This window comes from Bremia lactucae, linkage group LG14 (genome assembly GCF_004359215.1).
Source record: "Bremia lactucae strain SF5 linkage group LG14, whole genome shotgun sequence".
Taxonomy (NCBI): Eukaryota; Oomycota; class Peronosporomycetes; order Peronosporales; family Peronosporaceae; genus Bremia; species Bremia lactucae.
Genome location: NC_090623.1, coordinates 1609218 through 1677381, shown reverse-complemented (window position 1 = coordinate 1677381; position 68164 = coordinate 1609218). Strand labels below are relative to the sequence as shown.

At 46.6% G+C, this 68164-nt stretch overlaps 22 protein-coding genes across 22 annotated transcripts in view; 13 read left to right on the top strand and 9 right to left on the bottom strand.

The window, feature by feature from the left end:
- The window catches only part of CCR75_004547 (uncharacterized protein), a gene marked incomplete at both ends in the record, with an annotated part of 1825 nt that extends 1750 nt beyond the window's left edge, over window positions 1-75 (top strand). The window contains one exon of the mRNA XM_067962633.1: window positions 1-75. This exon is cut by the window's left edge and continues 8 nt beyond it. Coding sequence (XP_067816858.1) covers window positions 1-75 — 75 coding nt within the window.
- Window positions 76-365: 290 nt separating this feature from the next.
- On the bottom strand, window positions 366-692 carry CCR75_004546 (uncharacterized protein; the record flags this gene model as incomplete). Its single annotated transcript, XM_067962632.1, has 2 exons — window positions 366-516; window positions 574-692. 2 exons carry the CDS (start codon window positions 690-692, stop codon window positions 366-368), a joined length of 270 nt encoding a protein of 89 aa, XP_067816857.1.
- Window positions 693-19655: 18963 nt separating this feature from the next.
- On the bottom strand, window positions 19656-22280 carry CCR75_004544 (uncharacterized protein; the record flags this gene model as incomplete). Its single annotated transcript, XM_067962630.1, has 4 exons — window positions 19656-21192; window positions 21266-21985; window positions 22070-22131; window positions 22193-22280. 4 exons carry the CDS (start codon window positions 22278-22280, stop codon window positions 20227-20229), a joined length of 1836 nt encoding a protein of 611 aa, XP_067816859.1. The 3' UTR covers window positions 19656-20226.
- Window positions 19779-20159, top strand: CCR75_004545 (uncharacterized protein; the record flags this gene model as incomplete). The annotated part of the gene is made up of 1 exon (XM_067962631.1): window positions 19779-20159. One exon carries the CDS (start codon window positions 19779-19781, stop codon window positions 20157-20159), a length of 381 nt encoding a protein of 126 aa, XP_067816860.1.
- A 214-nt stretch (window positions 22281-22494) lies between the features above and the next one.
- On the top strand, window positions 22495-24886 carry CCR75_004543 (uncharacterized protein; the record flags this gene model as incomplete). The annotated part of the gene is made up of 4 exons (XM_067962629.1): window positions 22495-22596; window positions 22673-24439; window positions 24471-24563; window positions 24640-24886. 4 exons carry the CDS (start codon window positions 22495-22497, stop codon window positions 24664-24666), a joined length of 1989 nt encoding a protein of 662 aa, XP_067816855.1. The 3' UTR covers window positions 24667-24886.
- Window positions 24887-24989: 103 nt separating this feature from the next.
- Window positions 24990-25508, bottom strand: CCR75_004542 (uncharacterized protein; the record flags this gene model as incomplete). The annotated part of the gene is made up of 1 exon (XM_067962628.1): window positions 24990-25508. One exon carries the CDS (start codon window positions 25506-25508, stop codon window positions 24990-24992), a length of 519 nt encoding a protein of 172 aa, XP_067816854.1.
- Window positions 25509-28254: 2746 nt separating this feature from the next.
- CCR75_004541 (uncharacterized protein) lies at window positions 28255-29237 on the top strand (the record flags this gene model as incomplete). The annotated part of the gene is made up of 3 exons (XM_067962627.1): window positions 28255-28449; window positions 28537-28657; window positions 29017-29237. The coding sequence occupies 3 exons, from the start codon at window positions 28255-28257 to the stop codon at window positions 29235-29237; spliced, it is 537 nt and encodes a 178-aa protein (XP_067816539.1).
- A 240-nt stretch (window positions 29238-29477) lies between these two features.
- On the top strand, window positions 29478-29744 carry CCR75_004540 (uncharacterized protein; the record flags this gene model as incomplete). Its single annotated transcript, XM_067962626.1, has 1 exon — window positions 29478-29744. The coding sequence occupies one exon, from the start codon at window positions 29478-29480 to the stop codon at window positions 29742-29744; it is 267 nt and encodes an 88-aa protein (XP_067816856.1).
- A 3546-nt stretch (window positions 29745-33290) lies between these two features.
- On the top strand, window positions 33291-35163 carry CCR75_004539 (uncharacterized protein; the record flags this gene model as incomplete). The annotated part of the gene is made up of 2 exons (XM_067962625.1): window positions 33291-34688; window positions 35029-35163. The coding sequence occupies 2 exons, from the start codon at window positions 33291-33293 to the stop codon at window positions 35161-35163; spliced, it is 1533 nt and encodes a 510-aa protein (XP_067816477.1).
- Window positions 34903-36077, bottom strand: CCR75_004538 (uncharacterized protein; the record flags this gene model as incomplete). Its single annotated transcript, XM_067962624.1, has 5 exons — window positions 34903-35180; window positions 35242-35598; window positions 35676-35837; window positions 35903-35969; window positions 36037-36077. 5 exons carry the CDS (start codon window positions 36075-36077, stop codon window positions 34986-34988), a joined length of 822 nt encoding a protein of 273 aa, XP_067816478.1. The 3' UTR covers window positions 34903-34985.
- Window positions 36078-36193: 116 nt separating this feature from the next.
- CCR75_004537 (uncharacterized protein) lies at window positions 36194-36565 on the bottom strand (the record flags this gene model as incomplete). The annotated part of the gene is made up of 1 exon (XM_067962623.1): window positions 36194-36565. The coding sequence occupies one exon, from the start codon at window positions 36563-36565 to the stop codon at window positions 36194-36196; it is 372 nt and encodes a 123-aa protein (XP_067816473.1).
- A 337-nt stretch (window positions 36566-36902) lies between these two features.
- On the bottom strand, window positions 36903-37613 carry CCR75_004536 (uncharacterized protein; the record flags this gene model as incomplete). Its single annotated transcript, XM_067962622.1, has 2 exons — window positions 36903-36933; window positions 37096-37613. The coding sequence occupies 2 exons, from the start codon at window positions 37611-37613 to the stop codon at window positions 36903-36905; spliced, it is 549 nt and encodes a 182-aa protein (XP_067816474.1).
- Window positions 37614-38109: 496 nt separating this feature from the next.
- Window positions 38110-38913, top strand: CCR75_004535 (uncharacterized protein; the record flags this gene model as incomplete). The annotated part of the gene is made up of 3 exons (XM_067962621.1): window positions 38110-38149; window positions 38336-38363; window positions 38739-38913. 3 exons carry the CDS (start codon window positions 38110-38112, stop codon window positions 38911-38913), a joined length of 243 nt encoding a protein of 80 aa, XP_067816475.1.
- Window positions 38914-55143: 16230 nt separating this feature from the next.
- Window positions 55144-55945, bottom strand: CCR75_004534 (uncharacterized protein; the record flags this gene model as incomplete). Its single annotated transcript, XM_067962620.1, has 3 exons — window positions 55144-55318; window positions 55694-55808; window positions 55906-55945. The coding sequence occupies 3 exons, from the start codon at window positions 55943-55945 to the stop codon at window positions 55144-55146; spliced, it is 330 nt and encodes a 109-aa protein (XP_067816476.1).
- Window positions 55946-56441: 496 nt separating this feature from the next.
- CCR75_004533 (uncharacterized protein) lies at window positions 56442-57196 on the top strand (the record flags this gene model as incomplete). The annotated part of the gene is made up of 2 exons (XM_067962619.1): window positions 56442-56959; window positions 57136-57196. The coding sequence occupies 2 exons, from the start codon at window positions 56442-56444 to the stop codon at window positions 57194-57196; spliced, it is 579 nt and encodes a 192-aa protein (XP_067816470.1).
- Window positions 57197-57490: 294 nt separating this feature from the next.
- Window positions 57491-57862, top strand: CCR75_004532 (uncharacterized protein; the record flags this gene model as incomplete). The annotated part of the gene is made up of 1 exon (XM_067962618.1): window positions 57491-57862. The coding sequence occupies one exon, from the start codon at window positions 57491-57493 to the stop codon at window positions 57860-57862; it is 372 nt and encodes a 123-aa protein (XP_067816471.1).
- A 116-nt stretch (window positions 57863-57978) lies between these two features.
- CCR75_004531 (uncharacterized protein) lies at window positions 57979-59153 on the top strand (the record flags this gene model as incomplete). Its single annotated transcript, XM_067962617.1, has 5 exons — window positions 57979-58019; window positions 58087-58153; window positions 58219-58380; window positions 58458-58814; window positions 58876-59153. 5 exons carry the CDS (start codon window positions 57979-57981, stop codon window positions 59068-59070), a joined length of 822 nt encoding a protein of 273 aa, XP_067816472.1. The 3' UTR covers window positions 59071-59153.
- Window positions 59154-59344: 191 nt separating this feature from the next.
- Window positions 59345-60766, bottom strand: CCR75_004530 (uncharacterized protein; the record flags this gene model as incomplete). The annotated part of the gene is made up of 1 exon (XM_067962616.1): window positions 59345-60766. One exon carries the CDS (start codon window positions 60764-60766, stop codon window positions 59345-59347), a length of 1422 nt encoding a protein of 473 aa, XP_067816834.1.
- A 1107-nt stretch (window positions 60767-61873) lies between these two features.
- CCR75_004529 (uncharacterized protein) lies at window positions 61874-63826 on the top strand (the record flags this gene model as incomplete). Its single annotated transcript, XM_067962615.1, has 1 exon — window positions 61874-63826. One exon carries the CDS (start codon window positions 61874-61876, stop codon window positions 63824-63826), a length of 1953 nt encoding a protein of 650 aa, XP_067816918.1.
- Window positions 63827-64076: 250 nt separating this feature from the next.
- Window positions 64077-65051, top strand: CCR75_004528 (uncharacterized protein; the record flags this gene model as incomplete). The annotated part of the gene is made up of 1 exon (XM_067962614.1): window positions 64077-65051. One exon carries the CDS (start codon window positions 64077-64079, stop codon window positions 65049-65051), a length of 975 nt encoding a protein of 324 aa, XP_067816917.1.
- Window positions 65052-65739: 688 nt separating this feature from the next.
- CCR75_004527 (uncharacterized protein) lies at window positions 65740-66707 on the top strand. Its single transcript, XM_067962613.1, has 3 exons — window positions 65740-65991; window positions 66128-66248; window positions 66306-66707. Exons 1-2 carry the CDS (start codon window positions 65822-65824, stop codon window positions 66228-66230), a joined length of 273 nt encoding a protein of 90 aa, XP_067816916.1. The 5' UTR covers window positions 65740-65821; the 3' UTR covers window positions 66231-66248; window positions 66306-66707.
- A 24-nt stretch (window positions 66708-66731) lies between these two features.
- CCR75_004526 (uncharacterized protein) lies at window positions 66732-67683 on the bottom strand (the record flags this gene model as incomplete). Its single annotated transcript, XM_067962612.1, has 2 exons — window positions 66732-66837; window positions 67088-67683. The coding sequence occupies 2 exons, from the start codon at window positions 67681-67683 to the stop codon at window positions 66732-66734; spliced, it is 702 nt and encodes a 233-aa protein (XP_067816915.1).
- Between the last annotated feature and the right edge of the window lie 481 nt (window positions 67684-68164).

Below are 68164 nucleotides of genomic sequence, written 5' to 3'. Positions count from 1 at the left end.
TCACAAAAAATTGTGATGGATCGGGAAAAAGCATTGGCTGGTCGGCGAAATAAGGAAAATTGCGTGATTCAGTAGATTTATGAAGGGAATGAGGCTTTTTTTTTGGCCATTAACAACAAAGGTTGTACAAGCAATGCCGACGGCAATATAGCAGCTCTTATATCACGGCTCACGGACTAATTAGGGCACTGCGTGTTACCATTTTGCCGCCACTTATGGGGCTTTTTGGCGACAAAATGGTTAAAATTCCGAAACGTTAGAGTTCGCCAACAGATATTTAATCAGTTTTAGGAGGACGCTGACACAAAATTTATTAAAAAGTTGCTGCGTAGACATTTTTGTATTTGTGAAATTGTGACCATTATTTATTGGTTTTGGTCTTGGTCCGATGATCGGGGCTGCACCCGAGATCGTAGGAATTGCTCGGCCTCGGCTTTGCGATCTGGATTGTTCATGACCTCCATAAACTCACGAGTTTGACGCGTTCGAAGTCGGTACGAGGTCGTGCAGAATAGCCTAGAGCAATGCAAAAATTAAAAGCTCGGAAGCAGGCGAAAGCGGTTTTTTGCGTACCAGCTGCTACTGCTGACGAGCCCAAAGGCGCCAATGGCCCAGTCGCAAGACGATCGAATTTTGCTTGTTGTGCGAAAGCGATGCGCACCGATGACGCTGGCAACACCGATGCCCCACATTAGGCCAGTGCGGAAGCAGGGAGGATTTTTAAGAACCATGTCGGACGATGACATGAGAGCTCGGCGTGACTCTTTGAGGCATGCAATTATTTTCACAAGATTTAAGCTTAATATTCTCATAAATAGAAATATTGCATTTTCAAATTACTTATGATGGTTGCTCACATAATTGTAAGTGAAGTACGCATTTTAGCAGCTCCTTAAAAAAAAGGAACAACATAGCATCTCGTTATTAGGCCCGTCCCTGGACTAAAGGTCACTTGATTTTGACGTGTCTTTTTTATAGTCCTTATTTTTTGGGAACACACACATGGATGAGCAATACTGGTTCCCTTTTTCAATGTATGTGTTCTGGCCTTTTTAAACGAAGTTGCACCTTACAAGTGTATCAGTGTTTAAGCACAAAAGCCGACAGATACTGATACACTAGAAAGTGTTGGCAACTAATGTGAACAGTCGCGTGCAGGACGACTCTTGGGAGCAGTCACATGGGCAGTTGCGAAACCGGTCGACTACTGGGAACGGACGCATGAGAACCAAAGACAACAAGGCAAAGTAAGATCGGGCGCGAGCGCCACGATCAAGCAATACATATATTCTTACTCTCCATGTTTCTCCTTAGTGCACAGGCCATCCTCGTTTTCTACAGGTTATGAGCCCAAACAACGGGTCTGAGCATTCTGTCGGCGATGCGCAAGACCCCCCGACCGGAGGTGTCGCTCGCGAAAGGAGCGGCGCTGACGAAGAGACGTCACCGTCTTACATAGAGCGCGTGCTCGCAGCACTTGCGCGGTTAGAGACCCGTATGGACACAGTTGAACAAGCCAGTGTGAGCGTTTCAAACGATTCGCCAGTTTTGGTGTTAAACGTCAGATTGAATTTACATGGGTGCTATTTTGCAAAAGACAAAGTGAATATATTATGCATGTAAGCCTTAACTCTCTTCTTGTCAGAATTACCTGTCCATCGTACGTTACTTGCACCTCATACTTCTTGAAACCTCTCGACCTTGGATCGTTTCATCTTTCGCCGTAATCACCGCTCCGTGACCATTACAATAAAAGACGTTTCGAAACTCCTTGCGAGTCCCAGAAACTCCGCTGCAGCATCGCCTTCCAACACTCCTTCCTCACGGTGCCGTGTGTTTCTGATTACACGCCTTGTTTTAGTCCATCTTGCTGCGGTACAATGAGCACATCTCCATTAGTGCCCGCAGGCGAGTGGCGCTAAATGCCTTCGTCAGTATGTCTGCTGTCATCGCCTCAGTTGACACAAAGCTGGGTTTTATAATTCCCTTCTTAGCGTAGTCCTTAATAAACTTGAGCTTGATGTCAATATGCTTGGCGCGTGCCGAGCTCTCTTCATTTTCCATCTGCCGGATGGCCGCTTGGTTATCCATTTCCATTGTCATGGGTAACTTCACGAGAAAATCCAACTTGGATAAAAGCTCACGTAGGCCTAGTAGTTCTTGTCCAGCATGCGATGCAGACGTGAATTCAGCTTCCATTGTTGACAGTGAGACGGTTGTCTGCTTCCGACAGGTCCAACCCACCATCATACCGTCCACACGAAATATAGCACCGCTCACTGACTTCCTATCGCTCTTATCACCGGCGAAGTCTGCATCACTTGTGCTAGTGAGTTGTACAATCGATCTCTCTGTACCTTTTCGTCGTCCTAAGCGAAGCTTGACATCTTTAGTACCCTTTAGGTATCTAGCAATTCGTTTGGCTAGCTGCCAATCGCTCGTCGTCGGCGCATGAGCTCGCCGAGTTGCTCGATGTACGGCATATGCTACATCCGGACGCGTACAGCGAGCCAGCCATAAAAGCGATCCAACAATCGACTGGAAATTCTGCACCGATGCAGATCCAACCACGCCCTCTTTAGGTAGTAGTGTATCCACCTCGTGCGTATTATTGTCATGATCAAGTCCAATTGGCGTCATCACCGAGTGCGCATCTTGTAATCCAAACTTTATCAGCATCTCGATGATAGTAGCTTCTTGATCAATTTCGTATCCACACTCATCCGAGTAACTGATTCTCATGCCCAGAAATTTGCTGACAGCACCCAGAGTCTTTATCTGCAGCGTTACAAGGAGATCAAATACTTCTTCCACTCGCCCCTCAGACGTCCCTGTAATCAGCAAATCGTCGACATATACCCCCACGACCGTTCTATCGTCACCATTTACTTTAAAGTAAAGGCACGAGTCGCTCACACACTGCACAAATCCAACTCGAAGTAGCTCTGAGAGAAGAAGCTGAGACCATAGTCTCCCGGCTTGCTTTAGCCCATATAGACTTCTCTTGAGCTGAAGAACCACTTGACCTGCGGTTTCAACACCAAGTCGCTCAGTTTCTTCTTTGCTAATTTGCATTCCCTGCGGGACGTACAAATAGATATTGAGGTCCGGCTCCGTAGACGCCTTCACGTACGCATTAGGTACGTCTCCGTGTCTTGCTGGAACTCCCCATATCTGAGCCAGTGCCAAAATGACTTTCCCGGTCGTCATATCCATTACTGCGGCAAAAGTCAGGGTATAGTCCTTGCCGAACGACTGCTCGTTGCCACACGCTACCATGCGTGCCTTGTAACGCTCGATGTTACCATCGGCATCCGTCTTCGTTTTGAAGACCCACTTGGTATGGAGTGGTCGCATCTCCTGAGTTCGTGGAACCAACTCCCACGTATCATTTGCTTCCAGCGAGTCAATTTCAGCGCTTGCAGCGCGCTCCCATTCCACGCGCTTGTCACTCTTCATAGCCATGTTGCAATTACTAGGATCCACGCGGTAAGTTGCTCCAACAAATTCACGTGGAGGTATCTTATTACCACCGTATCGCGTTGTCATGCGTGGTGTCTCGGCGATTATCTTGGTATTCGACCGCCTCCCTTGCCCGCCGCGCTTACCACGTGACCTTTGTGGCTTTGTACAGGCACGTGGCTCCTTCCGATGATCTACATCGGTCTGTTGAGTATCAAAGAATTCGTCAGTCTCGATAGACTTTAGACTTGCACTTGTAGTCGCCAAATCAGCAGGACTGGATCTGTTCTCATCCAGCGAAATCGAGGAATTAGCTGATGAGCTTTCATGTTCTGATTGGCCATCTGTCAGACGATGAAGTTGTGCATTTGCGTCTTCACTCAGCGTCTTGATATTCTGCACATGCTGTGTTGTGCGTACCACACGATCCTTAGTAAATAACACGCGAAAACCTTTAACTTCGTCGTTCTTCCCGAGTATCAATCCTGCTTCTCCACGTCTATCCAGCGCCTTGTGTTTTGGTGTCCGAATAGCGGTACACGGCGATCCAAATATACAATATCAGTTAGCCTGGGTTTGATACCTGTAAGCACCTCAATAGGTGATGCACGCCCCACGTTACTCCGCGTTGGGCTTCTGTTGAGTATGTAGGCTGCGTACTCAGCAGCATCACCCCAGAAGCTCAACGGGAGTCCTGAACCAAAAATCATTGATCGCACCAGGTTCATCAATGTCTGGTGCATCCTTTCCGCTTTTCCGTTGGATGCTTGGTTGTCAGCTTCTGAAACCTGGCGACGCACACCCACATTCTTACAAAACGGGTCAACAACTTTGTACTCGGCGCCTCCATCCGTACGGAGATAGTGAACCTTGCAGTTGAATCGCTTTTCAAAGTAGACCATGAAGTCTTCGAAATGCTTAGTCGCCTTGTCCTTCGTCTTGGCGAGGAATACCCGGCAGTAGTTACTCTTGTGGTCGATAAAATTAATTAAATATCGGTTTCCCGACCTGTCGACCGGCGTTATTGGACCTTTGATATCGCTGCATATCACACCACCCACCCTATCGATAGGAGCATTCTCACCCGTGTCTTTCTTCGACTGCTTGTTGTGGCGCTGCTTACCTTGCGCACACGTTAAGCAAGTGGGTCGCTCGGTGTCTGTCAGCCTTATTCCACTCGATGGATCACTCGCCATCAATTCGATTGTATCATAGGCGAGGTGTCCAAATCTTAAGTGAAAATCGAGTAGACTCCCCATCTGAAGGTCCGAAATCGGCGTGTTGACAGCCTCAGCAATTGCTGCAACCGTAAAAAAAATCCTTGTGCTCAATTGTGTCAACAACATTCACTAGCAACACGTTGCTGTCGTCTTTGTCAACATCAAAAATCTTGCAACCATCACGCCACCGAACCACTGATCGCTTATGTCCATCGTAACGAAGTTCAAACCCTCGCTCCTCGATCTTGCCATAGGATATGATGTTAAACGGTAGCTTTTCTGCGTAGTACGCATCGAGTAGTTTGACTCGGCGAATTTCGCCGTCAACACTGACCACGAACTCGGCCGTACCCTTGAGCTGCATACGCAAGCTGTCCCCATTAGGAAGTAAACACTCTTCGTCGCATTTTACTGCGTCGATTAGCTGTGACGCCTTTGTCACCAAATGTCGACTTGACCCGCTGTCCAGTATCCATTGGCTGGTAGAGTCAATGCCGTCGGAGACAGCTAACGTAAAGTTGTTATTAGGCTCACTAGTACATTCACGTTTGTAGTGGCCTTCTTTTCCACACTTGAAACACGCTCCAGTCTTCTTGACTTTTCTCTCGTTATCGTTTCTGCGCCGACCTCCTTCAGTGCCTTTGACGACGGCCACAGTTGACTTGGACCCAATGCGAATACCCGGGTCATTTAACTGGGCAAAATTCACCAACTCTTCAGCTTGCCGTAAGTAATCCTCTCGATGAGGATTGTACCTTGCGAGAAGCACACCTTGAAAGTCGGTTGCGAAGCATGCGTACTTGGCTATATTTTCAAGCACTTGGTCTTGTGCGCCTCCGACTGCGTCGCTGACCGCCATTAGATAGAGCATATGATCATTCCACGACATCGACTCCTTTTTCTTACACGTGAACAGTTTAAAAGGTTGTGACCTTGAGATCCTAGGTCCAAACTTGAGGTTCATACGGTCCATCGAGTACCATATCTGTGGATTCTCGGTGTACCATGTATCCACTTGACTGTGAAAATGTTGACCAGCCTTGCCTGTCAAATACCGACCAAGTACATCCATTTTGATGTCCTCGGTCCAGATGCACCCACTAAGTTCCTCGGCGATACGAACTTGGCGTAGAAATCGCTTCCCCCAAGGTGCGAATCCCGACCCTAGTCCTGGATAAACCTCCTTGCCATCGAAGTTTTCGATCGCTAGTTTTAGGTCCCTGATCTGCAGGGGCCTTTGCGGAGCAAAATACGCTGGTGTAGGAACCGGTCTGAAAGCCGTGGCACCTGAGGAACTGGACCTACACCGGCTCTCCCTCCAGCCAGCCTTTGTTGCCCTGGTCCTGCTGCGTGTTGCCGCGCTGGTCCAGGCATGACTACTTCTTCGAGCGAGGCCATCGTCATGTTCCGGCCGAATCCGGTGCGCGCTTCCGCATACGTACGGAAGGTGCTGCTACCGGCTGACACGACTGAACCTTGATCATCCTCGACTCGGCGGGCCTCAAGCCTATTAAGGCGAGCTCCCATGTCTCCTTTCAAGTCCGTTATCAGTTCCAGCAGCCTGGCCATGCCCTCGTCCGCGCCAGAAGCCGTACTGGCTCTGTCGTCGTCGACTTGGGTGATGGCTGGCGCTTGGACATGACCTTCTTGATCCTTTGGCGTTGGGCTCATAACCTTTTGGTGTTGAACGTCAGATTGAATTTCCATGGGTGCTATTTTGCAAAAGACAAAGTGAATATATTATGCATGTAAGCCTTAACTCTCTTCTTCTAACCACCGCTCCGTGACCATTACAATAAAAGACGTTTCGAAACTCCTTGCGAGTCATAGAAACTCCGCTGCAGCATCGCCTTCCAACAGCCAGTCTCGCCACGCTTTCAACGAGCACAGCCTGGGGGACGAGTGGAGGGGCACAATATGGCTCAAGAAGTATTTGCAGGAAGCGTGTTTCGCCGAGCGGTCGGTCGAGGCAGTGCGCTAGGGCGCACACCAATGCAACTCGACGAGCTATCCGGCATGGGACCGTTTGGAGCTGGGAGTTTTTACCGGCGCGCCGAAGCACAGGCGCGAGCTAATCAAGGTGCGGCGTAGGGACAAGCCCCATTGCATGTTCAAGCACAAGCTCAAGCACAAGCTCAAGCTCAAGTCCAAGCGCAAGCGCAAGCAGCTTATCAGGCTCAAGCGTACCAGCAGCACATGGCTCTTGGTGGTCAGCGCGAACCAAACGCTCGAGACTCAAAGCTGATGATAGGAAAATTCAGCGGAGTAGATCAATACAAATGGCTAGGAACTTGATTTCACCAGTGGGCGCTACTGTTCCTTGAGGCCATCGAGATGGCTGGGATGGGCTGCGGATACAGTTGGACCGAGCGAGTAAAGGCAAACAAACTCCAGCAACACTTGGAAGGAAAGGCCTTGCAGTATTACCAAGCCCACATAGAGGGATGGTGGACGCGTAACCAAAGCATCGCGTACCTGCTCGAGCAGCTATGGCTTGCTTTCAAGGTGAATATCTCCCATCATCAAGCTGTTCGCCTTTACGGGGCAAAAAAAGGACAGTTTGCGGTCGTGGACCGAACACTTGTTGTATCTCACGGCACTCATGAACGCAAGTGAAACCAGCGAAAAACTTGTACTGAAAGCGTGAAGTATGCTGCGCCACACATGAAGTTGCGATCATGGGTCGATATAATCCAAGCCGCACGGACTATCTTCACCATGCACAAGAGCTTGTAGCATGGGCGCAAGAGATTGAGGATGACGACCGTCCAATGAGAAGCGTCGCCAAGGGCGTCGTAAATGCAGTTGGCGAAACAAAAAAATGTTTCACGTGTGGCAAACCCGGTCACATAGCCAGGGAGTGCAAATCGAAGAAGAAGAAGGACAGTACAATGGTTAGCGACAAGACTAGATGGGCGCTTGCAGCTACGGAGACGGTGTGGACATGGTTCACTGGATCGTAGATAGCAGTGCAAGCAGACATTGGTTCGAGATATCTCGATGCTTGAAAACGCTGTGGACTGTGATGAACCGAACTGGCTGCTTCTCCCAAACGGCGAACAACTTCAGGTTACGAAGAAAGGGACTGTTACTCTTGCTGGAATCGCCGAAGGGAAGGAGTTTGAACTTCAGCTGAGTACTGTATACTTCGCGCCTCTTCTGTCGCGGAATTTAATATCATTTGGACTTTTAGCTCAGCAAGGATGTCGCATCGAATCGCGTCACGGAGGCATGGTTAATACAAAGGGCACACCGTCCCAGGTGGTTTTTCACCTCAAACTAGAGTCGAACGTGCTGGTGGCAGATCTTCGCTGTCGTAAGCTTCCATCTAAGTCTTTTGAAGACATGTTAATGAGCGCAATTGTCAGGGAACCACGTTCATCGGAAGTTCAAAAAGGCTCCCTGATGGACTTTCACGTTGGCTTTGGCCACTTATCTTTCGACACCGTCGAGAGAATGGCCCGTGAGCCCGAGTCAGGAATCAAGCTTACGGACCTCACGCGTGTGAACTGTCAGATCTGCGCCGAGGAAAAGGCAACCAAGTCCCGGCAGTCCATGCAGGATTCAGAAAAAAACTCGCCAATAGTTCGCGTGGGAGGCGTCATTTGCAGTGACCTGAAAGGTCCGATCACGTCGCTTGATCGACATGGCAACCGTTATTTGGTAAATTTCGTGGACCACAAGACGAATTACGTGCGTGTATTCGCGGGCAAACCAAAAGACCAAGCTGCGAAAAAGCTCGAACACTTTCTCGTTTTCTTTGTGAAGCGTTTCGGATGTCGCGTACATGTCCTACGTACGGATGGAGAAGGCGAATATGCAAACGTGGACCTGCTATGTAAGCAAAAACGAGTGGCTCGTCAGGTGAGTGAAGCCGCGACTCAAGCAAGCAACGGGAAAGCTGAGTGTATGCATCGAACCATCATGAATATGGTTCGATGCATGCTTTTTGGCTCGGGAATTGCCCTCACGTTTTGGAGCGATGCTGCAGACTACGCTGCGTACATTTTAAACCGCAGTCCAACTCGTGCAAACGCAAACAAGGCTTCACCCCTCGAGCTTCTGACCGGACAAGTTCCTGACTTAACTGGGATCGTGAAATTTGGGTCGACTTGTAGGTCTTTAAAGATCCAAAGAAGAAAAACTTTGAGCGGCGTGCCGTGAGAGGGTACATCATTGGTAAAAATGACAAGACTAAAGGCTACAAAGTCTTGCTAGCCAGCGATCGGAAGGTAATAACGACGCGCCACATCAGCGCAATCGAGACGCTGGGTGCTGCTGCGAACGAACAAGTACGTCAGGCTCTCGAAACGGAAAGTGACGCCGAGATCATTTCAAACGGAACAGCCATGATCCTGTCCTGACGTGCGATCATCTTACTCGAGACGGTGGAGAAATTTCCAACGGGAATAGGGGTCGTTCAAGAAACGCGCGAATCGACACGAAGAGTGCTAATGGCTCTAGCATCAGAAGATCTATGCAGCAAGAAGAAGTCGCGTCGACAGCTTCAGGCAGACGAATATCAAGGAAATTTGGTCCCTGAAGGTGAGCCTTATATGATGGTGTTGGTAGTGTTGGAAGTGTCAACGGATACATCCATCGCACCATCTGTTGGTCACGGGCCTGATCCGAAATCCTATAGGGAGGCCCGGCGCAGCCCACATAGTGACCTCTGGGCGCAAGCGGAGTTTAAGAGCTGAGGTCACTAGAAAAAATGAAACATGGACAATAATCAAGTGTGATCCTGACGCCAAGCGACTTCACACGAAGTGGGTGTACAAGACGAAGCGACGTGGCGACGGGCAGTTGAAAGGTTTAAAGCGCGTCTCGTCGCGTGTGGAAACGAGCAACTGCTCGGGATTGATTATATTCTCACATTTGCTGCAGTGATGGAAATCGGCAACATCAGAGTGATTAAATGCTATCGATGATTTGGGGTGTGCGCGCTAGGCACGGAGACGTCCTGGCGGCCTACGTCAAAGCGATGACTGAAGACGAGTACGATATTCAGATTTACATCCCCGATGGCATGAAGATACCGGCGGAGTTGTTGCAAACTCTGGGAGTTACAAGCGTGAAAGAGCTATCGTTGCGTCGTAAACGAAGCTTGTATGGGCTTAAACAAGCTGGGCATCTTTGGCACCAACTTCTCAGAAAGACTCTCCTCGAACTTGGATTCGTCCAATGCATCACGGATACTTGTATATTCTACAAAGTGGATACTGGAGAAACTACAGTTATTGGTACATACGTCGACGATTTGCTTGTCACTGCGACAAACACAGATCGTGTGGATGAATTCTTCGCTGGGATGCAAGTGCTCGAGCTGAAGGACCTAGGGGAGGCAGCCCAGTTCCTCGGTATGCAAGTCGAGCCAGAAGGAGCAGGCTATATGCTAAATCAAGCAAGCACGATCGGCGACATGATTACACGTTTTGGTCTCGAAAACGCTAATGCAGTACGGTCGCCAATCGGAGTGGAACAGCCTATTTTGGAAGGAGAAGTAACGCTGCCGGTGACCTCGGGCGGTGTGGACGGGCTACCGAGCTTAAGGGAGTCCAGTCATTGGTCGGAAGTCTTCTTTGGGTGGCTCGGTGCACCATACCTGATATCGGCTTTGCGGTGCATAGGGACACACGACAATGCCATGCACCGACGCTACAAGACTGGAATTTAGCCAAACGAATTGGTCGTTACTTAATTGGCACTCGAGACCTTAAGCTACACCTCCGCGCGGATGACGAAATGATGATCCCAGTTCACATCAGCTGCTACACGGATGCAGACTTCGCTGGTGATCGCAAGGATCGCAAGTCTGTGAGTGCGGCTGTTACCATGGTTAATGGAGCAACTATCGGATGGCACTGCAAAAAACAGTCTGCGGTTGCCGTCTCGACTGCAGAGGCAGAGTTTGTTGCTGCAGCTGCAGGAGGTCAAGAGGCGCTAGGATTGTTGGAGCTATTTTCCGAGCTTGGTCTGCAAGTCAAGAGACCGATTGTACTAGCTATGGACAACCAAGCGGCTATGAAACAAATCGAAAACGAGGCCAGCTCGGCAAGCGCCAAGCATGTGGACGTGAAGCTCAAGTTTCTGCGAGATTATGCTACGAAAGGTGTAATCAAGCCAAGTTTCGTAAAGTCACACGACATGCTAGCTGATCTGCTGACGAAGGCGTTGCCAGCTCCACGGGTGCTTAAACTGCGTTTAAAGGTGGGTCTAAAGTAGGTAAGTACTACTGTGGTCTGACTCTCCCATGATTCGAGATGGAGTGTTGGAAACTGATGTGAACAGTCGCGTGCAGGACGACTCTTGAGAGCAGTCACGTGGGCAGTTGAGAAACCGGTCGACTACTGGGAACGGACGCATGAGAACCAAAGACAACAAGGCAAAGTAAGATTGGGCGCGAGCGCCACGATCAAGCAATACATATATTCTTACTCTCCAAGTTTTTCCTTAGTGCACAGGCCATCCTCGTTTTCTACAGAAAGGTGCGCTTGAATGCGTTCATGCGAGTACAAAACAACGACACTAATATTCGCCAAACGTCAACACAGTTTCTGATGTGCCCACTAGCGGCCACTACTCCCGCCAACTCATAGGTCGACATGGTGTGTGACTTGTGTTGAAACGGGTGCCCCTTGCATAAACATTATTCTCTATAAGAGGAATAATAGATATTATTTCCGATAAAAAGAACTAGTATAAAGAAGTTTTAATTTTATTAATTTTGGCCTAATGGTTTCAATATACTAAATTTGGTAATATTGACGCAATGAAACATTAGGTCTATTGTAATGGGGCACGCATCGGTTGGAGAACCGTTGTTGTGGTATATTTACTCTATGGGTGTAATACCCATTTATCCTATTCATAAATAAATAATTATTTTAATCCCATTTAATATGGGTAACAAATATGGTCGCCATCAGATACAAATCTGGCTGCCGGATTCTATTTTAAATTAGCTAGGGTAACGTTTTCGATTAATTCATTAAATAAAGTGCAGTTCCCCTTTTGATAATAAAGCGTTAAGTGCCTCCCTAAGGCTTGCGCATTGATCTGTAAGAGATAGAAGGGTAAATCCTCTTGGGCACTAGTTGCCGCTTGGTTCAACGAACCCCTGAATCCCTTTAACTAGGATTCCTTATGCTTTGATAGCTTGTACGACTCCCTGAGTTGTGAACCCATTAGTTAAATAGAACTAAGTAGCTCTCTGAGATTGGAAGTCTTCCTCTGACTTTAGGAGCGAGGTACCCCGCTACACCTGGTAGCACTCGTAGTCCATCTACGCCTAAGTCTTTACAAGACTAATTACTCATGTAAATGGAAGATATTCCAGAGCTGTCAGAAGCGCATCGCGCCGCTTATGTCAAGCTCAAAACTTTTTGGGGGCTTGAAGACGTGGAATCTATTATCTCCCAGGGACCAGAGGTCCTACATGCAAGGCTTAAAGCCTTCATGCGATCCGAAGCATCCCTGATAAGTCAGGTACAGGACCACTTCGCGGCATCTATGCCAACCCGGTACATCTCTGTACCTGACTCAGAGCCGAGGGCTTACCCTCTAGCTGTAACTGTGAAGACATTTGAGGGAAAAGAGGAAGAAAATCTCCCTTTTTGGATCAAGCAGATGGAAATGTCCATTGATTCCGCGTTGTTCTTAACAAAATGGCAAAAGATGGCTATGGACATTTCCAAAATCGGAGGTAGAGCCATGGGGTAGCCGCTATCGTGCAGCATATCCATAAGCAACGCTTTTCTTTCATGGGATTCGCTGAATCAGCAGATGTCTAGCATGTTTGCATCGCCTGATCAGGATTTTCGCATGCGAGCACGGCTGCTAGCGACTCGACAGGGTAAACGAACCCAAGGGGACTTTGTCCAGAAGTTAAGAACTCTCATTGCATCTATGCGTCGAGACTCCTTGCAAGAAGCAATTGTCGAAACAATCTTTATGAGGGGTCTCAATGAGGGCGTGGTCCGAACTGAATTAATCCGATCCCGTCCTGCTACTTTCGAAGAGGCAGTTGCCATAGCGCTACGCTGAGTTCGACTTTAAGTCTGCTCGCGTTAGCGCGCCTGTTTACCGAACAAGCTCTTCGAGCACATGATTTCCGTCTAATAGAGCGGAACCCATGAATCTAAGCCTCGTTGAGGAAGGAGAAGAGGCTCTTCAAGCTGTGGAACAGCATAAGCCCATCCGTACATGTATACGTGCGGAAGCACGAAAGATTTACGTCCGACCTGCCCCCTACGAAATTCGCGCAAAGCTCTAGAGCTCCAACTCCGACCTATAGCAGAGATCTGGTAGGGTGCGGGAACACGTCGATACCCAGTAGGTGTGGGGCGCCCTACTAGGGAAGACCTAGGCTCTGTTGAACCTCTAGGAGGTAAGAATAAACAGAACCTAGCCCCAATTAGCTCGGTGCTAATTGACATGGGGTGAGAGTACAAGCCTGGCTTGCTAGTCGCTCAAGCGACTGTAAAGGGCTTTGATAAGCCGTGGTCAATTTTTAATTGACTCAGGAGCGTCTTGCAATTATGCTCTACTTCCCTTGAGGAAGTCAACAATACGTTGAGGCGTTTAAAATGCATGAAGGTGATACAATCATTGTTCGCTTAGCATTGGGACTCGTGCCACTGTTTCTAAAGTTCCTTTGAGCTTAGGTAACAAGTTTCTGGAATTTGACAGTTTGAAACGCTGTCTCGTCCTTGATTTGGATTCGGGATATGATCTTATCCTTGGAATGGCCTGGCTAGAGCACCATGAGCCATGGATCGATTGGAGGTCTCCACGCGCAATGTTCAACAAAAGCGCTATTGGCGCGGATCATTGAATGAGTCTGTCAGTGTTTTAGACATTGGAATGTCTGAATTAATAAACTCCAATGTTAAAAACATTAATTATGAGCCCAACTCAGCAGAAAGAAGTGGAACGGCACGTACTCCGTCGAGTGACACTCGTTGTAATAACATTCACTGAATGCTAAAAGCATTGTTGGCCTAAGGCCGAATCATCAAGGGTGCAATATCCCTGAGATATGTGGAGTGGCACGTGTAAGTCCTTCGAGTGTGGTCGGCCGAGGTGGCACCATACTGAGTGTCAATAGTGACACTATTGGCGGTTCGCCAAGGCATTTTGGTCAAGCCCTCCGTATGCACGTGAAGCGACACGTAAACGTTCGCTGGATAAGGAAGTAGAGTTACCTAACTCCTTGTAGGATGTCAAATTAGACACCATGACTTGTATAGAACCAATACAGGCTGGAAAATCCGAAGACGTGAATGTCCTGGCCTCCAGAGGCGTACTGTCTCCACTCCAAGACAGGAGGGACATGAAGCGTTTATACCCTCACAAAGTGATACGAGTGAGCAATTACACACGCTTGTAAATGGTGTAACCGGTAACATTAAGGGGGAAGTTAGCCTTGCGACTATCCTTTCGTAACATGCTCTTTTAGAGCTAGACAAAATGTCTATTGATGAAGGCGGCCGAGCCTTAAAGGCTGGCGACATATCTGAGATGGTGGTCATTTGACCAACAATTGAGTTAAACTCATCGTCACTTCTATATGAAGCTGTCCTGGATGACACAAAACTTAGTGCGCGGAATGGGTCATCGATTCTTAAGGATCATACGGATTCCTTTATTCCTTAATTAGGGAATTCCAAGATGTGATATGTAATAATTAACTATCTGTTTACCTCCGGATAGAGGTGTTCGTCATGAAATTGACTTGATTCCGGGAACCAAATACTGTGTCACACGACAATGGCCTTTACTAAGGGAGCAGTGTGACGTCATTGACAATTCCTTCCGTGCTAAGCATAAGACTGGAATGGTACGAGAGAGCAAATCTCCTCATTCGACACCGACATTTTTTGTCAAAAAGTGAAATGGTAAATGGTGCATTGTACATGCTTATAATAAACTTAACGCTGTCACTATACCAGCACAAACCCCCATTCTTAGAAAGAATGTTCTTCAGAATAATATGGTGGGATGTACAATGTACAGTGAGTGCACTGGGCTTAGTCGATGGTAACTACCAACTGCTCATGCGAGCTAGCGATATCCCGCTTACATCGGTCAACACCCCAAGCGGTATGTTATGGGAGTGGTTGGTTATGCCACAAGGGCTTTCCAACGCCCCGGCAACATTTAATTAATATCGTCTAGTGACGCAACTCTTCCGCCCTCATCGAGGTTATGCACAGACTTATTTCGATGACATTTTTGTTCATAGTTGTGCGGAGCAGGGTCGGTCGGATATGGAAAACCATTTAGACCATTTGCGAGCAGTGCTCGATTGTATGCGCACAAATAAATTTTATGCCAATGCATCTAAATGCATTTTTGGCGCAGAAGAAATTTCTCTCTTAGGGTACTCTATTGGGAAGGGAGGCCATAGAGCGCATCCCGCTAAGGTATAGGCCATAGTTGATTGGCCGGTTCTTAAAAGCCAAAAGGATTTGCGTAAGTGGTTGGGTCTCGCCAGTTATTTACATGCGAAAACTTCATCAACACAAGAAGGATGATGAAGAGTCAGAAAGAGAAGAGACTATCGTTGCCAACATTGTAGTTACTGGCAATTCGACCGACTCCGAAGACGACAAGACGAAGGACCTTTTTGCGTCCGTCAAAGCAAAGCCATTGACTCCAAAGATGGCAAGTTCTACACCTCGTCAGCTCGTATCTTGACGTTCGATGTCGTCGGGAAGTAGTAGTAGTGACAGAAATGGTGCTGGACTAGCACAGAACATAATGCTTTTCGAGCAGCTAAGGATAGTCTTATTCATGCCCCAATCCTGGCACTGCCAAATCCAAATCGGTCTTTCAGTGTCGTCCGTCTGTGACGCATCGGACTTTGCCATTAATAGTGCTCTGTTACAAACAGATGTTAACGGGCGTGAACATGTTATTGCGTTCGAGTCTAGACAGTTGAAAGCTGCGGAAAAGAATTACCCAGTTCATGACAAAGAGTTACTTGCTATGACGTATGCTCTCGTCAATTTCAGAGTTCATCTGCTCAGCTCTAAGCCGCTTGTGATATATACACATCACGTGTCACTACGCACGGCGACTAAGTCGCCCCAACTCTCACAGAGAATGGCCCCGATGGCTATCCTCTTTCGCGGAATACAACTTCGAGGTGAAGTATAAGCCCGGCAAGCAGAATGCTTTGGCCGATGCGTTAACTCGCAGGCCGGAGTATGAGCTCTCTCTTTTAATTACTATCATGTCGCCTATTCCTCACTTAGTCCGTTCGGCTTATCCGTTCGACTTACGTCAAGGATGAACAGTTTGTAGCGCTGCTACGAGCTCCAAAGAACTCCGATTCAGGTATTAAATTGCCTGCACATTTGCGTGCAAGGTTACATCGATTTTCTATCGATAACGACCTGTTGCTTTATTGCACAGACACTGCGGACCCTCCGCGTGTCGTTGTTCCTCATGATGAGGATTTGAAGTACCGAATCGTCTATGAGGCACACGATACTGACCTTGGTGGTCATCTCGGTAGAGAAAAGACCAACGGTTCTTTAAGCCAGATTTCTTGGTGGTTCAAACTTTATGAATGGGCCAGCACCTACGTTCGCACATGCCAAACTTGCCAACGGGTTAAATACTCGGCGCATGCTGCTGCGCCACTGGCGAGCCTTTCCGTACCCATAGATTTTTGAGGGTCTATTAGTATGGATTTTGTTTTTGGTCTACCGAAAGATTCAGCCGGTACTCCGGCAAAGTGGTCTTTGTTGACCGATTGAGCAAAATGGCTCACGTAGCGGCCGTTCGACAACACGGTTTGCCAGTGGCAATTGTCTCTGATCGGGATCCCGTTTCAAGGTAAATTCTAAAAATCAATTTTTCGAGTGCTCGGCACCAGATTGGATATGTCCACTGCGGACCATCCGTAGACCGATGGTCAAACTGAACGTGTCAATCGCGTCATTAAAGACGTTTTACGCAGTGTGTGTGCTCAGACACCAGAGCGCTAGAGCTCAATGCTCCCAGTGGTGGAGTTTGCGTTAAATAACGTGCTCTATGTCAACGGTCTCACCCACCCACGCGTTCCGTTAACGATACCACTGCGTAGTTTAAGGCTTAATGGGGGAGAATTAGCCGATAGGCTTGCTAATATCAGCCCTGTTACCGTTCGGAAACAAGTAAGCGAGTTTCTCGCGACGCGATACAGTGTCTTAAGACATGTAAGTGATACGATGGCTGATAGCCAAGACAAACAAAAAGAACAAGCAGAGACCAAAGGCACAAGCTATATGAATTCTTATATGGTCGGAGACTGAGTTATGCTAAACGCTAAAAATCTACCCACCAACTTGGTTTCCGCGGTCTTCAAGACCAAATTGCGCCCGCGCTTTATTAGACCATTTACGGCCGTGGCGAAGAAGGGCCTAACTTAAACGCTAAACCTTCCTAGCAAGCTGCGTACAATCCCAGTATTCTACGTTGGCTTGCTTAAGCTATGTCGGGACCCTTTACATGTGGGCTTAAAGGCGCTTGCGCCGAGACAGGCGGTCGCGCCGCAGATTGCTGCATCCTCACCAGGATGTTTAGCTGGCCCTCTAAACGAGACTGCTGACGTTCCGGAGTTGAAAGACGGTCCCGAATCGCCTCAAAAGAGCTCTCAACCCGAGCAAGGACCTCACGAAGAATTTGCACCTCGTGCCTTCAAGCATCAAATGCTTCCACCGAAATTTCGGCCCCCTCCCGCGTTTCTTGATGCGCGGGGGGACCTTCAGTTTAGTGTGGAGAAACTTCTAAAGCGACGTCGTCGTAAGGGTCAATACCAGTATCTGGTGAAGTGGCTCGTAAACCCCTCTTTGAAAACTCTTGGGAGTTCGGGTACCTCTTGTATACCCCTCTTTGAAAACTCTTGGGAGTTCGAGGTACCTCTAGTGTATTAGGTGAATTTATAGCATCAGTGCGGTTACGATCCATGGTTGTACGGTCAACCGAAGCACTGAAATGTCGGCTAGGTCTTTCTTCGTTTGTGGCATAAATGCCGAATGTAACTGTCCTTGGCCTTCAGCTTTGCGAAATCGAAGCGAAGCTTTCGTTCCAAACGATCATCAGCCATACTCGCAGACTCTCTGATATTGCAAATAGTACGAAGGCGGCGGGCCCGGTTGTTCCAGCTCTCAAACGAGACTTCGTTTTTCACTCCTTGTTTCGTTTGGAAACAAAACGATCGGAATTTCCATCATGGAGGTCACCGAAGCCCCACGGGCTTGATCACGGAAACGTGTCAGATACTGACTTCGCGTCATTACCTTTCGCGTAAGGCATCGCTCATGAAAAGCGTCGCGAGCAGCGATCTCCTCCGGCGTCCTCGCCGGGTGCCGGAGATCGAGATGCCCAAGCTGTGGCCCGCTATCGCTTTGAGACGCTCGTCCGCACCAAGCGGAGTGATTCTGTATATACTATGAGCTTTAGCATTCGCTATCTTGGCAGTCGACGACGAGCTTGATCCTGTATGAGGATTGCTTGCTGTTGCTCTTCACCGAGCGGATAAGCAATGATGTTGGACTTAGGGTCCCGTGTCCTGCACAATCCAGTTAAGACATCAGCGGCAACACGTTCTGGGAACGGATTTGGGGCCCGCCGACGTTCATCTGGAGGAAAAGGCGTGTAAAAATGACCTCTCTCTCCTCATCCTCTGATGAAGAGCAAATTTCAAAGCCCACCATCCCCTCATCGTCGAGGAAGGTGCTAAGAGTCTTTGACTCACGCTTGATTGTCATGCGACAAAGGAAAAAAAACACAACCGAATAAATAGCTGTTTAAGTTTCAACCTCAAAGAGAAAATAAAGCGAATGTTGTCACTCGGTGTCAATAGTCTGATGGGGGAGGGTGTAATGGGGCACACATTGGTTGGAGAACCGTTGTTGTGGTACATTTGCTTTATCGGTAAATACCCTTTTATCCTATTCTAAAATAGCTAATTACTTGAATCCCGTTTATTATGGGTAACAAATATGGTCGCCACCAGATATAACTCTGGCGGCCGAATTCTATTTAAATTAGCTAGGGTAAGGTTTTAGATGATATAATTCAATGAATTGCAGTTTCCCCTTTTGATCTTAAAGCGTTAAGCGCCTTCCTAAGGCTTGCGCATTGATCTGTAAGAGATAGAAGTCTTTCTAAGGTTAATCCCATAAGCGCTAGCTGCCACTTGGTTCTCCGAACCCCTGAATCCCTTGAAGTAGGATTCCTTAAGCTTTAATAGCTTTTACGACTCCCTGAGTTATTGAACCCATTAGTTCAATAGAACTAAGCAACTCTCTGAGTCTGAAAGTCTTCCTCTTACTTTAGGAGCGCCGCTACAAAATGGGAACTGTACTGCATTTAATTCTTTATGTAGAAAAATTGATACGTGTCAGCTCCAAAAAATCGTAAGGTATTTTGGAAATCAATCTTAAGGTGATAATAACCTTTGTGTACACCACACAGCATCAACTGTCAACATCCAACGTGCAACCGGTTTAAAGGATCTAAACTCGTAAGTCCTTGGCGCAAACAAAAGGATTTAAGCTTATGCGAAAGCAGTGGGGGCGAGAGCTGCCACATTAATAGTAGGAATTGAATTTTATTCTCGTTAAGAACTCGTTTATTTCATTCCGACGATAAAGATAATACATTCTCGATTTCTTATTTGAATAATTTAGGATAAGCTTTTATTTCGGAAGCAAATTCGTAACCAACTGACAAAATTAGCAAAGCAGTGACTCATTTATGGGACACAGCTCTTGAGGAAACGCGCTTGTCGCAGAAACACGTTGTGTCCGCTCTTACGGATGTGTTGTCGACCTTAGAAGCCACCAACTTTAATTCTCTTCGAATGACAGAAGGCGCTGACGTTGAACCGTGAAGAAAAATTGTAAATAAAGTTTATTAAAAAGTAACATTCGGAAACATTGCTTACTTAAAATTCAGTGCATCAAAAAAAATGCTCAACAACGAAGCTCTTCAATTCTTATTCTACCTGTCAAGGATGATATTGTCGAATGCAATGCAACGATTTAAAAAAAAAAACGCCACAAAGGTCATTCCCGCATGTATTCACTTGCAAGAAGAATGAATGTCCATTTGCTAGTACTTGCTCTCGTTGCGGCTTTGGCTTCCACCAACGCACAGACACTCGGTGATAGCATCGTCGCAGGCGTGGAACTCGACCCTGAAACGTATGCAAACGCCGTGGCCGACAGCGTTGCCAACATCACCGCAACGAACACGACTACTACTCCGCCGTCCACTTCTACTCAGGAGGACAACGCGGAACCCGATACGGCACCGATACCGACAGACGACGATTCTTCGAACTCAGGCAGCGACGAATCTGAAGATGCCACTGCTGACGGTCCTCAAGCCTCAGCCCCAGCCAGCAGCGATGCCTCGCGGCCTCTTCTTGGAACTTGTGTCACGGTGCTTGCAGTTGCCATTGCAACCGTGCTGTAATCGTATAACCCTTGTAACCATGTTTACTATACACTACGTTTTTACATCCTTCTTATAGTGGACCACATTAATTACTATAATCAAACGAGGCATGTCTGCCCAAGGAAAAAAGGTCGCTATCCTGTAACGTCTCGATAAAGTCCTCGGCTTGTACCTGGGGTACAGACCCAGTTGCTGACAGCGGTGACGCACACGTCGAGTTCGGTGCTGACGCACCGTCGTCATTGAGTCTGATCTCTGAAGTTTTCGGCATCTGTTTCTGCAGCGCTTTCTTGTCCACCATCTGAGAGATTACGTCAACCATATCCGTATCTAAGGGGGCCGTCGACGCACGCAAAGCAATTTCTATCAACCTTCCGTGATGTTTCTCCTCGTACTTAAACTTACTCTTCAGTTCTTTGCGTTTTCTTGACGTAAAGAGCGTCGCCATCATGGAGAAATTGGGACCCACTTGGCTTAAACAATAGTAAAATTGTTTCGTCTCTTCCTTGCCCCAGCGTCTACCTGGACCATTCAGATGCGACGAATTTAAGCGAGAATTCATGTGTCGAGGCGGTAAGCCACTGTCTTCTTGCAACGGCTCGTCACAAAGCTTCAGAGTGGTCTCGACAACTACCATTTGGCCATTAATCATTTGCACCTGAGGCGTGACAATGGATCCAGCGTATGCCATCGACTCGGATGCGTCGGATATTGAACGCATGCGATTGACTGCTTTGGTTTCCCATGCAGTCGAATCGCTGATCCCACTCGACGTCTCGGTTACCGCTTCTTCACGTTCATGTTGCTCCATATGTCTTCCTCTCGGCACACTTAATGCCACTTCGCCCATGGTCATTTCCGAGGGTAATTTCGTCATTAAAGTCGCCATGTTTTTTCGTGATGCAATCCCAGTATTTATCCCTGCACCCGTTGCTGTCGAACGACTACGTTTCTTACGAGAAGAAATGGTGTTCACGTGCTCCTCCTTGTCCTCCCTTACAAGCAACGATTTTGCCCACAATGTTGCTCGTTCACGAGCAGGCACGTACACCTAGTTTACATAAAAAACACATAAAAAACACATGGGTACACAACTTAATGCCACCTGTTTTAAACACACGTACAATCGTCTCGTCCGTAGGCAACTCGAGCGTGTCGTCGTCTTCACGCTCACTCGCTGAGCTCGTAGTGCCACTGATCGCAGCATAATCCACACGCTTCACTTGTCTTCTTGAAGACTTGCGTGGCGACACAGTAGCCTGGAGTTTTAACGCAGTGCTTGTCTTTCGACGTTTGAGGGAGCGCTTTTTTGTTGGATTTGTCGTGGTCGGCAACGTTGCGTGGGGTTCCAAAAGCTGGACGTCGAGCTGAATCGGAGGCACGGACGATCCTTTTCCACCCAAGACAAGTGGCGACGCTGGCGTGAGCTGCTGCTGCAAGCGTCGAGGGGATTGATGAGGTTTAATGTCGAGTTTCGATTGCAATCGTACTTTTAAAGCAGTCGGAGCGCTTCTTGCGGGAGAGCTGTAGGTTAATCGATTACGTATTCGTGGTGAATTGCTGAGAGTGCCTTTACGAGGACGCACGACGGGACTGGCGCGGTACAATGGGCCTGCTGACGTGATCTTTGCAAGTCGTTGTACCGGAAGCACTGTGGACGAGCGCACCGAAGGTGGTAAGCGCGTCGATGGACTTTGAACTACCATACGTGGTGACAGCGCATCAGCTACAGCGCTTGTGGTGGTCAAGAGCGACGCACTTGACGTAGCAAGTGATTGATCGACACTTGACGCGAGTGACGTGGCTTTTTGTGTAGCCAGTGGCTCCATTGGAGGCTTGTAAGCCTGTTTCGAGTAGTTAATCATTGCAGTATTATATAAGTCCTTTCGTTCGAGAGCGTTGGCTCGGTATTAACAAGATAAAAACACCTCTATAGGCGTGGAATCTGGAGTCGTAGCCTTCGGAGTCGTCAAACGCTCAGTTCGAGGGGCTAGTAAGCCGGAAATCACATGAACAATTGACATAAAGACAGCAGGTTGATCAATGCTTACCATGGGATAGTGTTGCACGCGGTGCAATGGATACACGGGAGGGTTTGCGGGGTTTTCCCTTGATTAATAGCGGCACTCGCGACGCCATAAAGACTCGATCACTTTTAAAAGCACAGATGATTGGGGAAAAAGTAGGTACGCACCATTTCATCAGTGATTGGACATAACGTAGACTAAAAACATAATATTATCGAATCAAATGAAATTAATGTGTGTTGGCACTTCATCACCAGCCAGAGTTATATTGGCCACAACGCATCAGACGCAACTAGTCGCTTTCGCATCGTTCTTTACGTCAAGGAATGTCCGATCCAGTGGCTCGTGCACGCGAAATTGCCGCACGTTTGGCAGCATCAGCGATTCCCGGAAGCGATGCATTGGGCAAGCGCAAGAGTCGATGGGAGGTACGTAGTCGTCAATCCTTTCCTCACGACGACGTCTTTACGACACTTTTTTGTCAATTCTCGTGATTTCGAGTAGGGTGATGGTACGTTACAATGCGATTTTTTTGAAAAACATTCAATCACGAGTCTCACGTGTGTGCTAACAGTCGATAGCGGGATGCGATTGGCGCCAGGCATGGGCGAAAAGAAGCGCAAGAAAGTGTTTATTCCCGTCGCCAAGTACCCGGACATTAATTTTATGGGCCTTTTAATTGGTCCGCGTGGATCCAATCAAAAACGAATGGAAGACGAATCGGGAGCTCGCATTTTGATTCGTGGAAAAGGGTCGTCGAAAGACCCGACGGGCGATCCCGACGAGAACGAAGAGCTCCATGTCCTTATTACTGCCGACACGGACGATGCCGTGGCCAAGGCGCAAAGTGCCGTGGAAGATATTTTATTTAATCCGCAACAAGCAATGAAGCTGAAACAAGAGCAATTGCGGAAAGTGGCGGAGCTCAATGGAACGTTGAATGAGAATTACAGTGATGCGTATGCAAGTACCGGAGGGTACGCGGGTACCAACACGTTACGCTCAACGAGCGATCAAACGTCCGTGGATATGAAAGTCCCACGCGAGCTGGTGGGGTACATTATTGGACGTGGTGGCGAAACCATTCGCGACTTGCAATTAAAAAGCGGTGCACACATTCAAATTGTGCGCGAAGAAGATGGTGTTCCTCCGACTGCCGACCGGTTTGTGAATATCACGGGCAATCAAGACGCATTGGATTCGGCGCAACAATTGATTCAAAACCTTATTACTGAGCGACAACAGACGCATACTACGGGTGGTTTTCGGGAACGAGACGATCACGATCGGATGACACGCTATGGTGGTGTGAATCCCGATGGCACGGACTCGGTAGAGATCTTGGTCCCGAATGAACGCGTTGGACTCATTATCGGACGTGGCGGGTGTACGATCAAAGCAATTCAACAGCGTACAGGCACGAGTGTCACGATTCCACAGACTCCGGACCCTGTGCATCCCGAAATGCGACTTATTACAATTCGAGGCACTGTGGAAGCCAAAGAAGCCGCACGATTTGAGATTCAATCCATGGTGAGCGATGATCCAAGTCAGCGACAGAGTTACGGTCTATCGTCCGGTCAAACGATTTACATGCAAGTCCCGAATGACCGTGTCGGGGTAATAATTGGTAAACGTGGTGAAACAATTAAAGGGATACAAGACCGTCATGCCGTGCGTATTCAAATCCCACAAGTGCCGGATCCAGGGTCCAATCCCCCTGTTCGTACAATCTCGATTCAAGGACCTCCTCAGAATCTTGCAATTGCAAAAGAAGAGGTCGATAGTGTGATTATACAGGGTACAGCTGGGGGCCAGGGGGGGTACGGTACCGAGTACCCCGGGGGGGAGGGTACCTATGCTGGAACAAGTGGGTACACGGGAGGGTACACTGCGTATGGACAAGATCAGTACGCGGCGTATTATCAACAACAGGGCCAACAAAGCCAATACTATCAACAAGATACGGCTACAGGGGAGGCAAGTGCCACGGCAACAGCGGACCCGAATGATCCGAATGCGTATTGGAATGGTTATTATGAATATGCTGCGTACTATGGCGTGGATGCCGCAAACGCCGCGTGGGGGGTTACTGGTGCTGCGGCGCAGGCGAGTGCCGAAGCGTATCAGCAATACCAGCAACAAGCTGGCACAATTAGTACGGAGACTGCTGTTGTCAGTGCGTCTAGTGACGCGGTGTTGGCGCCAAGTGCTGAGAACGACGCTGCCGTGTCCGGAACAAGGAGCGTGGACTTGGTCGAGACTTCTCAGGTTTGTGCTTTATTGTGTGTTTCTTTTTGAGCGGAGTGTGTCCGGCTTTATGCGCTCCTCTTGTGCTCGGTCGTGGAGTTTGCTGCAAGACAGCAAGAGACGATCGAGTCAGGACGAGGCTCTTGTGATGTGTTGTTGATGATGATTTGTGTGCCGTGTGGTATTTTGGCGTGTCTTTTGTACTTGTGATGTTGTGATAGGTACATGGACCCCCTGGTACGGTGTAACCTTTGTTTGATTGGCTGGATGGCGACATGACAAGACAGAGGGAGATTGAACGTTGTTTGCTCGAGCGAAAAGGGCCAGAATAGTACCCTTTGATTACTGATGAGAGGATTGGGTTTTTTTATGAAAGGATTCAAGACTACTGGCTTTGACGGCAATTGGAAAGTAAAATAAACACGTGCTTTTTTTAATAAATTTTAGCGTGTTTACCTTAAAAATGAAGTTGTTATACTATCGTTCCATAAACAATCGTGCAGGCTATATAATCTCCATATCTTTTATATTATTAAGCAAAAAGGAGATTTTATAATTACAAAATGGTTTCTTAGAGGTAGTACGTCATGAAAGCCAATGCCCCAAGTGACATGACACTCAGGAACCGCTTCACGGGCGACACTGCTGTGGCGTAGTGGCCCATCGCCGCAGATTGCTCTTCATTCGGATCTGAATCAGACGATGGCGCGGTCGTGGGATCGTCCGTGGCATCGTCCTCCTCTGATTGAGTCGTTGCGTCATTGGCTGCGACAGACTTCGCCGGTGTGTTGCGAGTGTTCGAAACTGGACAGCGGGCCGGAATGCCTTCAAGTAAGTCCTCTCGGAGTCGGATGTTGTCGCCTACGGGCAAAATGCATTCGGTAGGATCTAAAGCCAATGCAGCGCTTAATAAATCAAGGCAGGATTGCATCGTGCACATGCGGTTGATTTCATCTTGGGTAGGGAGCGTCGCGTCGGCAAAATTAAAGTTAGATTCATCGGCGCACTTATTGAGGTTTTGGTCATTGAGCAATGGACTAAGCGTGACCAAATTGCACAGGGGAATCGTAGTGGTAGTTGTGGCAGACATGAGGTGAGTAGTGCAGGAAGGGGGGCAATGCTCTGCAGAGAAGGTCAATTATTTAATGAGGACCATCCGTGGCTTCACGAAAACGAGGTACTTAAATTAAAATTATCGTTGCAGTAAGAAAGTAAGAAGTAAGAAGTGCGAGTTTAACACTTACGTTTTGAAATCGCACAAAATTGTATTGTTTAAAATTGCCTTAATTTGAAAAAGAAACGATTTGGTTATCAATACCATGTTGTCGTCGTCTGTGCTACAACGTCAAAGGATCTTGAGAAACTACACACAACGAAGAGGTCACGGACGGACGACAATGCTACAACGTGACGAAGTCACGCAGCACTAGACAAATGGAAGCTGGATCAAAAATAAAACTCGTGGAGTTACCACTTGTGTTTTTTATGGCGTGTAAGTTCACCTCGGCATTATTGTTGTGATGAGGTTTTTCTTTATGTGTGATTGGTGTGTAAGATAACGCAAGTCTTGATTTAGAGCCAAATTTTATGATTAGCTTTCGACGTGTTTTTTATGAAAAAGAACGCAAGTACCATTTCTTCTGTCGTAACCACATTTAATGTGCAAGCGGGACTACCAACCTTTCAGTGAGGCAATGAGCACTTGCGCTAGCGCCGACTGCAAGCGAGAGAAATCTGGCTCTAGCTAAAACCTGTTGCCAGACTCGTTACCCCCCAACGCCTCCCAATTGCTACACTGTCCAGACTTACCCGTAACGCACTTTAGTAAGGTCATGGTTGGCAAGTTGAATGTGTTTAATTTTTTTTACAAAGATTCCCATGCACGCGTAACTCGGGTTACAAGACCTCGCTTATCATATTCTATGCGTCAATGTTTCAAAATAATTAACTTTACCAGTGGATGTCCGGGTCTGGTACTACACTGGGAATTTTCTAATCTCCAGCTCGTTTGCAACGGTCAAATTGTGGAATCTGTAAAGGAAAAGTTGTAGATGGCAGGCCGAATGTTTTCAAGGCACAGGTTACAGCCGAAATGCCATGGTAAAATCCGAAGGACGCAAGTAACGTTTATGTAAACGGCACTGCCAGAACTTCTTTTTGATGCCATCACCAATGAACCTGCCGAACCACATGCTAATGGCTCCATCGATTCACGTCGGCAAACTATTGGTGCAATTGCGACACGACTTGCACGAAATGGTATCCCTATAATTTAATTTATAAAGATTATACTTACTAATCAACAAATGAATTTGTGCTATATTAATTAGAATGGATTCAAAGATTCATAATATAAGAGCAAATTCCACGGCCAACTTGAAAATAAATAGAAATAAATTTCTATCGTATTATTAATTTCCTTATTCAAATTTTGAATCTCAAGGCAACTGTAAATGCCTTTATGTTAGTCTGTCTTTCAGGTGTCCAAACTTCCTTTACTTAGCAAAATATTACGCCTACAATTGGTGCAGAGCCAAAATTGCAACCACCCGCCAGTTTATTTCTTATCATTGAATTTAAGTTTCAGATTAATGACAACATAAATTTATGTATGATATGAGCATCGCAAAATCAACAACATTCCAAAATTTGGTTTCGTCGGCACATCAGGAAGCCAGCTCAAAAGCCTGCACAAAGACTTTAAGCATGAAGTCCGGATACTAAGAGAAGTTGTACCATTACACTGTGTCACCGGCTGTCACACCTATTACACTTACATAGGCTCATTATAGGGTGTCCCTGATATAATTTAGGGGACTCTCATCAATATCGAGGTAGATAATTAAATTAGGGGTGTTACTTTTCCGATTCCCAATATCATTTAGAGGGAGTGGCATACATAAGGGGTGTACCGGTTTTCCCTTAAAATGTGGCGACGAAATTTGTACAGACCACATATTTACCAAAAAAGGCTTCATATTTTACAATATCGTGTTACATAGCAGCAAAACAACAGATTGCGACCTTAAGCGATGCTTGTTTGATATATATCGATGTGCTCGAGCTCTGCCATTATAATCAGAACAAAGCTCCCAAAATGTTGTAGTAAACTTTCCTGCAACCGCAGTACGCTATATTCAGAGGTGCACCGAATTGTTATACCTAGGTGTTCGTGTGAAAAATAGGATTGTCCAAAGATCTCAGTTTCCTTGAAAAAAACTAAAAGGGGATTAGGTAAAGTGACTTGTTGACATGTCCTTTTAGAAAGTATAAAAGGCCATCATAAATTACGAGTGAACGTCATTTACTGGAGCGACGTGACTGATTAGTAAAACGTTTTGTGCATTATTTGTATAAATAACTGCTTGCCACTGAAATTCCATAAGAAATTGCATATCTCTAGCATAGGGTACTGCAAAAAAATCCGGCATGGTTTTCGCAGCCACAGCCGTGTGGATTATTCCAACAATCCATCACAATCTATACCCTGCACACGAATCGCACCAATAAAGGTCCCCCCATGTATGAAACCACAATGTAAGTTTCAAGAACTCACCCAAAGCTGCAAAGTTCGAACGTGTTGCGACGTAGGAGTTTTTCACGTTGTAACGATTGCCCTGTTTCACCCCTTCCGTAAAATCCACAAGCAAATACTACGAGCCTCAACTGCTTCCCCTTTTTCAAGTGTCCAAAAAGGCCGTCGCACCTCTCTTTTAGCAACTAAAAGAAGCCAGCCACACCAGCTGCAAATCTCTACCGTCCTCGCGATCGCATTTTATAACGCGAAACTCGCCTTCTCTCGTACTCGAGAGCCCTTCCTCCTCCTTTAAACTAGCATGCCCAACGGCGACGAGAACTACCGCAACATGGAAGCACAGCAACAATTTGACCAGCGCCGTGCAGACGATTTAGCGCGACAGGATGCGCTGCTCGACCAGATTCACGGCGGCGTCGTGGGTCTTAAGAACCACGCGCATGCGATTAATGGCGAAGTCCTTGAGCAAAACGTCATGATTGATGACATTAGCAACGTACGTAAAAAACATTTGCAAGTTGCGATTTAATGGGTTTTGATGCCACACGTATGTTTTTTTGTGGCCGGTTTTTTTTTTTATTAGCGAATGGACACGGCCACGCACGATATTGCAAGAGAAGAACAGACCGCACGGGACGTGAATGCGCGTAAAAAGAAGGCATGTCCACTTGCTAGTAGTGCTATTTGTACTAGTGGGCTCATAGGTTTTATGTGGATGCAGGTTTGCAAGTTATACGGTGTCATTGCCACGCTTGTCGTCATTCTCGTCGTTGTGTTTGTCATTCCATCGTCCAAGTAAAGACCCAACTGGTGGTTCCTGTTTGTTGCCACTTGAATTTGCCATGGCAACAATCTAGCGACTTTGGCGTCGTTTGTCCCTTTTTGTTGCAAAAGACGGTGTCTATTAATGTCAATTATTGTCACGCCGTCGTCAATGGTTTTATTCAAGAAATGCTATTGGAGAGGTCAATGCACTTAAAATATATACAATGATTTTATACTTCCATAACTCGGTGTTCGATTACTCTTATATCACACGTCACATATTATCACAATAATAAAGCCACGACAGTAGCAACGCCCAAGGTTACAAAGCTGACAGTCGCCACCGAGGCACCGGCAATCACGGCGCTCTCAGATGAGTCGTCCTCGTCATCATCAGGCGGTATCTCTGCCACGGAAGGCCCTGCAGGCGTAACCGTGCCCACTACGGCGCCCAACGAGCCGCCACTGCCTGTAAAATTGGCCACAGTCGAAGAAGCGCTACTAGAGCACCCTGCTTGAAGCTCGCTGTTACTAGGAGTCTTTGAGGCATCCGCTGGGTCGCTAATCCCGTCTGTAATTAATCCAATCGCACTGGCCGTTGTCCACACGCAGCATGGGTCTCCCAGCTCCTGGCCGTTAGTAAACCCATCGCCATCGTCGTCGGCCTGGCAAAGCGTGGCTCCCCAGGCATTACCAGCCTTGGAGAAGGCCTCACCAAAAGTACTGAGTCCAGTCTCGCCCGCTGGGTCGAGGTGACCAATGTTTTCGTTGCCGGGTACGTTGCCGCCATTAGGCACGAGCTCGCTATATTTGGCGTACCCGGTTACTGTCGATGGCACTAAGACTGCTAGAGTCACCAAACCGTCAATCGAACGGACCATCGTATTGAATACTGAGGCGTTTAGTGAAAATTCGAAAATGCCCTTGGAAAATACGCGCATTCGACACTTTACTTTGCCATGTGCTTTTACAAAATCGCTTCAGAGAATTACTTTTTCTTCTTCTTCGTGGGGCGCGTTAAGCTGAATATATTTTTTATTTCTTTTCCGCGAAGCCATGCACATGCACGTTTCAAGGTGCTAATAGTTTACAAACCCAAGGCAGCAAGAAATTGTCCGACAATAAAGTAACAGCCCACAAGTCAATTTCACTGGATCGTACCGAACACGCTCTTTGTGATATGACTTTTAACGATATGACCAGCGGGAGCGTGACCACAAGAAAAGTGGAACGACCTTACTGGGATGAGCAAATGGCAATTAGACGAGCCGTGTCAATCTAATTCTGCACATCTCGACAGGTGCTCGGAATTTACCAGCCGCCCGTCGCTAATTTACTTAACCACAAGTGTTGGAATATAGCCTTAAATTTGATTAGCATTATTATTTCTAAATTGATATCTCAGGAACATTTATCTGAAAACTTACATTGGGGTTTAGGGAACACAAATATTCGACATTAAGAAAAGCAAAAAGAAATAATCTCTGGCGTAAAAACAATATATCAGGATACAGACAGTAAAAAGCTCTGCATATTTCTTACATTTACACGATGATATTATTGCACATAATTCCAGTGTTTCCTGCACTTAATTGCATTAATGGTGCTGAATATATACCGTTCTTTATTTGGCAAGTTTGACATTTTGTATAGTCCTCCTAGTGGATTCGGGTGCATCACAAAATCTTGTAAAACTCGCGGTTCTGAGAAAGAGACCGGCGATGTTTGATTCGCTTTGCCCGGATGGCAAGCGAGAAGAGCCGACCGTTCGTTTAGCAAACGGCGCGCTCGTTAAGTTTAAGGGAGTTCAGGTAGAACTCGCCTTCAGCTTTAGTGAGTTCTCTTGTAAAAAGAAATTGGTGTTTTGGCAACCGTGGAATGCCTAGGATGAGGTCATACGGACTCTCCACACCTAGCACTGTGAACTTCAAAATTACTTGCATCGCAGACGAAGCGAAAGGGCTTATCCGCGTCTGGCAATGCCAAGACCGGTGCCTCCACAAGAGACTGCTTCACTGATGTGAACGCATCTTCTAATTATTTTAACAAAACCCATTCTGTGTCCTTTTTAAGGAGATCAGATAATAGTTAAGTTTGCTCAGCGTAATTCTTGCTATACTTATGCAAGTAATTAGCGAGCCCTAGGAATTGGCGCAAATCCTTCACATGCCGTGGGATTGGCCATTCCTTCACTGATTTTACCTCGTCTGGGTCTGCTCGTACACCATGTGTACCAACGGTGCAGCCCAGTACAGGTATCTCAGGGACCGCTATGACGCACTTTTGCAAGTTGACGTACAATTGGGCGTCCTTTAAAGTCTGCAACATAGCGTCTAAATGACGCTTGTGCGACTCTATTGCGCTCAGCCCGTCCTCGGCCCTACTATGCACGAATACATCGTCAAAGTAATGAGGCGCGTAGGCACGGTGCTGACGCGTCACGTGAGCCACACTCGGTTTGAATGTCGCTGGTGCGTTTCTTAAACCTTGGGCATCACAAGCCACTCCCAAAGCATTCAGCTTGGGTGTTTACTGCCGTTTTGGCTACATCGGACTCTCTCATGAGTACCTGATAGTAGCCATCGTTTAAATCCAACGCGGATGAGATAGTTGATTTTCTTATGGAGTTCAACAAAATATCTTTCCGCAGGATTGGTATGGTCGCCGTGTTCAGCTTATTGTAAGCATGAACCACGCGCCATCCACTTGTTGCTTTACGCACACAAAAGGTCGGGCTGCATTGAGGCGAATTGCTCTCATGCACATGTCCTGCCTTGGCTCGTTTGTCGAAGAACTCATCGATATAATCGACTTGTTCTTTCGGCAGCGGCCATTGCCTGGTCACACAATACTTGGTGCCAGGTTCGAGGTCTATCTCGTGCCCGATGCCCCTATCTGCTGGTAGGCGGCTCGGCACTTCTTCTGGGAACACATCACGATGTTTCCACAGAACCTCAAAGAACGGACTGTCTCTCAAGGCATCCCAGCCTTGAGCAGCGTACCGCTTCTTTTTGTCCGTTTCTAGGACGCTCTCGTCCATTGTGGACGACGAGCAGCAGTCCACCAAGTTCTCTTCTGGAACTGGTGNGCGTGTCCTGTCTTCTCGACAAGGGCATCGAACGTGGTAAAGACATTGGTCTTGTCTCGGTGCTGTTGCGTAACAATGGCGTCGTACCTCACAGTGCCATTGTCGCCACGTACTTGGAGTGCAAGGGTATTCTGAGAGGAAGCAAACGACCCATTTCGAGTGGTTTTACCCATTTCGAGTGGAAATTGGGCCATCTGAAGTTCGGGGTACGCACCCCCGTCGCCAAAGTCTTCAAGACGACGGGGTACGAATGGATGCTTTGTACGATACGGATATAAAGGAATAGAAACGGACGGAGAAGGAGGTGGCATGGAGAGCGGGGAAGCATCGGAGAACGTCGTGTACGACCGCACAGGCGCTGGGAACACAGCGCTCATTTTGAAGGTGTGGGAGTGCTGGAGAAAAACTGTGTATTTTTGACCAATACGTCTGCGAAAAGTTGTTTTTTTTGGGGGGGGATTTTGTGAAAAAAAAAAAATGGGTAACAGATTTTCGCAGCTGGATCGATCTGAGTCTGCAACATGTAAATGTCCATAAAAATGGAGTTTGGATTAAAAATTTGGTATCAAACACATAATTTTAATAAAGCGCAAGTGTTGCCATTTGGCCATCTGGTCGGCTCACGCACGTTAGATAGAAAGACATGTGGCGTAGTCTTTCGCGAATTTGACAATATCTAGCTTGATGTGAGAGCTGTGTCGCAGAATGAGTGTGAAATCGGTCATTCCATAAAAGTAGACGAAGATAGATGGTTCGCTATTCTGATACGGCCAACAAGAAATGCATTGATTGACTCGGTAACTCGTCGTGTTATCTATTCGGTGGATTTTACGGAATGATAAAAAAAAATCAACTTGGCCGAAAGTGATTTTCTTCTTTACATAGTTTTTAATTTCTATCGTCGGATATATTTTTAAAATTGCTACGATGCACACATGCAAACTTTAGTCGCAAAAACTCAAAAAGGTTGCGGAGAAGTGCGAAGTTGCCTCGTGAAGTGGCAACTTTGACGCAAAATGACGACCAATTTTTCTTCACGACAATGCCTCCTACTGAAATCTTGTAAACCTTTAAGAGTCGGTGAAGAATCAGCAATCTGACATCCTGTCCGAACTGCTGACAGAGCAAATTGACCTTTTGTGATAGGCAAGTCGTTTCAATCCATACGGTCGCGAGTCTTTGCCATAAAAGTCCCAACATCACGTTTGCACCGTAACATTGACGCAAATATATCAATACGCAAAACGCTATTCTTCCAATCGCCATACAAAAAGGAAGACATCCGTCTGTGTAAACCTATCCAAGACACTTGCAATTGGACGGGTTTTGCACTGCCGGACCAAAACCCATCTGCTCAAGTGGGTGGTAACCGGGACGTCTACTGCTCGAATCTGATCTCCCGAGGCGGACTAGAGCCCTTACTTCCCTATTCGACTGCTGTCGCCACACCCTATTCGAGGGTTTTAAGCGTCAATTACGTTTCCATGGCAGTGCTCACGTCCGAGGACCTCAAGATTTCTTTTAATTTCTTCTGTACCGTGTATGGCATTGGCACGCTCGGTGTTCCGTCAAATTTTGCTCGTTCGGGGCTTCCGATGGCCACATTTGCGTTAATTTTCATGGCTTTTGCCAACATTTGCTCATGTGTAGCCATTTCCCGGGTCATGTTGGCAGCCCCACCGTCGGTAAAAACCTATGGAGACGTTGGGGAGTGGTGCATTGGCATCTGGGGACGGTATCTCGTGGTATTTGTGCAATTTGGCGTCTGTTGCTTGGTTCCGTGTGCATTTCTCGTGCTTGGCGGTATTCTATTGGATGGGATCTCACCTGGCGCATTTGACCAGGAATACTGGAGCATGATCATGGCTACCATGCTTTTACCGGTAATTCTCACCCCAACACTGAAAGAAGGTGCAAGTGCGGCATTTGCCGGATGCATTGGCACTTTATTTGCCGATGCCATTTCACTTGGCGTGCTCACGAGTGGCATTGGGACCAACCACCGTGCCATTGTGAATCCCAACTACGATCTAAGCCAAGTCGTGAGCTCATTTGGGAACTTGGCACTTGCCTACTCGGCTGCGGTGTTAGTGCCCGCGTTGCAGCGCGAGCACTCGCAACCCGAGCGCATGCCTCGTGTTGTGGCATTTACCATGTTTGTGGCCGCATGTTTATTTCTAATTATTGGCACAACGTCCTATGTTTCCGTGGGGTGCCAAATTCCCGGCAACCTTCTTTTTGCCATTGGCGGGTCCGCGCTCGACCTTCATGCGGACCGTGGCCTTGTCGTATTGGCTTATATGTTTATGCAATTGCACATTACGATTGCATTTTCCGTTATTTTAAACCCTGTCCTTTATATTGCGGAACGTGGGATCTTGGGTATGCATCGACCCCCTCATGGAGCAACGCTGGACGAAGAGTCCCCGGCATTTGCCGGTAGTGACACCCCCCATCGCGCAACGACAAGTTCCATTGCCGAAGCGAAATATGACCAATCACCGCAAGCTCTCGTGGACGAGTATCGTACTTGTGGCACCGTAATGATTGCCAAGTACGTGGCGTTACGTATTGGTATTGTCGTTGTGCTATTGATTATTGCAATTCTATTTAAAGACCACTTTGTGGACTTTACGGATTTTGTGGGCGCTTGGGCAGTCTCCATGGCCTGTATTATCTTGCCCATTGTGTTCTATCTGAAGATTTTTTGGCACGTGTTGCCGTGGTACGAAAAAGCCACGGGCGTCGTGCTTATTGTCGTGAGTGTCGCGCTTGGGTCGTACGTGACGTACACGACGGGCAAGAAATTGTTTCTTGACGTCAAGAGCGACAAAGTGTTTCAGTACTGTCCAATTGGTTACGACATGGTCGTGTACACAAACGTAACGTTTTATGACTTAAAGTAACCCACTTGAAAATTAGTTGACGCTTGAAGCAAGCTTGAAATGTTAATTTACCGAAATATGAAATTTTATTTTAGACTGTTAATTTGTTGTTGCTGAGGTTTTATTCTTTCGAAGAGGTAGCGTTTTGGCCTTGGATGGTACAAATGTGCTAATTGCATAGGCACTAACAATATCGTCGACAACAACGCGCTTAGGAGATCAAGTTGGAGGTATATTTTTTCGATCGAAATTAAACGCAAGGTCTTGAACGATAAGTACAAGCTATTGTACGACTTAAGTGTACAGTACGTTATATGTGCTTGTACGATCATTATAGAACCCGCCCAATTCAAAATTAATGGATCCATCTTCACGCGTGCCGAGCATGGACACTGCGATCGGCATAAAACTACGCATGACGTCACTTGACGTGCTTGATACGTCGCGAAGACTAACAAACACTCGCACATGATGTTTACGCAACTCGCCCTACCCAAAAATTACAAGACTCGTTAGCTGTTACACGAAAGTGACCGCAATGTTACCGTACATAAGTCAGTAAGGCCGCCGGTATACCGGTGACAAATTGCGGGACTTCAAGCAAAGACACATTAATTTTCATCGCTTGCGGTACCGTGGATGACGTCAAAACTCGCAACTTGGCTCCATTCTCCGCATCGAGATGTCGGTCCGCATAAATCGTCGACAACTCGGAACATAGACACACAATATCGTTTGTATCCACATGCTGCAGCAATGTGTTTAGCCAGACCCAAGTTGTGATAATGGGTACTTCCGGTCCCACGACCACCGCGAGTGTATTGCTTTCATCCGTCACGGATAATTCTGTCCTCGAGAGCACGACAGCTGCGTTTCCGGCAATATCCGGTTGCAACGTGCAAGATGGCTACACAATAGAAACAAAATAATTCAATTTGCGAATGCTGCAACTATTGCAATCTTATTTGAGAGAAACAACTTTACAATATATTGATCGCTTGTCACCAAGGTCCCTACTGGGGTCCAAGTGGCAGTCACACGCTTGATAAAACCCTGAGCCACTCCAGGCATGGCGATAATTAGAGTTTTCGTCTTGATCGGTTTGTTAGCATGAGGTCCTAGTAGCTGACGCACAGGGCGACTCCACTATTTTTTTTTTTTCAATTAGCGTGTGAATACGAATAAACTGCGCCAAACTTTACGATTCATACGCGAAAAAAGGCCTTGCCAGGGCTGGCGTCCGGTGCGTCATATGATGAAGAATCACAAGCGCGAGAGCTGAAGAATGAGTAGAAGGTGGTAAGCAGAGCGCTTTGACCGAGCGATCCGCACGTAAAGCACGCACCTGAACTCGGCTTCTTCGGCGAAGCGAAGAGCTAGCGCCATTGTTTAAAGTAGTGTATGCCACTCGAACTTTTTTATTTCAATTCGGTTCGCTATCAAGCAAAACAATGATTTTGTTGCCAATACAAATGCCTCTTTTCAATTTCATTCGTTTACTTCTACGCGCTACTTTTAGCCACGCGCTGCACTTCGCGTGTGGCCTTGACCGACACTTCCTGTCGCTTTTTAGGGACATTGTACCAAAAGCGCACAAAGCCGTCGCGCTTGGCGAAGATTGTATGATCCTTGCCCAGACCCACGCCTGTACCCACGTGGTACTTGGTACCACGCTGGCGAATAATGATGTTGCCGGCCACGACGCTTTGGCCTCCAAACTTTTTCACGCCCAGGCGCTTGGACTCCGAGTCGCGGCCATTTTTTGTAGACCCTCCAGCTTTCTTTGAGGCCCAACGGCGGGACAGCGAGTACAAGCCCTCAATAGAGGCCCCTATGCGAGCTGTTGCCGGACATTCGAACACGCGCATTGCCATTGTTATGGTTGGTTTACGATAAATAAAGAATGATTGTCAGCTGGCTTAAACATAGAAATTTCTACCATGTTAAGTACACACAGTTGCCTCAAAATAGTCACGGTTTTAGCAAGAATCGAAATATTGACAAAAAGGGATCACTCCATACGACTATAGCGGTCATCAACCAAAGAGAAACAATTCTAAGTAGCGTGGGGTATGGTTTTCTTTGCATTAGAAGTCACGTAGTTTTGTTTCAAGCCGCCATCAGTCTACTCTACTTTGGTCTTTATTCTCTGTTATAAAATAAAGCTGTCACTGCGCTTGTTCAGCGTTATATTTCATTTGTAAAGCGCCATCACCGATTCGTCACACTCGAATACCAAATGCTAGTATAAAAAAAAATTGTTCTACAAACGGCCTTCTTTTGAAAACAATCGTTCTTTCACAAAAAAAAACAACGAAAATGGAAAAAAGGAAATTGTATTAAATGCATAGACACAAAATCTGCAACTTCGCACTCAGTGCACACAGCTCGACCTTCGGCTTACAAGAAGTAGGCACCAACAGTCATGACCGTCGCGCACGCAACGGCCATCGTGGTGTGCGAAGCACCGCTTGTCGTGTCGGTGGCAGACGAGCTGCTGTCCGAGGCCTTGGGCGTCGAAGTACCGGTCATAGACCCCTCTGGTGTCGATGGCCCGGCAGCAGTCGAGTCCGATACCTGGTCGGACGTGTCCGTGCCAACTGTAGGAGTCATTTCTCCCGATGCGGAAGATTCTTCCGTCGCCGTTGCATCAAGAGGAGCGGTGGCCGTCTGCGTACCATCCGCCGGAGGTGTCGTAGTCGTGCCATTCGTCGCCCCAGCCGCCTCTGGTCCAGCAGTGGTCGTCTGTTCCGTACTGGCAGTGCCAGCATCGGCTGCGGGTGTTGTCGTAGTCGTGGTGGTCGTGGCAGCAGCAGGAGTCGTCGCGGTCGCAGTGTCTGGCGTCGTGGCAGGCGCAGCGTCTTGAGCGCTAATGGCAGCCACCGCAATGGCAGCGAGTACGAGAATCTGGGAGAACTTCATTGTTGTCGGTGAGAGTGAAGGTCGAAAAAGAGTCGGTTGGGACTTGGGCACGTGAGAGTGAAAAGGAGAATGAGCCTTCCGATCGTGGGCGAGTCGGGCGAGGCTTTTTGAGCGTCCGGTTGTGGCTTCACAACCCCACAAACAGGTGGTTTTCGGATGTAAAAGAGGAAGTGAAATGGCCAATCAGAAACGATCCCTGTGCAAGAGATGTCTTTAATGGGGCGCAAAAAAGACGATCAAAAAGAGCGGATAAGAGAGTTCCGGCGAGACATGTGGTGGTGGTGCTATAATTAACGGATGGTAGGACGCAAAAGCGCTCTGCACGGGTCAGGTTGAGAAGGTTCTCCAATCTTCTCTCTCTCTGTGACATGTGGTATTTCTCAGAAACCTTCGTGTAAACGCGAGGGAATGGACACGGAAATTAAGGTCTGAAAAAGGGTACTTGACTCGAGGTTTGTGGTTACGCCGGCTGAAGACGCCTAACCTCGCGTGCGATATGCCAGCTGTCGACATTGGAAAAGCCGAGATTGTCGCGGGTACGTAGAGGCGACCCTTTGTCCATCAGAGGGAGAGGAACCGACCAGTGGATAGGAGGGATAGACTTTATTTTGAGGGCGGTATAATGGTTATGGTAGCGACATTTTGATTTGACTTGAAAAAGATAAGAAAAAAAAAGGAAAAACTCGACTGCTTTGATGGGATAGCGATTTTTCCGTGGGTAGTCAGTTGGCCCTTGATTTTTACCATCAAGTACGTCCATATGACGGGAATAGGGACGCGGGTGGATATTAGGAGCGGCAGCTGACGTGGCAGCTCATAGACAAGGGGGTGCTTGAAAGGCTGTCTATGGTGGTGACGCCGTCTTGCGGTGTGGCAATGAGTTGTATCATTTAATCGAATACGAGGTATAAAAGCTTCGTTTCGCTAGGCAAATGTTGTGACAAAGCGCTCAAAGAGTATGCGATGTTTTTTTTGCGTCAAGTTGCATTCATACCGGCAATCGGATTAGTACCCTGGTTGCAAACAGCTTCTACTGAGTGCAAGTTTAATTGTTTTTAAAAGACATTTCATAGGGACGATCGAGGATGCTAGTCAATTTCATTTAGGTTGTTTTTTTTTTCTCAGGGATTACGATCGCGCGAGGCGAAAGGCCCTTTTGTACGGCAAAAGCTCCAAGTGGCAAATCTCGATTTTATCGCCATTTGATAGTGCCATGAATTATTTAAGGCTAAGCCTCGTAGCGTCGCAAACAACTGGGCTCATGTCGCCGCAATGGAAAACAGACGGCGAGGTACTGTGAGGCGTACTAACCTTCACAGACGTTGCCGAGTTGTCCATACCAACTTGCTTGCTTGTTTTATTCTCGGCGTCCGCAATTTACGGCTGATAGCAAACATCTATCCCGGGTTGAATACAATTGCGACATGATCGTGTGAGCGGAAGATGCACAACTTAATTTTTAGCTTCTATTTCGTTCTTTAATAGTCCAACACCTTTGCGAATCGAGAATCCAGCGTTGCTTGAAGTTCTTTAAATAATTAGATTGATTCTTTTACAATGTAGGACGGCTGCGCTACTAAATTGTGATTTGTGAGCAAATCCATCGATTGTTCCAATTTAAACGTGTTTTCTATTCGGCATACAAAAAAGCTCGCTTTGGCTTTGAATTTTAAAGAATTTTTATCAGCACATCTGTTTGCATCAGAGATTGGGTTAAGACAGCAAAGTATTGGCTAAAAATGCAAACCTGCTAACTTGCTTTTGGCCAATCACGCAGGCATGAAGTTGAAACTATACATAAGACGTCGTTTGGAAATACTCGCACCTCAAGTGGTGGGTCTACTTACATCACGTAAGTAATTAATCTTCCGCTTAAGCATATAAGTATTATCTACAGATATAACATTTTATGTTTGGTTAAAAATAGGTATTTATATTTAGAGAAAAGTACCAAAATACCCTGACAAATGCAGAAAAGACAGAAATACCCCTATAATTTTATAAATGACCAAAATGCCCCTGGCTATGGCATATTTATATGCACGCAAAACCGTTGCGCACAGCATAATCACATCACTTTAACAAGTCTTTCTCGTTCGAAAAAAGGAGAATTATTCAGTAACCCGCTGTGTTTTTTTGAAGCACAACGTCATACTGGCCTGCGAGCCGGAACGCGGCTACTACGCTCGCTGTAAAGACCGCCAAGGCAACTGGAAGGCTGTCCTTTACGCTTCTACAACCCACGAGCTTATCAACGGTCTACTTCTGAAGCAAGTGGAAACCCCTTTTGGAACAAGACGAAAAGGCAAACTACTCTTTCCAGATGTCTTTCCGGTTGTTGTCACGCAACCGGGCCTCGACTTCGCTCGCAACCCAAAAAATTGATGTCTGTTAGTGGCCAAGGTGAGTCACACCTTGACAAGAGTGTTCGACTCGCAAAGTCCTGATGGTGAACGTTGGTGCGTCGGCAAGTTTTGCAGCGTGCAGACTCCAGGAGCAGCCTTTTTGCACGCAAGCCACTGTGAAGCGTCGTTTGTCACTTTTGATCACCGCGAGCTCGAACCGTTCAGCGATGGCAGGCGCTTTGACTGCTTCCCGGCAGTATTTCTCATTTGCAAACTACGTTCCAACGGTAAGCTGATGTTCCGCCATAATTGGCGCGGAAAAGAAGCGAGGTAGGGGCGCGGCGGTGAGGTAAAGTGATGTGATTATGCTGTGCGCAACGGTTTTCTGTATATATATATATAGGCCATAGCCAGGAACATTTTGGTCATTTATAAAAGTACAGGGGTATTTCCGTCTTTTCTGCATTTGTCAGGGGTATTTTGGTACTTTTCCCTTATATTTAATGCGACTAAATATAAATCAGTCTGAAAACTACTTCTTATTTGGTAAGTGCGCACGTGGAGTCAGATCATCTGCCAAACACGAGAGGAAAAATGCTGCGACAAAGAGTGGTGGCAAACACCGAAGTGAGTGTATTGTTCTGTTCAGCCTGCTTTCTCTTCACCTAATCCTAACTGGGGTTTGTACCTGTTTTGTGCCGTTTTCCTGTCACTGACGTATGTCCGCGCCGAGACAACTTCATCGATGGTGTTGGTAAGTCGGCCGACTACACGTTGCTTTTTAACACTCCTCCCTCACGGCGTCGGGCGCACGTCTGACATTCTCCACTTCAGCTTTTTTTGTTTCAACTTTCCATGAACCATTGAGCACAGCGTCATCAGCTCTCGCAGACGGACAGCGCAAAATGCTTTCGTTAACAAGTCAGCTGCCGTTGCCTTCGTCGGTACGTAAGTGGGCTTCAGAATCCCTTTCTTGGCGTAATCCTTGATAAACTTGAGCTTAATATCGATGTGCTTTGCGCGTGTCGAACTCTCTTCATTATCCAGCTGACAGATTGCCGCTTGATTGTCCATTTCCATGGTCATCGGCAACGCTACAGTGAACTTCAATTCGGTAAGTAGTTCGCGCAGTCCCAATAATTCTTGTCCGGCGTGTGACGCTGACGCAAATTCTGCTTCCATGGTAGACATCGCGACGGCCACCTGTTTGCGACACGTCAAGCCCACAATCATGCCGTTCAAGCAGAATATTTCGCCGCTGACCGATTTACGACTGCTCTTATCGCATGCAAAATCCGCGTCGCTTATGCTGGTAAGTTCCAGGACGGAATTGTTTGTATCGTGTTTTTGCTTGAGCCGTAGTTTTACATCCTTGGTTCCTTTTAGGTACCTCGCGATCCGCTTGGCCAGGTGCCAGTCGCTTGATGTTGGTGCATCCGCTCGGCGAGTCGCTCGGTGGACTGCATATGCAATATCGGGGCCTGAGAAGCGTGGTAGCTACAATAGAGATCCAACAATGGACTGGGAGCTCTGCACCGATGCGCCTCTGTCTGGACTATCCTTGGGAAGAAGTGGGTCCACGTCACGCACATCGTTATCATAATCGAGTCCTATCGGTGTAGTAATAGGATTTGCATCTTGTAAACAAAACTTCATTTAGTTATATAATATGGATTTTTTAGTAATTCGATATAAGAATAAATTAAATCACTACGTGAATTATCGAAGGATTTGCATAAAATCGATCAAAGGGGTATCCTAGAAGCTTTAAGAAAACTGTTAATTTTATATAATAATCGACAATTATTTTAAGAACAATGATTTAGCTATAGGCCAATTTAGACTTTTAGAGGTAGAAAATAGGGTAATAATTCCAACTAATAGTCATATTCGAGTTCTGATTACAGCATCCGATGTTTTACATTCTTGGGCAATACCCATTGGAATATTTTTTCATATTTCCTTCTTTTTTGAAATGTTTTTTTATATTGCTGCTTTTTTATCGATAACGGTAGGTTGGTGCGTTTTTTTCCCTTCATCACAAGTCACTCCAAAGCTTATAGCTTGTGTTTTTACTTCCGTTTTTGTTTTATCGGATTTCCATGAACCTGTATTTGGCCTTAAATTTCGGGATATCTAGTTGATTTTTTATGGATTCAACAAAATATTTTTCCGTATATTGGCTGTGCGCCGGTTGGTCGCCGTGTTCAGCTTATGTTTTTTTGTTTTTTGGTTATTATTTGTTGTTTTAGGCACCCCTAAGGTCGGTGTTCATTTAGTCGAATTGCTCTCATGTACATGTGTTGGCTTTTTGGTTTTTTGGTTATTTTTTCGATTTAATCGAGTTGTTATTTTTGCAGCGGTTATTGTTGTTCATTTAATAGTTGGTTCTTGGTCGATGTCATCTCGTTCTCAGCCGCATCTGCTGTTCGGCGGCTCGGCATTTCTTCTGGGAAGTCCTTGCTATGTTTTCAAGAATCAAAGAACTGACTGACGTTCCTGCGTTGTCGCTTTCGGCAGTGAATCGTTTCATTTTGTCCGTTTCTAGTATGCCCTCGTCGATTTTGGACTAGAGCAGGTGTCTACTAAGTTCCCTTCCGGAACTGGTGCGACTATTTCGTGGATCTTTCCTTCCTTTAATTCGTCAAGGAACAGATCCCACGACATTTCTGAGAGATTTACTATCTCCTCGGCAGATTTAAAGACTTGCCGGAACACCTCAAATGAGGATTCCTCCGCAATTTCGTCTTTGACGGCCTCGAACACCTCGTTTAAAGGCCCGTCCTCTTTATTAGGAACTGATCCAAAGGTTACTCGTTTAGACGTGCCCTTGATCGTTCAAATCAGTCGGGTGCTTGTTCTTCGAGTCACCACGACCTCTGACTGGGAAGCGGGTGCCGTTGCTCTCCTGGCTAACACACCCCTTCCAACGCACCAGGCTCTAGGCACTGTGCCGATTCATGCGACGCTTGACTCTCTGTCAGCTCGCTGTCTACTGTCACAGGCTCTCGGCTCTGTGCAGGACTATGGGACACATGACTATTGTCATTGCCCTTTTCACTACCTCAGTCTCCACGCGCTGGGTAGTAGTTGGTGACGTGTGACATCCCGTCAACGCACCCTCAATTGTGGATGAAAGGTTATTCTTTCGTCGCACCTGAAAGCTAAGCTAAATCGCGTTAGCTACGCGATGGCCTGTTATGGCATCAGCTGTCACCTTGTGGTCCCTTGAAAATCTATGTAGTTTCGTCAATATGACGATGACTCGCGAGGGTATCATCATAACGACAAACACTTGCCCTCGAGACCCTGCCAGTTTAGCAGTGGTCAATAAAGCTACGTCCTNGCGTCGCTTATGCTGGTAAGTTCCAGGACGGAATTGTTTGTATCGTGTTTTTGCTTGAGCCGTAGTTTTACATCCTTGGTTCCTTTTAGGTACCTCGCGATCCGCTTGGCCAGGTGCCAGTCGCTTGATGTTGGTGCATCCGCTCGGCGAGTCGCTCGGTGGACTGCATATGCAATATCGGGGCCTGAGAAGCGTGGTAGCTACAATAGAGATCCAACAATGGACTGGGAGCTCTGCACCGATGCGCCTCTGTCTGGACTATCCTTGGGAAGAAGTGGGTCCACGTCACGCACATCGTTATCATAATCGAGTCCTATCGGTGTAGTAATAGGATTTGCATCTTGTAAACAAAACTTCATTTAGTTATATAATATGGATTTTTTAGTAATTCGATATAAGAATAAATTAAATCACTACGTGAATTATCGAAGGATTTGCATAAAATCGATCAAAGGGGTATCCTAGAAGCTTTAAGAAAACTGTTAATTTTATATAATAATCGACAATTATTTTAAGAACAATGATTTAGCTATAGGCCAATTTAGACTTTTAGAGGTAGAAAATAGGGTAATAATTCCAACTAATAGTCATATTCGAGTTCTGATTACAGCATCCGATGTTTTACATTCTTGGGCAATACCCATTGGAATATTTTTTCATATTTCCTTCTTTTTTGAAATGTTTTTTTATATTGCTGCTTTTTTATCGATAACGGTAGGTTGGTGCGTTTTTTAAACCTTGGGCATCACAAGCCACTCCCAAAGCATACAGCTTGGGTGTTTACTGCCGTTTTGGCTACATCGGACTCTCTCATGAGTACCTGATAGTAGCCATCGTTTAAATCCAACGCGGATGAGATAGTTGATTTTCTTATGGAGTTCAACAAAATATTTTTCCGCAGGATTGGCGTGTGCGCCGGTATGGTCGCCGTGTTCAGCTTATTGTAAGCATGAACCACGCGCCATCCACTTGTTGCTTTACGCACACAAAAGGTCGGGCTGCATTGAGGCGAATTGCTCTCATGCACATGTCCTGCCTTGGCTCGTTTGTCGAAGAACTCATCGATAAAATCGAGTTGTTATTTCGGCAGCGGCCATTGCCTGGTCACACAATACTTGGTGCCAGGTTCGAGGTCTATCTCGTGCCCGATGCCCCTATCTGCTGGTAGGCGGCTCGGCACTTCTTCTGGGAAGACATTGCGATGTTTTCACAGAACCTCAAAGAACGGACTGACCTCAAAGCATCCCAGCTTTAAGCAGCGAACCGTTTCATTTTGTCCGTTTCTAGGACGCCCTCGTCAATTGTGGACGACGAGCAACAGTCCACTAAGTTCCCTTCCGGAACTGGTGCGACTATTTCGTGGATCTTTCCTTCCTTTAATTCGTCAAGGAACAGATCCCACGACATTTCTGAGAGATTTACTATCTCCTCGGCAGATTTAAAGACTTGCCGGAACACCTCAAATGAGGATTCCTCCGCAATTTCGTCTTTGACGGCCTCGAACACCTCGTTTAAAGGCCCGTCCTCTTTATTAGGAACTGATCCAAAGGTTACTCGTTTAGACGTGCCCTTGATCGTTCAAATCAGTCGGGTGCTTGTTCTTCGAGTCACCACGACCTCTGACTGGGAAGCGGGTGCCGTTGCTCTCCTGGCTAACACACCCCTTCCAACGCACCAGGCTCTAGGCACTGTGCCGATTCATGCGACGCTTGACTCTCTGTCAGCTCGCTGTCTACTGTCACAGGCTCTCGGCTCTGTGCAGGACTATGGGACACATGACTATTGTCATTGCCCTTTTCACTACCTCAGTCTCCACGCGCTGGGTAGTAGTTGGTGACGTGTGACATCCCGTCAACGCACCCTCAATTGTGGATGAAAGGTTATTCTTTCGTCGCACCTGAAAGCTAAGCTAAATCGCGTTAGCTACGCGATGGCCTGTTATGGCATCAGCTGTCACCTTGTGGTCCCTTGAAAATCTATGTAGTTTCGTCAATATGACGATGACTCGCGAGGGTATCATCATAACGACAAACACTTGCCCTCGAGACCCTGCCAGTTTAGCAGTGGTCAATAAAGCTACGTCCTGGAGGTAATACGAAGTTGCATTTCATTGGGCCCTTTACAGTGGTAGAAGGGGCTGGAGACCTAAATTTTATAGGCTTACCCTTCCCCCGTATGTGAAGTCGCATCCCGTATTTTACGTAGGTCGTCTGAAACGGAGCGTAGACCCAAACGAGGTTACATCCCCATCCGTCTAAGGAGACCGATGGTGACGCCGACTCTGAGTCGATCGTCGATCGGGTGAGGGGACGGAGAAGGCGAAAAACGTTCAGCTGAATGACTCCTCCCACCACGAAAAAGACTCGGAGAGCGAGGGACATCACGCAAGTAACACGGATTTCTCAGGATTATCTTCTCCGGAAGGTCCAAGCGAGTCTTCAGGCGTTCATAACTCTGACGAGCCTTCGCTTAGACATCATAAAGATCCGAGGTCAGTCGCAAGACTTGACCCTCGAGATCCGCGATGCGTTGTTTGGCAGCGCTTAACGCCTGCGACTAAACAGACGAAAGAAAGGCAGCCGCAAAAAGGTGGGCGAGATTGCCACTCCTATCGGGCGCCGCCTGCACTGATGGATGCGGGTGGGAATCAACGCATCCTTGTTGGAAGGTTTGTTACTCATCGCTCTATGAGACAAAGGTATCAGGCTCTTGTCCAATGGAGAGGTTACCCGACGAGTTCATCTCTTGGAAACCGATCGATACCCAACGTATTGATGTGCCCGGCTTGGTGTCTGCCTATGAATAGGAGCATCAGCTGAGGCCTCTTCGCTAGTATCAAATGGACTAGCTGAAGAAGCGTTGCGCGAAGAAACAGGAGGTACAGTACCGCTCATAATTTCTTTCACACGCAAGCGGGCGAATTTAATTTGCTGCGACCGCTGAGTCATTGCATCGTGATGCGGTTGAAAGCGGCGCGTGAATACCGCCTCGTACTGGTCGGGTTCCCCATCTAAATGACCTCGTCTAAATGGGCCAAGAGCGTCGCTATTAGAGTGCGCTATTCTAGACGCTCATAATTATTATGGCGTCTTTAATTCGTGGAAGGTTCAAGAAAAATCGCTTGGTCGTATTTTCCCGATCTCGGTTGTGTTGCGTTCATTAGTGATATGCCACCCGTCACATAAATAACGGGTGGCATATCACTAATGAACGCAACACAACCGAGATCGGGAAAATACGACCAAGCGATTTCCCTTGAACCTTCAATGAACGTCTGGCTTGTGACACCGACTGAGCACGTTCACATGTCGTTGGTAGAGCTTTAGGCTGAGAATCCTCTATGTCAGAGCATTATGAATAATAGTCTGAGCATAAGGCGTTGTGGTTATACCCAACGAAGAAGCGGCTGCGCCTTTACGGACAGCGCTCTCATTAATGATCGCAGCGCTATTCATCGCAGACGACGAGACAACATTCGTAAATGTTGCTGTCTCCATGTTGTGAGCCATGAGAAAAGTTTGAATGGGCAAAAATGCGCCATCATCCTTCCTCATGAGCTCGTTGTCCGCATCACTACTTTGAGGTGACGGCAATAATGTCGACTCATTGTAGTCGACAATGAGCGATGGATCAACATCCTCACTGGTAAAGTGGGATGGATCCTTAAGCCACGTTAATGCGACAGCAGCAGTAGCTGTCGGCGTTTCGACTAAGGTATTAGACGCTGCCGGTATGTTAACGCGGCGCGTGCGCTTAGTGCGAGGTTGAGTGGGCGTCTTCGCAGACGACCCACTAACGTGGCCCCTTTTAGGTGGCAGCTTTGGCGCCATGTATGGAAAACAGGTCGCTAGAGTGATTGAGTGAACTATCGGCGCGTAAAGCTGCTCGCAGTTCCTCGCTTCTCTTTGACAAACTTAAAATGTAAATTAGTTCTTTAAGGGGGAGAGGTGTAACGGGCTAAAGTTGCCCTAACGTTCACGCAGTCCCCGTTTAGTACACTTTGTGTACTATGGTCAATTACTTAAATAAAGTAATTAGACCTCCCACTTGGGTGTAGTTCACATTGTGACCCACCCTTGTGTATGCGATGCACATAGGTGCATTCACATTAGGAGGGATGGCGCCTAGCGTCATCGTTACGCGAGGTATCTGAAAAGATACGCTCGCAATAGATAATAGTGTTATCGACTTAGGTGATATTTTTAATTGGTAAAAGAAGATATTTTATTTAATACGATTAAATATAAATCAGTCTGAAAACTACTTCCTACTTCGTAAGTGCGCACGAGAAGCCGAATTACCGCTCCTGTGACGACTTGTATACCAGAGTACTTAATGCTTTGGTTAAGGTTGCTAAGGCGCCTACCACAACAACCTCACTGAACGCGAGAGTAGACGGTCAAACCGCTTTTTCGCTGTGCTGGTGTGTGTCTAAGTAGAGCGTGGCCGCATTACGACGTGCTCGCCTACAAAGGAAGAGGTTTGACTGACTACTCTCGCGTGCAATGAGGTGGTTGTGATTGGCGCCTTAGCAAGCCCACCCAACGAATTAAGTACTCTGGTATACGTGTCGTCACGGGAGCGGTTATGTTAAAAAGCAACGTGTAGTCGACCGACTTACTGACACCATCGATGAAGCTGATCTCGGCGCGGACATACGTCAGTGACAGGAAAACGGCACAAAACAGGTAAAACCCCCAGTTAGGACTAGGTGAAGATAAAGCAGACTAAACAGAACGATATACTCACTTCGGTCTTTGCCACCACTCTTTGTAGCAGCATCTTTTCCTCTCGTGTTATGCAGGTTATGAGCCCAAATCCAATGGATGAGGATGCTTCACATCGACCCCAAGCGCCAAGCTAGCCGCGCGCCGTCGACGCCGGAGCTAGTTCAGGCGCCGACACGGGCAAGGCTGTGGCAAGGCTGCTGGAATTAATGACGGAAATGTAGGGTGATATCGGAGAGCTCGCCTTAACAGGCTAGAAGCTCGACAAGTTGGAGGTGACCAAGCTTCGGTTGCGTCTGCCTGTAGCAGCACCTTCCGCACTTATCCGAAGGCGTGCACAGGACACGGCCGCAGCACGACAATGGCTTCCCTTGAAGACAAAGTCACGCCAAGTCCAGCGCAACACTATGCAGCAGGATTCAGGCAAGAGAGGGCAGGAGGAGCAGTCGGGGGGATAGGTTTTCATCCACAACATCATCAAGAAGCTGCACATAGACCGACACAAGCTCCTACGTACCTTACGGCGCCAAGGGTGCCGGGAATCAGGGACCTAAAGCTTGCGATTGAGGCCTTCAAAGGGAAAGAGGTGTATCCTGGACTTGGAGCTGAATTCGGTCCTTGGGGAAAGCGATTTCTTCGTCAAGTTCGTATCCCGGAAGAACTCAGTGAGTGCATGTGGACAAAAGACATTAAGCTGGACGTCATAGGAAGATATTTGGTCTGCAAAGCTGGCCAACACTTTCACAGCTAAGTGGATAGCTGGTATTCCGAAAACCCACAAGTGTGGTTTGCGATGGACAGGATGCACATGAAGTTTGGCCCTAAAATATCAAGATCATAAGCATTCAAGCTCTTCACGTCGAAGAAGAAAGATTCGGTGTCATGGGATGATCACATGATGTTTATGATGGCTGTGAGTGATGCTGTCGGTCGAGCGCCTGACCAGATGCTCGAGAACATCGCTAAGTGCGCCTGTTCATCAAGTGCGTTTCAAGAAGTTCTACTTGCGCGTTATAATCCGCAGCGTGTGACTTTTGAGACAAGCGGAGGAATTAGTGCACTTTGCTCAGATGAATGACCCTACGTCTATCTTTGGGAGAAGGGCAACGTTGGCTGTATTTAAAGCTAAGAATGATGGCGATCGAAGACGTAAAACTTGGCGCGAGAGCAAGAAACCAGGCGTTTAGTTCCAGTGTAAAAAAAGAAATGCACTACAAGCGTGACTGTCCAAGCGAAAAGCAGAAGAATTTTGGGTGGCCGTTGCTGATGGGGTGGATCCCACGTCGCAATGGATTCTTGACAGCGGGTCCAGTCGTCATTTGGTGACAACAGCTGCACAGCTGCATGATCCAGTTGAGTGCGAAGAAGAATGCTTGCTCCCGAACGGTGAGACCATGAAGATGCAGGTCAAGGGAATTGCTACATTCAAGGCTTGTGTGGACGGTGAAGTTCGCCAGTCACCCTACGTGAATTATACTATGCACACAACCTACCATGGAATATTATTTCATATGGCAAGATAGAGGAGCTGGGATACGAGCTCTGCTTTGACGGGCTAAAACGTTACGTTGGCCGTCGACGTAACGGATGGAAAGTGTTTGATGTGCACAAGGATGCGAGCAACATATTGGTTATAAAAGTCGTCAATGCTGAGGCGAAGAAGATCTCGCTGACGCAGTGAATGCGCCGTGCAGCGATGTGCAGTTGGGGAGTCAATTGGATTTTCATCTGAGACACAATAGAGAGCATGGCACGTGACCCTGAAAGTGGGATATGTCTTACGAATAAGGAAAGGCCGACTTGCGTGACATGTGCTCACGGCAAACAAAGGCGCAATAACCAATCGCGGAAAGACACAGGACGGAACGCACCCATTGAAAGAGTTGGCGGTGTCATTGCAGCGACATCAAGGGGCCGATCACTCCAGCCGACAGACTTGGAAACCGATACATGATTAATTTTAATTTTAATTTGACCATGAAAGCAATTACTGTCGCGTATTTCTCGCCAGGACCAAAGACAAGGCATCTAAGCAGTTCGAGCACTTCTTCGTCTACTTTGAAAAGCGCTTTGATTGCAGAGTACATTGCCTTCGAACAGATGGAAGAAGTGAATAAAAGGTTGCGGATCCATTTGCAAGAGCTAAGGTGTACGTCGACAGATTTCGGAAGCTGACAATCAAGCATCTATTGGGAAAGCGGAACGTACGCACCAGACGATTATGAACATGATGCGCTCAATCATCTTATAGTCTGGCTTGCCTTTAAGTTTATGGGGCGACGCAGCGGAATATGCGGCTTATATTTTGAACCGCAGCCCTTCACGAGGAGATATTGGACACGCACCACCTATTGAAGTGCTGACAGGGATTAAGCCTATCCTGACTGACATTGTCATCTTCGGCTCACCGTGTACTGCTATACGTAAATCAAAGCTGAAGGCGCTCGACAGACGCGGGGAGGAGGGGATCATTATTGGCAAGAATGATGACGTTAAAGGATACCGCGTCTTGTTTACGAGGGACCGGGTGGTACGTACCACCCAACACGTTCAGATTATCAAGACACTACGCCAAGAGGCGAATGATCGGCTCATTCGACAATGCGATGATGCAGTTGAGGCCGAGATTGGCGAAGAGAAGACCTCAAGTACTTGTGACGATATTGGACATCGGGAGGCGTCACACGCCAAAACTTAGAAGCGGAATAAGCGCGGAACGCGTGGAGGTCAAGGAAAACGTTTGAGTCAAGAAGCCGCTGATAGAATGGAAGTGACTAGCCCTGGTTCGGGCATGGTAACACGATCTGGTGGGAAGATTAACCCACCACGGGAGATTATTGGGGCAGTGTGTCATGAAGATCCTACTAATTAGAAATTTGCTCCGAATAGTGATAAGCGCGTCGAATGGGAGCGTGCAGCAAAAGTTGAGATTAATTCGCTGGTCGCAAACGAAACGTGGAAGTTTGTGCCCCGCACTGATGACATGCGCCCGCTTCACACGAAGTGGGTCTTTAAAACGAAAAGAGATGCGAATGGTAATGTGGAGGTTATAAGGCACGCATGGTGGCATGTCGAAACGAAAAGTCCTGGGCAAACATTACACACTGACATTTGCCGCGGTCATGGATATGACGACGAGTAAGGTAATTTTGGCACTGTTACAAATATGGGGAGTGCCAGCGCGACACGGTGATGTGCCAAATGCATATGTCAAGGCGTCCACGGAGCCAGAAATCGGCATTTATTTGTTTGTACCACAGGGTATGATTGTGGATGATGCGGACCTTCAGCGGCTTGGACTGCAGCATTCTGGACAAGAGGTTTTACGACTTCAGCGCAGTCTGTATGGTCTGAAGCAAGCTGGCCCATTTTGGTCAGAGCTTCTTCAAAAAGAATTGCTACGAGCAGGTTTCGTGCAATGTGGGACAGACACCTGTCTCTATTTCAAAATCGACAGCGTTGGTCATACTATTGTTGGAGTGCATGTGGATGATTTACTGGCGACAGGGACAACGCAGGAACGTGTAGATCTAGTTTTTTTATTCTTGACAACACTGCATATCAAGGACTTGGGAGTCGTCAATAAATTCCTAGGTTTGCGAATTTCTTATTCGGCTGAGAATGGGTATGACATCGATCAAGAAGCGTCTATATAAATTAATAACAATAATTTCTGTAAAAGTATAGGGGTTTGCCTTAAAATCGTAAAAAATAACCAAAAAACCAAAAATCCTAAACATATTGTATATATGTTTGGGGTTTTTGATTAAATAGAACACTTATCTCTAGGGGTTTCCTACAAACCATAAATAATAACCAAAAAACCAAAAAACCTAAGCATATTGTATATACGTTTAGTCAATGGGCGCTATATTTAGTATATTTACAGGGTTTTATTTTTGGATCGGTAAAATTTCAGGACGTAGATATCCCGAAATTTTAGGCCAAATACACGGTTGATGTAAATCCTATTAAAATAAAACCTACGTGACTTATAGAACTATAAGCTAATAATCTTTTTATTTATTTTTGTTGTAGGGAAGATAATGCACCTACCGTTATCGATAAAAAGCAGCAATATAAAAAAAACATTTCAAAAAAGAAGGAAATATAAAAAAAATATTCCAATGGGTATTGCCCAAGAATGTAAAACATCGGATGCTGTAATCAGAACTCGAATATGACTATTAGTTGGAATTATTACCCTATTTTCTACCTCTAAAAGTCTAAATTGGCCTATAGCTAAATCATTGTTTTTAAAATAATTGTCGATTATTATATAAAATTAACAGTTTTCTTAAAGCTTCTAGGATACCCCTTTGATCGATTTTATGCAAATCCTTCGATAATTCACGTAGTGATTTAATTTATTCTTATATCGAATTACTAAAAAATCCATATTATATAACTAAATGAAGTTTTGTTTACAAGATGCAAATCCTATTACTACACCGATAGGACTCGATTATGATAACGATGTGCGTGACGTGGACCCACTTCTTCCCAAGGATAGTCCAGATAGAGGCGCATCGGTGCAGAGCTCCCAGTCCATTGTTGGATCTCTATTGTAGCTACCACGCTGCTCAGGCCCCGATATTGCATATGCAGTCCACCGAGCGACTCGCCGAGCGGATGCACCAACATCAAGCGACTGGCACCTGGCCAAGCGGATCGCGAGGTACCTAAAAGGAACCAAGGATGTAAAACTACGGCTCAAGCAAAAACAAGATACAAACAATTCCGTCCTGGAACTTACCAGCATAAGCGACGCAGATTTTGCATGCGATAAGAGCAGTCGTAAATCGGTCAGCGGCGAAATATTCTGCTTGAACGGCATGATTGTGGGCTTGACGTGTCGCAAACAGGTGGCCGTCGCGATGTCTACCATGGAAGCAGAATTTGCGTCAGCGTCACACGCCGGACAAGAATTATTGGGACTGCGCGAACTACTTACCGAATTGAAGTTCACTATAGCGTTGCCGATGACCATGGAAATGGACAATCAAGCGGCAATCTGTCAGCTGGATAATGAAGAGAGTTCGACACGCGCAAAGCACATCGATATTAAGCTCAAGTTTATCAAGGATTACGCCAAGAAAGGGATTCTGAAGCCCACTTACGTACCGACGAAGGCAACGGCAGCTGACTTGTTAACGAAAGCATTTTGCGCTGTCCGTCTGCGAGAGCTGATGACGCTGTACTCAATGGTTCATGGAAAGTTGAAACAAAAAAAGCTGAAGTGGATAATGTCAGACGTGCGCCCGACGCCGTGAGGGAGGAGTGTTAAAAAGCAACGTGTAGTCGGCCGACTTACCGACACCATCGATGAAGTTGTCTCGACGCGGACATACGTCAGTGACAGGAAAACGGCACAAAACAGGTACAAACCCCAGTTAGGATTAGGTGAAGAGAAAGCAGACTGAACAGAACAATACACTCACTTCGGTGTTTGCCACCACTCTTTGTCGCAGCATCTTTTCCTCTCGTGTTTGGCAGATGATCTGACTCCACGTGCGCACTTACCAAATAAGAAGTAGTTTTCAGACTGATTCATATTTAGTCGCATTAAATATAAGGGAAAAGTACCAAAATACCCCTGACAAATGCAGAAAAGACGGAAATACCCCTGTACTTTTATAAATGACCAAAATGTTCCTGGCTATGGCTTATATATATATACAGAAAACCGTTGCGCACAGCATAATCACATCACTTTACCTCACCGCCGCGCCCCTACCTCGCTTCTTTTCCGCGCCAATTATGGCGGAACATCAGCTTACCGTTGGAACGTAGTTTGCAAATGAGAAATACTGCCGGGAAGCAGTCAAAGCGACTGCCATCGCTGAACGGTTCGAGCTCGCGGTGATCAAAAGTGACAAACGACGCTTCACAGTGGCTTGCGTGCAAAAAGGCTGCTCCTGGAGTCTGCACGCTGCAAAACTTGCCGACGCACCAACGTTCACCATCAGGACTTTGCGAGTCGAACACTTTTGTCAAGGTGTGACTCACCTTGGCCACCAACAGACATCAATTTTTTGGGTTGCGAGCGAAGTCGAGGCCCGGTTGCGTGACAACAACCGGAAAGGCATCTGGAAAGAGTAGTTTGCCTTTTCGTCTTGTTCCAAAAGGGGTTTCCACTTGCTTCAGAAGTAGACCGTTGATAAGCTCGTGGGTTGTAGAAGCGTAAAGGACAGCCTTCCAGTTGCCTTGGCGGTCTTTACAGCGAGCGTAGTAGCCGCGTTCCGGCTCGCAGGCCAGTATGACGTTGTGCTTCAAAAAAACACAGCGGGTTACTGAATAATTCTCCTTTTTTCGAACGAGAAAGACTTGTTAAAGTGATGTGATTATGCTGTGCGCAACGATTTTGCGTGCATATAAATATGCCATAGCCAGGGGCATTTTGGTCATTTATAAAATTATAGGGGGATTTCTGTCTTTTCTGCATTTGTCAGGGTATTTTGGTACTTTTCTCTAAATATAAATACCTATTTTTAACCAAACATAAAATGTTATATCTGTAGATAATACTTATATGCTGAAGCGGAAGATTAATTACTTACGTGATGTAAGTAGACCCACCACTTGAGGTGCGAGTATTTCCAAACGACGTCTTATGTATAGTTTCAACTTCATGCCTGCGTGATTGGCCAAAAGCAAGTTAGCAGGTTTGCATTTTTAGCCAATACTTTGCTGTCTTAACCCAATCTCTGATGCAAACAGATGTGCTGATAAAAATTCTTTAAAATTCAAAGCCAAAGCGAGCTTTTTTGTATGCCGAATAGAAAACACGTTTGAATTGGAGCAATCGATGGATTTGCTCACAAATCACATTATAGTAGCGCAGCCGTCCTACATCGTAAAAGAATCAATCTAATTATTTAAAGAACTTCAAGCAACGCTGGATTCTCGATTCGCAAAGGTGTTGGACTATTAAAAAGCGAAATCGAAGCCAAAAATAAAGTTCTACATCTTCCGCTCACCCTATCATGTCGCAATTGTATTCAACCCAGGAAAGATGTTTGCTATCAGCCGTAAATTGCGGACGCCGAGAATAAAACAAGCAAGCAATTTGGTATGGACAACTCGGCAACGTCTGTGAAGGTTAGTACGCCTCACAGTGCCTCGCCGTCTGTTTTCCATTTCGGCGACATGAGCCCAGTTGTTTGCGACGCTACGAGGCTTAGCCTTAAATAATTCTTGGCAATATCAAATGGCGATAAAATCGAGATTTGCCACTTGGAGCTTTTGCAGTACAAAAGGGCCTTTCGCCTCGCGCGATCGTAATCCCTGAGAAAAAAAAAACAACCTAAATAAAATTGACTAGTATCCTCGCTCGTCCCTATGAAATGTCTTTAAAAACAATTAAACTTGCACTCAGTATAAGCTGTTTGCAACCAGGGTACTAATTCGATTGCCGGTATGAATGCAACTTGACGCAAAAAAAAACATCGCACACTCTTCGAGCGCTTTGTCGCAACATTTGCCTAGCGAAACGAAGCTTTTATACCTCGTATTCGATTAAATGATACAACTCATTGCCACACCGCAAGACGGCGTCACCACCATAGACAGCCTTTCAAGCACCCCCTTGTCTATGAGCTGCCACGTCAGCTGCCGCTCCTAATATCCACCCGCGTCCCTATTCCCGTCATATGGACGTACTTGATGGTAAAAATCAAGGGCCAACTGACTACCCACGGAAAAATCGCTATCCCATCAAAGCAGTCGAGTTTTTCCTTTTTTTTTCTTATCTTTTTCAAGTCAAAGTAAAATGTCGCTACCATAACCATTACCGCCCTTAAAATAAAGTCTATCCCTCCTATCCACTGGTCGGTTCCCCTCCCTCTGATGGACAAAGGGTCGCCTCTACGTACCCGCGACAATCTCGGCTTTTCCAATGTCGACAGCTGGCATATCGCACGCGAGGTTAGGCGTCTTCAGCCGGTGTAACCACAAACCTCGAGTCAAGTACCCTTTTTCAGACCTTAATTCCCGTGTCCATTCCCTCGCGTTTACACGAAGGTTTCTGAGAAATACCACATGTCACAGAGAGAGAGAAGATTGGAGAACCTTCTCAACCTGACCCGTGCAGAGCGCTTTTGCGTCCTACCATCCGTTAATTATAGCACCACCACCACATGTCTCGCCGGAACTCTCTTATCCGCTCTTTTTGATCGTCTTTTTTGCGCCCCATTAAAGACATCTCTTGCACAGGGATCGTTTCTGATTGGCCATTTCACTTCCTCTTTTACATCCGAAAACCACCTGTTTGTGGGGTTGTGAAGCCACAACCGGACGCTCAAAAAGCCTCGCCCGACTCGCCCACGATCGGAAGGCTCATTCTCCTTTTCACTCTCACGTGCCCAAGTCCCAACCGACTCTTTTTCGACCTTCACTCTCACCGACAACAATGAAGTTCTCCCAGATTCTCGTACTCGCTGCCATTGCGGTGGCTGCCATTAGCGCTCAAGACGCTGCGCCTGCCACGACGCCAGACACTGCGACCGCGACGACTCCTGCTGCTGCCACGACCACCACGACTACGACAACACCCGCAGCCGATGCTGGCACTGCCAGTACGGAACAGACGACCACTGCTGGACCAGAGGCGGCTGGGGCGACGAATGGCACGACTACGACACCTCCGGCGGATGGTACGCAGACGGCCACCGCCCCTCTTGATGCAACGGCGACGGAAGAATCTTCCGCATCGGGAGAAATGACTCCTACAGTTGGCACGGACACGTCCGACCAGGTATCGGACTCGACTGCTGCCGGGCCATCGACACCAGAGGGGTCTATGACCGGTACTTCGACGCCCAAGGCCTCGGACAGCAGCTCGTCTGCCACCGACACGACAAGCGGTGCTTCGCACACCACGATGGCCGTTGCGTGCGCGACGGTCATGACTGTCGGTGCCTACTTCTTGTAAGCCGAAGGTCGAGCCGTGTGCACTGAGTGCGAAGTTGCAGATTTTGTGTCTATGCATTTAATACAATTTCCTTTTTTCATTTTCGTTGCTGTTTTTTTGTGAAAGAACGATTGTTTTCAAAAGAAGGCCGTTTGTAGAACAATCTTTTTTTTATATTAGCATTTGGTATCAGAGTGCGACGAATCGTTGGTGGCGCTGTACAAATGAAATATCACGCTGAACAAGCGCAGTGACAGCTTTATTTTATAACAGAGAATGAAGACCAAAGTATAGCAGAATGAAGGCGGCTTGAAACAGAACCCCGTGACTTCTAATGCAAAAAAAACCATACCCCACGCTACTTAGAATTGTTTCTCTTTGGTTGATGACCGCTATAGTCGTATGGAGTGATCCCTTTTTGTCAATATTTCGATTCTGGCAAAAACCGTGACTATTTTGAGGCAACTGTGTGTACATTACATGGTAGAAATTTCTATGTTTATGCCAGCTGACAATCATTCTTTATTTATCGTAAACCAACCATAACAATGGCAATGCGCGTGTTCGAATGTCCGGCAACAGCTCGCATAGGGGCCTCTATTGAGGGCTTGTACTCGCTGTCCCGCCGTTGGGCCTCAAAGAAAGCTGGAGGGTCTACAAAAAATGGCCGCGACTCGGAGTCCAAGCGCCTGGGCGTGAAAAAGTTTGGAGGCCAAAGCGTCGTGGCCGGCAACATCATTATTCGCCAGCGTGGTACCAAGTACCACGTGGGTACAGGCGTGGGTCTGGGCAAGGATCATACAATCTTCGCCAAGCGCGACGGCTTTGTGCGCTTTTGGTACAATGTCCCTAAAAAGCGACAGGAAGTGTCGGTCAAGGCCACACGCGAAGTGCAGCGCGTGGCTAAAAGTAGCGCGTAGAAGTAAACGAATGAAATTGAAAAGAGGCATTTGTATTGGCAACAAAATCATTGTTTTGCTTGATAGCGAACCGAATTGAAATAAAAAAGTTCGAGTGGCATACACTTCTTTAAACAATGGCGCTAGCTCTTCGCTTCGCCGAAGAAGCCGAGTTCAGGTGCGTGCTTTACGTGCGGATCGCTCGGTCAAAGCGCTCTGCTTACCACCTTCTACTCATTCTTCAGCTCTCGCGCTTGTGATTCTTCATCATATGACGCACCGGACGCCAGCCCTGGCAAGGCCTTTTTTCGCGTATGAATCGTAAAGTTTGGCGCAGTTTATTCGTATTCACACGCTAATTGAAAAAAAAAAAATAGTGGAGTCGCCCTGTGCGTCAGCTACTAGGACCTCATGCTAACAAACCGATCAAGACGAAAACTCTAATTATCGCCATGCCTGGAGTGGCTCAGGGTTTTATCAAGCGTGTGACTGCCACTTGGACCCCAGTAGGGACCTTGGTGACAAGCGATCAATATATTGTAAAGTTGTTTCTCTCAAATAAGATTGCAATAGTTGCAGCATTCGCAAATTGAATTATTTTGTTTCTATTGTGTAGCCATCTTGCACGTTGCAACCGGATATTGCCGGAAACGCAGCTGTCGTGCTCTCGAGGACAGAATTATCCGTGACGGATGAAAGCAATACACTCGCGGTGGTCGTGGGACCGGAAGTACCCATTATCACAACTTGGGTCTGGCTAAACACATTGCTGCAGCATGTGGATACAAACGATATTGTGTGTCTATGTTCCGAGTTGTCGACGATTTATGCGGACCGACATCTCGATGCGGAGAATGGAGCCAAGTTGCGAGTTTTGACGTCATCCACGGTACCGCAAGCGATGAAAATTAATGTGTCTTTGCTTGAAGTCCCGCAATTTGTCACCGGTATACCGGCGGCCTTACTGACTTATGTACGGTAACATTGCGGTCACTTTCGTGTAACAGCTAACGAGTCTTGTAATTTTTGGGTAGGGCGAGTTGCGTAAACATCATGTGCGAGTGTTTGTTAGTCTTCGCGACGTATCAAGCACGTCAAGTGACGTCATGCGTAGTTTTATGCCGATCGCAGTGTCCATGCTCGGCACGCGTGAAGATGGATCCATTAATTTTGAATTGGGCGGGTTCTATAATGATCGTACAAGCACATATAACGTACTGTACACTTAAGTCGTACAATAGCTTGTACTTATCGTTCAAGACCTTGCGTTTAATTTCGATCGAAAAAATATACCTCCAACTTGATCTCCTAAGCGCGTTGTTGTCGACGATATTGTTAGTGCCTATGCAATAAGCACATTTGTACCATCCAAGGCCCCAAACGCTGCCTCTTCGAAAGAATAAAACCTCAGCAACAACAAATTAACAGTCTAAAATAAAATTTCATATTTCGGTAACTTAACATTTCAAGCTTGCTTCAAGCGTCAACTAATTTTCAAGTGGGTTACTTTAAGTCATAAAACGTTACGTTTGTGTACACGACCATGTCGTAACCAATTGGACAGTACTGAAACACTTTGTCGCTCTTGACGTCAAGAAACAATTTCTTGCCCGTCGTGTACGTCACGTACGACCCAAGCGCGACACTTACGACAATAAGCACGACGCCCGTGGCTTTTTCGTACCACGGCAACACGTGCCAAAAAACCTTCAGATAGAACACAATGGGCAAGATAATACAGGCCATGGAGACTGCCCAAGCGCCCACAAAATCCGTAAAGTCCACAAAGTGGTCTTTAAATAGAATTGCAATAATCAATAGCACAACGACAATACCAATACGTAACGCCACGTACTTGGCAATCATTACGGTGCCACAAGTACGATACTCGTCCACGAGAGCTTGCGGTGATTGGTCATATTTCGCTTCGGCAATGGAACTTGTCGTTGCGCGATGGGGGGTGTCACTGCCGGCAAATGCCGGGGACTCTTCGTCCAGCGTTGCTCCATGAGGGGGTCGATGCATGCCCAAGATTCCACGTTCCGCAATATAAAGGACAGGGTTTAAAATGACGGAAAATGCAATCGTAATGTGCAATTGCATAAACATATAAGCCAATACGACAAGGCCACGGTCCGCATGAAGGTCGAGCGCGGACCCGCCAATGGCAAAAAGAAGGTTGCCGGGAATTTGGCACCCCACGGAAACATAGGACGTTGTGCCAATAATTAGAAATAAACATGCGGCCACAAACATGGTAAATGCCACAACACGAGGCATGCGCTCGGGTTGCGAGTGCTCGCGCTGCAACGCGGGCACTAACACCGCAGCCGAGTAGGCAAGTGCCAAGTTCCCAAATGAGCTCACGACTTGGCTTAGATCGTAGTTGGGATTCACAATGGCACGGTGGTTGGTCCCAATGCCACTCGTGAGCACGCCAAGTGAAATGGCATCGGCAAATAAAGTGCCAATGCATCCGGCAAATGCCGCACTTGCACCTTCTTTCAGTGTTGGGGTGAGAATTACCGGTAAAAGCATGGTAGCCATGATCATGCTCCAGTATTCCTGGTCAAATGCGCCAGGTGAGATCCCATCCAATAGAATACCGCCAAGCACGAGAAATGCACAGGGAACCAAGCAACAGACGCCAAATTGCACAAATACCACGAGATACCGTCCCCAGATGCCAATGCACCACTCCCCAACGTCTCCATAGGTTTTTACCGACGGTGGGGCTGCCAACATGACTCGGGAAATGGCTACACATGAGCAAATGTTGGCAAAAGCCATGAAAATTAACGCAAATGTGGCCATCGGAAGCCCCGAACGAGCAAAATTTGACGGTACACCGAGCGTGCCAATGCCATACACGGTACAGAAGAAATTAAAAGAAATCTTGAGGTCCTCGGACGTGAGCACTGCCATGGAAACGTAATTGACGCTTAAAACCCTCGAGTAGGGTGTGGCGACAGCAGTCGAATAGGGAAGTAAGGGCTCTAGTCCGCCTCGGGAGATCAGATTCGAGCAGTAGACGTCCCGGTTACCACCCACTTGAGCAGATGGGTTTTGGTCCGGTAGTGCAAAACCCGTCCAATTGCAAGTGTCTTGGATAGGTTTACACAGACGGATGTCTTCCTTTTTGTATTGCGATTGGTAGAATAGCGTTTTGCGTATTGATATATTTGCGTCAATGTTACGGTGCAAACGTGATGTTGGGACTTTTATGGCAAAGACTCGCGACCGTATGGATTGAAACGACTTGCCTATCACAAAAGGTCAATTTGCTCTGTCAGCAGTTCGGACAGGATGTCAGATTGCTGATTCTTCACCGACTCTTAAAGGTTTACAAGATTTCAGTAGGAGGCATTGTCGTGAAGAAAAATTGGTCGTCATTTTGCGTCAAAGTTGCCACTTCACGAGGCAACTTCGCACTTCTCCGCAACCTTTTTGAGTTTTTGCGACTAAAGTTTGCATGTGTGCATCGTAGCAATTTTAAAAATATATCCGACGATAGAAATTAAAAACTATGTAAAGAAGAAAATCACTTTCGGCCAAGTTGATTTTTTTTTATCATTCCGTAAAATCCACCGAATAGATAACACGACGAGTTACCGAGTCAATCAATGCATTTCTTGTTGGCCGTATCAGAATAGCGAACCATCTATCTTCGTCTACTTTTATGGAATGACCGTTTTCACACTCATTCTGCGACACAGCTCTCACATCAAGCTAGATATTGTCAAATTCGCGAAAGACTACGCCACATGTCTTTCTATCTAACGTGCGTGAGCCGACCAGATGGCCAAAAATGGCAACACTTGCGCTTTATGAAAATTATGTGTTTGATACCAAATTTAAATCTAAACTCCATTTTTATGGACATTTACATGTTGCAGACTCAGATCGATCCAGCTGCGAAAATCTGTTACCCATTTTTTTTTTTCACAAAATCCCCCCCCAAAAAAAACAACTTTTCGCAGACGTATTGGTCAAAAATACACAGGTTTTCTCCAGCACTCCCGCACCTTGAAAATGAGCGCCGTGTTCCCAGCACCTGTGCGGTCGTACACGACGTTCTCCGATGCTTCCCCGCTCTCCATGCCACCTCCTTCTCCGTCCGTTTCTATTCCTTTATATCCGTATCGTACAAAGCATCCATTCGTACCCCGTCGTCTTGAAGACTTTGGCGACGGGGGTGCGTACCCCGAACTTCAGATGGCCCAATTTCCACTCGAAATGGGTAAAACCACTCGAAATGGGTCGTTTGCTTCCTCTCAGAACACCCTTGCACTCCAAGTACGTGGCAACAATGGCACTGTGAGGTACGACGCCATTGTTACGCAACAGCACCGAGACAAGACCAATGTCTTTACCACGTTCGATGCCCTTGTCGAGAAGACAGGACACGCCGCGGTCGTGGCACTTCCTACAAAAGACGAGGAAATTGAGACGACTACACGGACTCGAGAAGCGCTACAAGTACTTGTTCAGGGCAAGGTAACTAGTGCTCTTCCTACGAATATAAGTGGACGTGTACAGAACGTTAAAGACACGGCCAAGTACATTCGATACACGCCAAATGACCAGCAACAACAGCGAATTATTCGCATGGTTGACGTGGCCAAAGACCCCATGGAACCGCCAAAATTTCAGCATACCAAAGCCGTCCGTGGTCCTCCGTCACCTCCTGTACCAGTGCTTCATTCTCCCCCTCGTAAATTAACGCTTGCGGATCAACAGTCGTGGAAAATCCCACCCTGTATCTCAAATTGGAAAAATTCAAAAGGATTTACAATTGCATTGGATAAACGATTAGCTGCGGATGGCCGTGGTTTGCAACAAGTGACAATAAATGACAATTTTGCCAGTTTGTCGGAAGCGTTAGCCATTGCAGAACGAAATGCGCGCGAAGAAGTGAATTTACGCGCGCAAGTGCACAAAAAAGTCATACAAAAGCAAAAGGAACAACACGAAGCAGCATTGCGCGAATTGGCATCGAAAGCACGCATGGAACGTGCTGGAATTCGTGCCTGTAGCGACGACGACGACACGTTGCATGATGACGACGATGGCCAGCACGAACGGGACGCAATTCGACGGGAACGCAAAAAAGCGCGCGAACGCGACTTGCGTTTGACAAAATTAGGCAAACAAGGAAAAGCAATTCGCGATAAAACTCGTGATATTTCTGAAAAAATTGCGTTGGGCCAATTGCAAGCCACTCATCCGAGTGATGGTCTTTTTGATGCGCGTTTATTTAACCAATCACAAGGTTTGAATTCGGGGTTTGGACACGAAGACGAGTATACAGTATACTCCAAGCCCATGGTGGATCGAGGTCCTGCTAGTGTGTACCGCCCCACGATCGACACAAGCGCCATGGACGCCGCGCACGATTATGAAGAATTAAAACAAGGACCTACAAAACGGTTTCAAGCCGACACGGAATTTCGGGGTACTGTTGCAGGTACACGCGATGGACCTGTGCAATTCTCGAAAGAGTTTAAAAGAAACGATGAAAGGCAATTCCAAGACAAGAATGTGTCGGTTGTGTCGTCTACGACCGAACAAAAACCTCGAAGTCGTTCCAAATCGAATTCATCGAGGTCGAAACACTTGCGATCTCGATCCCATGGTCGATCAATGACTCGGAACGCGTTTAAACGATCGGTTTCTCGATCGTATCGGGACCGCTCGGCTTCACGGCGACACGTACGTTCGTATGGACGAGAACGACGACGAGAACGTCGACGTTCATATTCGTCGTCGTCTTCGCGTGAACGAACACGTCGACGTTCGTATTCGTCGTCGTCTTCGCGTGGACGAACGCCTCGACGCCGCTCGTTATCGTCTTCGCGATCGAGGTCGCGTAGTCGGCGTTGTCGTCGTTCTTTAAGCACTGATAGTGACGTTGATCCATTTGGCTTGGATCAATTCCTTACCGATGCGCGTAAAGGAGTTGAAAGGAAACGTCGTCGTCACTAAAATGAGGGGATCGAGCTGACGGTGGACGAGCATGCGATCTAGCAGTTTTCTTTTTGAATTGACCGAAAAAAATAAAAAAAAATCGAGTCGTATGCTGTGTCCTAGTCACCGAGTTGACTTGACACGTTTTTGTTTAATTTGCATGGTGTTGTCCATTTTTTTGGTATTTTAATTGGTTGAAACGGATTGACACGACAGCCAATCAAATTTTCAAGACGAGTTTTAATACGCGCCATCTATCGTAGCCCCAATGGTGGTCAAGGCGTCCGAAATCGCGCCTGTTGCGTATGCCGTAGGAAGCACGAGCGACGTGTTAAAGGAAGATGATTTAACGTATGATCTTGGCAATCTCGCGGCCTTTGATACGCACCCATTTTCGTATGAAAACGAGAAACAACTCGCGCTTCACGCACGCGAGAATGTACAGCTCTTAATGAATCATATTTTCGAGCTACCACGGGTTCTGTCGGACATGGGGCCCTTAGCTCAATTGCCACCTCCTCAGACGATTCTTCCACGTGAAAAACCTTTGCCAAAGCCCAAAATCGAGACAAAATGGGAGAAATTTGCCAAAGACAAGGGCATTGACAAGCGCAAGAAGAGTCGCAAAGTCTTTGACGAAGCCAAGGGCGAATGGAGTCACACGTGGGGCTATCAGCGTGCATCGGACGATATGAATGATTGGGCTGTCGAAACGAAAGCAGGAGATCAAGCAGATCCGTGGACAAAACGCAAACAGGAGAAGCGCGCGCGCGTGGACAAGAACACACGCGCCCAAGCGAATAATCTCAAGCAAGGACGTGGCAAGCAACTTAACGCAAGTGCTACTATTCGTACCCCCACGGGCATACCTTTGGAATTACTCGATACGGACAATATCAAGGCAAAACAACGCGGCAAAGAAGGCACGAGTCAAGCTTTAGAAAAAGTGCAGTTTTCAACGGCATCAATGGGCAAATTTGATGCCATGCGTCAAGGCGAAACGGAACGCAAAGTCAAAGGCAAACGGAATCATTTTTTACCAACGACGGGAGCCGAAGCGACCGAGAGAGAGCGGAGTTTGAATGCTTTAAAGCGCGTGTTGGGACGGGAAGAGAATGCGGGGAAGAAGAAAGGAGGGATGGAGGAAGAGGAAGACGCAAAGGACAGCGGGAAACGCAAGAAGAAGGGCAAGCAACTCAAGAACTTTACCAAGGGCGCGACCAAGAAGCGTCGGATGAAGTAAAATTTCGCGAGGCTTACGAGTTGTGTGAAAAACCTGAAGTTTAGAATGATGGTCTTTTTGATTAAGGAGTTACGTTATGGGTTGATGAGGATACGAGTGTAACTCCGTCTTTATATTCGCATAAAGGATCGATCTGCTCGGTTGCTATTTTTTTTTAATAGTTTGTTTTTTATTTCTAATCAAAATCTGCTCATTCACAGTGATTGGTGCAGGTAATCAATACCATCCGAAAGCAAATACTTTGTCTTAACAATGCTTTCTTGATAGCGAGTCGGCTCTCATCTTCACAAAATTGTCACGTCGGCATTTGTTCTTCAGTTGCACGCAAATTTCATTAAATTGTGTCGAATCGTCCTCACGCAAGATTCAGCCTCTTTCCCGCAAAAAACTGACAATCTTCGGCTTTAAGAAGCAATCCGACGTAGCACTCGTTTCAACCGTTAATATCACAGCTTGTCCGTCTTTACGTCATTAACCGAAGCGGTCGTGATGAGAAACGACATTATTGATATCGGCAGCGCATTTCCAAAACGACGTATAATACTTGATCGTGGTGACTTAAACAAATCTTTCGTTCTCTTCCGGAAATTGCACGGCTGGACATACTAAAGATGTTTCACACCGAATGTAAGCTAGGCTCAAGGATATGTCAGGTCCAGATGAAGATAAAAAAGCGTTAGAGGGTATAAAGTGATAAATACCTAAAGTTTAATACAAGCGAATCGACTAAGTTTGAAAGAGAAGGTAAATTTATAACCAATAGACGATCAATGATGACATATTGTCGAAACTACTTCACTTTGTCAAGCGCTAATTTAGTCGTAAATCTCTTGATCATGACGTACATTACTGGAGGCGACGTGGTGGAGAAGCGCTCGCCATGGCGATTCTCCATCGTTACGGACCTATTTTGGGGGGCAATTGACTTTGTTGGACTCTTGTACGTCGCTGTGCGCTTATGAAATACTAAAATATACTGTCTAACGCATAGAAAATTCAGTGTCACCTCGATTTTCTCGGTTAGTTATGCGTTCTCATCACGTTACGCAACGCACCCTTCTTAATCTAATGAATAGGACCCATCGACTGCACTGCGTCCAAACAGCAACATTAGTCAAGGACGGAGAACGTCTCATGGAAATGATCGCCGTAAGGGTCCGCGTCAAATGGGACAGGTGAAGCATCGCAGTCCGCCAGGTTCTATAATAGAAGCTTCTTTTTTTTACCTTAAGAGACTGACATGAGCTTTACTAGTATGCGGAGGATGTTGCGGCTAAAATGATCAAAGACCATCATTCTTCAATCGGTTCTAAAACGGCAAGGTTATGCATTATATTCATTAAAATTAAAATTTATCACAATGCTCGTCTTGGTCGCGCTCAAAACAATTATTGTAGCTTGCCCTCTTTTGAGCACTTGCCAACCGAACTTTTGTCGTGTTCAATGTCCGCCTTTTTCCATCATAGTTCGCGATTCCCTCGCGACATGATCCGCTTCTTTATATGAGCTCCGTGCCAAAAATAGCACTATATAACGGTCTTCCGCGTGAAAACCCTGCGACTACAATTTATGTCTTTCAATAAGTATTGTGTTAACAGAAACTATTATCACGTCAAAATTATTAAGAAAAGAATAAAACATCCCTCAGATAATCCCACCTCTTCTCGAACATTTTATCCTTTACTTCTTCGTTTTAGCCGGCTTTGCTCGAAATTTTTTATCACACTTAATTTTTGTATTAGTTTCTGTCGCCATGCTTCCACCATCTTTTCGGCCTACTTTGACCCTACTACCATAACATTACAATAAATATTACTTTTCATACTCTAAATCACTGAAGTGGAGCCTCGAAATAAACAAAGCAAAGGAAATGTATTAATCTCGTGCTTATTCTCTATAAGAAACGCAGTATATCTATTAGCTCCCTCAGCACAGACCGAAGAAAAGCTAAACGAATCCAATTGCAAAAAAAAAAGTGTTTGTGCATCTGAAAAAATGCTGCAATTCGTCCAGCGAGCCACTATACGAGATCATACATCGCGTCAACGCTCGGATTGACATTCGAATTCTCTTCACGTGGCATCTCTTTTACATTAAGACGTGTACGAAGAGTTCCCGGCCTATGTTCCGTCTTCCACAGGTGCAGTCGTATTTTCATGGCACTCAGAATGGGCTCGTTACCCAAATCTGGAGTTTTGATCAATTTTTCCAGGTCGGGCTCCCCGTATATATTTAACAATTTTTCAAACAATTTATCATAGTAGTCAATCTCCACAGATTGGTCCAGACTGCTCGATACTTTAGAAACGATCATCTCAAATTCTGCTTTCGGAGAGAGTCTGCCTATGGGACCTAATAGAACGGAAAGCAGGTTACCGACAGCCGTCAGAATGCCAACTTCCAGCTGTTGAGCTATTGCTTTGAGCGAGTCGTAGTACGAATTGATTCTGTTTTCGGAAAGCGCAGAGCTCGTCGTGTCCGGCAGCTCTTTCAAGTGTCGATAAGAGCTGCGAGTTACAGTGTTAGGACCCGTCGAGAGGGTTGCCACGCACGCTGATAGAGCAAAAACTGCCAGCAGCATGAGTCTGCGCACGGAACAAGACGTAAAACCCTTGGACGTGGAGCGCACCATTGAATGATTAAGCAAATTGATACTTTGGTAGAAATAAAAAAATGAATCTTTTATTTTAGCATCTTTAGAAGGAAAAAATCAGATCAAAAAGATCCTGGTCGGATCAGAATGGAGATTCACATACTTGACACAAAAAGATCAAGACGGCATTTATTACGACCACGTGTTTTTGGTGCCCGCAAATGGCTTTGTTTCGTGAAGGCAGCAAAGCTATGGCCATGGTCGCCGGGTATTTATAGCTGCATGTCTCACACATCTCGGCTTACGATTCCGAGCGTCCACAACCAGTTGTAAAATATATATGAGAGAGGAACAGACAGACTTATTTGTAACGGGGTGTATCGTTACATGAAATTAACACTTAAAGGTTGTTAATTAATATATTATTTAAAAGGTAGATAATATTTGGAGAATATTACTTTACATGGTAATATTCTAAAGGCTTATCCATTGGTAGATATACACCATTATATCTACTTTC

Excerpts from the sequence above, each read along its gene's own strand:
- CCR75_004527 (XM_067962613.1), top strand. The coding sequence starts at position 65,822 with ATGATGACATATTGTCGAAACTACTTCACTTTGTCAAGCGCTAATTTA. Across the intron at positions 65,992-66,127 it reads ATTGACTTTGTTGGACTCTT|GACCCATCGACTGCACTGCG; the intron begins GTACGTCGCTGT and ends TCTAATGAATAG.